This window comes from Dendropsophus ebraccatus, chromosome 5, assembly GCF_027789765.1.
Source record: "Dendropsophus ebraccatus isolate aDenEbr1 chromosome 5, aDenEbr1.pat, whole genome shotgun sequence".
NCBI lineage: Eukaryota > Metazoa > Chordata > Amphibia > Anura > Hylidae > Dendropsophus > Dendropsophus ebraccatus.
In genome coordinates, this window is record NC_091458.1 from 83745036 (window position 1) to 83817124 (window position 72089).

At 41.5% G+C, this 72089-nt stretch overlaps 1 protein-coding gene across 2 annotated transcripts; it reads right to left on the bottom strand.

Annotated features, from left to right (window-relative positions):
* Positions 1-1983: 1983 nt before the first annotated feature.
* Positions 1984-58052, bottom strand: RBM26 (RNA binding motif protein 26). 2 transcript variants are annotated; one of them, XM_069970666.1, is made up of 25 exons: positions 57765-58052; positions 53697-53815; positions 47429-47565; positions 46182-46270; positions 44056-44202; positions 41191-41408; positions 39701-39961; positions 38996-39235; positions 36780-36923; positions 35033-35194; positions 30046-30154; positions 29612-29771; positions 28690-28857; positions 27763-27894; positions 26577-26648; positions 26043-26165; positions 22434-22508; positions 18327-18494; positions 17014-17118; positions 16305-16493; positions 12690-12776; positions 10549-10662; positions 7843-8738; positions 6712-6766; positions 1984-4759 (listed from the first exon to the last, which is right to left on the bottom strand). In XM_069970666.1, the coding sequence occupies exons 1-23, from the start codon at positions 57821-57823 to the stop codon at positions 8649-8651; spliced, it is 3168 nt and encodes a 1055-aa protein (XP_069826767.1). In that variant the 5' UTR covers positions 57824-58052; the 3' UTR covers positions 1984-4759; positions 6712-6766; positions 7843-8648. The 2 variants fall into 2 exon arrangements, with proteins under 2 accessions (XP_069826767.1, XP_069826768.1); XM_069970667.1 differs by lacking the exon at positions 57765-58052 and adding an exon at positions 57612-57634.
* Between the last annotated feature and the right edge of the window lie 14037 nt (positions 58053-72089).

Below are 72089 nucleotides of genomic sequence, written 5' to 3' on the forward strand. Positions count from 1 at the left end.
TTTGCTGATAAATTTCTAAGCCCCATAACACCCTAAAAAAGTAAAATATGTTTCCCAAATTATGCCAGAATAAAGACACATTGGTAATGTGACTTCGTAGCACATAAATTAGTTACTATGTTCTTTTTTTTAGAAGCAGAGAATTTCAAAGTTCATAAAATGCTTTTTTTTTTTAAATTTTTTCATATTTTGATGTTTTTCACAAAAACACACAAAGTAGTGACCAAATTTTGCCACTAACATAAAGTGCCATATGTGACGAAAAAACAATCTCAGAATCGCTAGCATACATTAAAGAATCACTGAGCTATAAGAGCATAAAGTGAGACAGGTCAGATTTTGAAAAATTAGCCTGCTCATTAAGGCCCAAACTAGCTGCAGCACGAAGGGGTTAAGTTCTCACTCCTTGGTTTCCCTGGCTGGGTGTTTGAGGTTATTGTCATGCTGGAAGACCCAGAAACAACCTACCACCAATGCTCTAACTGAAGGAATGTGGTTTGTTGGGCCAAAATCTTGTGATATACACCCCATCCTCCCATCCATATGACTGCACATCCTGTCCTCTGCAGAAAAGCACCCTGTTTTCACCCCCATCTTCACAGTTGGAACTGCATTTTTGAGGTTGTAATCATGCTTCTTCCTCGAAACACTGAGTGGAGTTGATTGCAAAAAGCTCTATTTTGGTCTTATCTGACCACATGACCTTCTCCCATGAACAGGCTTGTAAGAGCCACAATTCTTTTTGGTTGGTAGATGATCAAATCCTTACTTCAAGCAATAAAATGCAAATTAATTATCTAAAACTGATAATTTTCAAGATTGAAAAAAAAAAAATCAATTCTGTCTCTCACAGTTGAAGTGTACCTACGATAAAAATTACCCACCTCTCCATTCTTGGTCTGGCGTGGTCAGACAAAAAGGCTGTAAAGCAAATCTTGTCTGCTGTATTGAACACTGCTCACAGAGGAATAGATTGAGACAGACTTGGAAGTTTTTTTTTATTTTAATATTATTGTTTCAGTTTAAAGAAAAAAAAATCATGGTAGTGTCGTTTTAAAAGTAGTAATCAATTTTGCAATGCCTCCATGTTACCTTATCACTAGTATTGACTGTCTTAAATTTGTGAACAAAAAAAACACACTTATTAGGTAAGGGGAAAAAAAACACTTTATTTGGTTAGAAAAACAAAAAAGCAACAAAAAAAATGGTCAATTCACAACACACATCTGTTTTAATGTTCACCTTTTGTTAGGCACCAAAATTAATCTTTAAGTTGTGCACCCTGATTTCTCATCGTCAACTTTATTGTATTAAAGATGATTATGTGCAAAATTTGGAGGAACATTACATTCCATACAACAATTGCGGCTTGCCACAAAACAGTATATAAAAACAAAGCAATGATGTCAGACATTCTCCATTTCAAAATACCACCAAAATGTTATTGCCTGGTGACAAAGAGGTTGGTCCTGAGCTTTGTTTCATGCAACGTTGTTGCAGTCATGCAATTCTACTATAGAATAGTAGTAGGATTGACTTTCAACCCCAATAAATAAATTTAAAAAATATATATTTTATATACACCTCTCTAAAAAATAGAAACAAACATGTACTTTCAATGGAAATATAATGGATAGATGAGGAAATACAAAGTAAACCCATTCCCTGGTGATTACTTAAGCAGGTCCCACCATTAGGATTAGGATCACAACATTCTTTTGAATTATGTAGCTTCCATACTTCAATAAATAAGTCTAAAGGGGGAGGGGGAGGGACCAATATTGTATACACAATAAGTATAATGTTGTCCAATATGAACAAATATAAACATTTCAAGTTGTCTGATGGCTCTTTAGAACCTTTGACCCCCTACTGACAAAGCTATTTAGGGCCTTAAAGATTTTTGTTCATCTTTGCATTCCAGGAGCTAATCTATTTTAGTTATTTTTCAACATATCCATATGAGGACTCCCCCCCACACACACACACACAGGATACACTGTAATGTGTAAAAGAAACTACATTGTGGAATATAAATGTATTTTATAATTTACTTATGAAGGGGTAAAAAACAAGACAAAAAAAAAGCTTTTGTTCACAGGCTTGTGCGTGTTTCTAGTTAGACTGCAACAAAAGATTAATATTGGACAATGAGAATTTATTAATGTCACTAAATGATGTGTCTCTTATAACTGCTCTGCATTTGCATGTAAACATGCTATTAAAGTGATTGTACCATAGAGGGGGAGGAAACCCCGCCCCTCTATGACACGGCTCAATTAGAATCAATGGAGCCTTATCATAGAGGGGCGGGGGTTTCCTCCAACTGGGGGTGGGTTGGCCCACCTCCAGTGCTTCACCCCCGGCCTGATGGTACATTCCCTTTAAGCATAAGGACTAGGAGAGCTAATGTTGAATGGGATAACTAATAGGAAGGGTTATCTCACTATGATGTAAGGTGTCAGATAATCTAATGTGTATGGGATTGCTCATCTCATAGTCCGTTAGAACCCTTTATGTATACAGATATTGCCATCAGCCTACCCTAGTACTGTACAGGCAGTTTAACTATGGTCTGTGTAATGTGGACACAGGTTCTCTCTGTATTGGATATCCTCTTATGGCCTGGTTTTGAAAGACACAGTTATAGTTATAAATGCAGGTCTGTTTTAACTCAAAGAATTTTTTTTTTTGTTCACTTATTTGAGCCATTTAGTTAAAAGGAAATGTTTTTACAGATAGGTACTGTAATGTTCTTTTCTATTTTTTAATTTTATGTAAATTTTTTTCATTCATTGTGTATTTCATTTGTATATTATGGGGGCAGCCATTTTGCCCTATTAGTTTTTAGTTTTAGTTGTTGGTCTTTGCATATGTCTTTAAGGCAACCTGCTCTATTGATAAGCTAGAAAGGCTGATACTGCAGTAACCCAATGTCCATGAAAAAAATTAATTTACCCAGAAGCAGTCTAGTTTGCACTGGCAGAGCTAGGTGTGGACATCTGGCACTATCTACATTTGTTTTTCTTATTGCTGCAGCTATTATTTTTTTTATAGTTCAGAAACAAGCTATGCACAGGGAACATGAGGTATAGCATGTGTATGTACCTGTGAGAAGGCTTGGCTATAAACAGATAAACATGGAAACAAAGAAGAGTGTCAGCAGAAAAACATCACCTTGTCCATCCAGTTGGCCCTTTTAGTATTTCCTTTCTTATTATCTTAGGATAGATATATATTTATCCCAGGCAGGTTTACATTTAGTTATTGTAGATTTACCAACCACATCTGCCGGAAGTTTGTTCCAAGCATCTACTACTCTTACAGTAAATTAATATTTAGTCATGTTATCTTACCCCCAACTAACCTCTGACTGTGTCCTTTTGTTTTTGAGTTAAATTTGTTTTTAATGAAAAAAAAAACAACAAAAAAACAAAAACAAAACACTTCTCTCCAGAAGCTTATTTAGTCCTTTAACAAAATCTAGGCTATGTTCACACACTGTCCAAATAACGGCCGTTCCGCAGTGAACATCTGTTGTACAGCGCTAACTAGAGCCGGACTTAATGTTAATAGCCATTAATTCCAGCCATAGGTAGCGTTAAACAACGGAAGTGGTTTGTACAGTGTGTGAAAAAAGTTTCAATTGTGTACTCCTCTTCTTTCCTCCAGACTATACAGATTCAAATCCTGAAGTCTTTCCTGATATCTTTTATACCTAACACCCTGCATCATTCCTGTAACTCCGCTTTAGACCAGTTCTATTTTAGCAGTATATTTTTTTAGGTGAGGTCTCCAGAACTGGACACAGTATTGCAGATGTGGCCTTACCAGAGCTCTATACAGCGGGATCACAATCTCCCTCTTCCTACTGGTTATACCTCTAGCTATACAGCCCAGCATACAATTTGCTTTCCCCACAACCTGGTTGCACTGATGACTAATTTTAAGGCTGTCAGAAATCACTACCCCTAAGTCTTTCTCCTCTGCAGTCTTTGCCAACCCAGTACTGCCGATGTGATACTCGGATAGAGGATTCCTCCTCCCTAAGTGCAATATTTTACATTTGGAAACATTGCTGTAGTTTCGATTGTTTTGACCACTTATCTAGCAAAGCTAAATTATTTTCCATATTACTGACACCTCCTGGAATATCAACCCTATTGCACACTTTTGTGTCATCAGCAAACAAACCTTACCTATCATACCTTCTCCTGTGTCAGGAGAAAGGCAAGGCTTTCTCTGTTTGCTGATGACGGATGTATAGAATCTGTATGTGGGCACCTTCTTAAAATCAGGCTTAGTTACGTAACACACAGGTTTTCTTGAGTTCACTTTAACTTGATAAAATACTAATATGAACACTCGTAGTCCTAAGATCTAACTCTTACTAACCCCAGGAATTATTAACATGGAGTGGTAAAAACCCCATCAAAAATATATCTGTGATAGGAAACCACAGCAAGTGGAAGTAAATATAGGTGAAACATTTATTTTACACATTTCAACTGGATGCAGATTTTACCCAAACCCCCTTATAGGCTACATGGTTGCATACTACGGACCTCAGCTTTGAAAAAGAAGGAATTTAGTTATTTCATATGAAGACTGCAGAACATTAGAGGGGGTGGTAGAAGGGAGAGATATTTCGCTAATGTACAGATATAAAACATTCCCACATTTCAGACAACAGGGAAAGTTGTCAAGTGTATATGCTGCTAGTTCTTTAATGGAATACCACCAAAACAGAAGGAGCAACCTGTAAGAGAGAAATGTGGTGAATTAAACACTGCACTTATTTTCTTGTTACCTTTTAGAGGGTGTTCCCACACAAAGTAAGTGGACTGCAAAACTGCATCTAAAAATCTGTAAGAGGGAACACTCCCTTATGTCACAGGTGGGGAATACCTTGCAAATAGAACTAGATATGAGTGAACCTACAGTAAGCTCTGGTTCGTGCCAACCCAGTTGTTTGGCATTTGAATCCTTCAGTCTGGAGAAGATGGTTGCAACCTTAGGGCTGTATTTATCTTCTCCAGGCTGAGAGATTCAAATGTCAAACAACTGGGTTTGCACAAACCCAAACTTACTGTAGGTTTGCTCATCTCTAATATAAATATACTTTTTAGTTATTCTACTTTAGCACCTACCGGATCTGCAGCGGATTTTCATGCTGCGAGTTTGCAGTGAAATCAGCTGCGGATCCTGTACTGTGAAGCTCAATGGGTCCCATACACGCAGAGGAGGAGCCGGGAACATCACACAGCCATGGCCCGAGCAGGTGATGCATGCTCGGGATTCGGGGCTGCGATCGGGCGTGCGGGGTATTAAAGGGGGTTGGGGCTGTAAGCTGCAGGCGGCGCAGGGGTTAAAGGGGCCGGGTCCCATGCAGGCAGCGGATCCACTGCGTGTATGGGACCCATTGAGCTTCACAGTACAGGATCCGCAGCTGATTTTGCTGCAAGCTTGCAGCATGAAAATCCGCTGCGGATCCGGTAGGTGTGAACGCACCCTTAAGATTCTGTTTGCTTTAGAAACCCCTAACTATCCAATATTCCTACAATGAACTCTCCAATTGGAAACCTGTCATGCAGAAAGGGGAGTAAATACAACAACAAATTCAACTGTTAAAATCTTTAGGTGCAAACTGCCTACAGCAACCAGTCACAGCTCAGCTTTTAGCTCTGGTAAAACCAAAGCTGATCTGTTATTGGTTGCTGCAGGTATTTTATACCTATCGATAAATCAGAGACTGTCCCGCTGTCCCCCACTGAATGCAGCTCGGCTACTTCAGAGACAAACTTGTCTCGGGAGTGACGGCCCACTCAGCTAATCACTGTCTGAGATGGAACAGCCCCACAGCCAGTGATTGGCTGAGCAGGCTATCACTCCTGAGACGACTCAGCAGGGGACACCAGAGAGGCCGCATCGGGACACCGGAGGAGTGCTGAGAGGTGAGTATAAGATGTTTATTATATTTACTAACAATCCAGCGTTTTTAAAACGCTGGATAATCCCTTCAAAGGGGTATTCTAGGAAACAGTGAAAACCCAGGTGGTGAAGAGGATGGTGGCAACACAATAAAGATGTCCTATTTACCCGTCCCCATGCCCCCATAGTGCAGCATCACTGCTATCAGTGCCCTGCCATACACCTGATCCTGCAATGTCATGACCCTACTCAGTAATGCCCGCTCAGCCAATCAGTGGCGGAGGTGGGACACCTCTGCAGTCACTGACTGGCTGAGCAGATAGTTCCTGTTGGGCCGTGATGAAACAGGAACTCTGGAGATTCAAGAGTCTGGAAACTGACAGACCTGGTGACGCTGTGCTGTGGTACCATGGGGATGGGTAAGTAGGACATCTTTATTATGTTGCCACCACCCCCTCCCCCATGGATTTTTCACTGTTGCCTGGTATATCTCTTTAACTCATCATGGTTTAAGTAAGAAAACTTTTAGGAAGTTCCTCAGATGTATACTGGCAACATAGCCCTTCAATATAATTGGGGTTCATAGGACGTAGTGCTGTGTACAAAATGTAAATTTTGAGAAATTCTAACAGACTAGACAATATGAGGGGGGAAAAACAATGTAGAACGTCCTTGTCTAAAACTAAGTAGAAGGCCCTTAATTATTCCTGGTAAATTGTGATAATCACAAAACCACCCTTTACCAAAAAAAGACCAAAACATCAATGATGTATACTCTACCTTTTTTTCAGACCAAAAACTAACAGTGCATCTTCTAAAACTCCATCCATATAGTCTACAAGTAAAAAACAATGTTCAGATGTTAAAAATGATTCTCATTCTGCTCAACGCACATAACACATATAACATCTTAGAGCCTTTGTAGAAACATCTAAATGTAGCAATACAGTCTTATCCAGGGTTCACACAGTATTTTATTAGAATTTGGCCCTCATCTTTGTCAGTAATGTTAGCCACAAGCAAAAGTAGGTCTGAGACACAAGCTGGAACAAATCTTTCCATAATCAGTTGGCTCCACCCTGGTTTTAACTAAAATACTGACCAAAATAAGTTCCAAAAACTAGACCAAACACTGGTTGAAATATTACATGTGAAACCAGTCTTTAGATAGTACTGCTATGGTATGCTGTCCTATCTTAGGACACCACTCAGTAGTAGAGCAGGTTTGACAGTGTGATTGTCCCCTAATCCTGTATGTATGACCATAAAGAGAAGCCAAATTTTATAAGAAACTTGTAATGCTCCTTCTAACGGACTTCTCAGCAGTTCCTTGGCTAGCACATAGCACTTTTAGATGGGATGGCATTATTATCTTTTGAATGAAACTATGATGGGTAACTGTCCCATAACTTACCCCATTGTTTTTACAAAAAAAAGCAACAGGGGTATTATATGAGATTAATGTATGATTTTTTTTTTTTTTAATGTGGTGCACAAATGTGCTTCTGTAATAGTACTAAGTGGTCAAGCCAACATTCATAAGGTTCACAGATTATTTGACTACAATTTCACGATGATTCCACACAGTTTTATTTTCAATTTAAAAAAATAAAAATAAAGCACCCAGCCCTAGAGAAAAATAAAGGGTCTGGGAGCCCATAGGAAACATTAGGTAATGTTTCCTTTATTCCGCATGCTACTTTTTTTCTATGCTCAGACACTTCGGGCTAGGGAGAGCTTATATAATAACTACTGATGTATCTCCTATATTTGCAGTGTCTAGAGACATTTACACTTAATGTATGACTAATATTGGCAGCTGTTTTGTCATAGGGGACTGGAATTGTGAAAGTTTTCATGAAATACTGTTTTCAGGTACTGTACATGCATCAGAGAAGTTACCGTACTCACCGTGACTGTTTTCGTCTGCTCCCATGGAAGGGCACTGACATCCTACACACTTCTGCCTCTGCGAGCAGGCACCAGATCCCGATGTGAAGACAGTGTACTTTCCAGATCAGAAAATGTTGCACATAAAACTTAAGCAGTTTAATTTATCATATAAAAAAATCTTTACAGTTAACCACTGGAATGGTTTGTATTTTTTTTTTTTTTTTGTATTTTTTTTCAGTCTTTTTTTTTCCATATTAGATTCTCAACAGATGTAGATTTTCATTGCAGTTTTTGTCGTCTTTCTTAGACCATTCCACTTTATTTTTTAACATATTGAAGTCACACGGACTTAATTGCAAAGCATTTGTACAATGTTATTAAAACCCAATACGTAAATTACGTACACAAAATAAGCTGAACAAAAAGGCTACTACATAGTAAAGCCTACACTATGCATTACAGACTTTTTTTTAGCATTCATCTACTCAGGTCTGAAAACATTTATAGATTTTAAAGCAAACTCTTTTGGATGAAAAATTTTTTTTACTTAACTTGCATTCCACAAGTTTCTTAAATAAAATAAAAACAAAACAAACAAAAAAAAAGTCGGTACACTCAGCAAAGTGTATGGAATAAAACCATTGCATATGTGTCTATGATGATGCATTGTGCAATCATTTACTGAAATGTGAAAACTACAGAAGGCTTCCCAAATGTCCAGCATATCTTTTCACACAGAAATGTAGAGATACATTCCATGGAAAAGTGCTTTAATTCAACTAAGAGTCCAGATATCGAGCTCAGGAAGAGAGGGAAAAAAAAAATCATCTCCTCCACGACCGAGACTCATTATCTTCTTCCTCCTCCTCATCATCCTGCAGCAAAGAGTCATCCACCGCAGTCTCTTCTGGAAACTGAAGTAAAAGAACAAAAATGTAAGTGAAAGAACAATACAATTTGGTTAAAGCTGTTGAGCTTCAGTCAAGTTCCAGATCCATCGTCCCACACTGCACAAACTGTACACGCACAGAAGCACCATCTCCCTCAGGAGCTCGGCCACACTCCAATAATCAGACATTTGAAGAACTCTGGGATGGCACATATATCTTATCAAGAAAGAGAAAATAACTCATGGGCCACAAAGTGATGTATAATAGTTCTTCAGGATTTTTTTCTGCTGTTTATTTCTTTACATTTTATGGTATTCCACAACAGAGATCAGTAATAAAGCCAGATCTTACTCGGCATAGCCTGTTTGGCAGCACGTAAAAAAGGTACATTCACATGTCTTTGGTGTGGTATTTGCAGTGGCATCATTAAAAGGGATGACATCAATCACCCTCCGAAGGGGTATAGAATTCCATGTAGGGCTTTTCAAATGTGCGAAACAAAAGGGGTATTACACTGAAGTCAAATATTTAATTTAGGCCTAGCGGCATTAGTATCAGCCATAGATGGGATGTGCAGCCGTTCCTTTCTCTCCATGTCGTGCAAATATTTAATATATTGTTGCCTTGGCGCAGAACATAGCAAACAAGACTTAACATAAGAATAGGCTGTTTGGCATGTTCTACACTTATGTTACCACACTCCCCCAGCGTCTTGTGTCATTTTCAGGTCCCAGCTGAGCGATTTCACCTCCAGTTACAAGAAGGTCCCTTCTAGGCAGTGACAGCCCGCTCAGCCAATCACTGACTGTGACGCTATCCCATTGGGATCGTTCAGCAAGGACCTGAAGAAGATGCAGGGGGACAACGGGGGAGCATGGAAAGGTAATAGGCTGTTTGTTATGTTCAACACCAGGGAAGCAACATATTTAAAGTTTAATTTGAGCAGAATACCCCTTTAAATACGTGTGAAGCAAAGCAGATATAGGCCAGTTTTTTAGAGCAATTAAATCCGGTTTACAGCGCACAAATTATTAAGAAGAAAATATTTTCTAAAGTCTGTGGCGGTTTGGGATGTGTCCGATTCCAGGTTTGGTGGCATGTCATTCTAAAAAACTACTATAAAAACTACTATAACAGGTCTGAAGTGGCAAGATGTGGAAGAGGTTCCAGTTGGTGTGAATGAGGCTGTAAATATTTAGTGCCTTTTGCAGATGGAATTACTTATTTCTGGATTACTTAATTGGAAACATTTGTGCCAAAAGGTCTAAATGAAATTTGCAACATTTATCCAAAACATTGCTAAAATATGGTATGTTGCACAGCAGTGTGTGTGTGTGTGTGTATTTAAGGTCTCGCTTAATTACTATGTGTATAAAGGGAGTTCTCAAAGGTGGCAAATGCTATTCCCTGTAGTATTTAAATGGATTCTTTGGAAATATATTACTGAATGTGGGGTTTTCCTGCCCTGGTTTAAGATAATGTTTTTCATCACACAAGACCTTGCCTGCTTGGTTTCCACCACTCATACACTCCTCGCTGCTGTCATGTACATAAGATTGAAATAGAATTTCTTACAGCATATGCAAGAGCTTTAAAATGTCAGCATGTGCAGGGAAAAAATATACTGCATGTAGACATTACTACAATATGTGATGGAAGAGATTCTGAGTGGTCAGAACAGATATTTTAGCACTAATCATAATTTATAATCATAATCTTTATTAAAAAGCATCTCATGTATGGGAAGCCTTAGTGGATTCTAAAGAATTCTCAAAAGTTACATCCAACAATAGACTGAATATGGATAATATAGCTATTATTAGCAAATACTTACTTCTTCCTCTTCTGGTTCCACATCTTCCACTTCTGTGCTACCTTGATTTGCTACTGGCTTACTCCAAGCTAATTTTAGGTCCAGTCCTTTGAAATGAGCTCCGTGAATGGCAGCCTAAATTAGTGTATATAAATGAATGAGCAAAATACCAGTCACTAGGAGTAAAGATTTTGTGAGACACAGATGCACACACACAGGTTCCTAATGCTCATGATTCTGTCACATTGGATACGAATGTGAGCACAGCAGCACCTGGACATATTAATACAGCACTTATTTGTAATAAAGACGTACTTGTGCTACCTATTGTGAAATGCATCACTGTGACCTGCACTAGCTAGAAAGACAAATAACCTTTGACAAACAGCCTGGGTAATTGAAAACTGAAAGCAGCTAGTATTAAAATACTGAAATCTTGCTTGGTGCCAGCTGCACAAAGTGGCTGCTTTGGAAATTGTATGCTCAAATTAAAGTAACATGAAGCAACATAAATCAGTGTTGGCAACGTACCCAAATAACTGGGACAGTCACACAAGATTTATAGCGCGATCCTAAAGTACAGCATAATGTGAAATGTAGAAACAATTACATGTTCAACAGCAGCTGACCATGAATTGTGTGATACTGAAGTCCTCCGGTATAAATTTTAAATCTGTACATATAAATTTATTATATATTTAAAGGCCTTTTTACCATGCAGCTCACAAGTCTCCTGTTCATGGTCTAAGCAAAAGATCACACAAGGCAGACTCTGAGCACAGCATTTTAACTTATTTGTGTCCATAAGATAAATTAAACCCAATAAATAAATAAATATAAATAAAAAAATTATATATATATATATATATATATATATATATATATATATATATATATATAAAGAAACATAATAAAAATAGTCTGAAGTTCAGACTATTTTCAGCCGTTTTGTGGACTTTCTTGAGCAGTAAAATATGGTCTTTTTGGAATCCATTTTAAGATTTATTTTTTGATCTAGCAAAAGCTGTAAGTCACAAAAATGGCTTTTTATTAATAAACCGTTATTTTTTCCTTTCAATCTGTTTTTTGAACCAATAGGGGGAGATTTATCAAAGGGTGTAAAATTTAGACTGGTGCAAACTCCCCACAGCAACCAATCACAGCTCAGCTTTCAGCTCTGGTAAAATGGAAGAGGAGCTGTGATTAGTTTCTGGGGCCAATTTGCACCAGTCTAAATTTTACACCCTTTGATAAATCTCCCCCATAGTGTAAAAACATAGCATAAGGGTTCATACCTTTTATTAGAAATGAGCAAACCGGGTTTGAGTCCATCTGAACCTGAACTTTCTGCATTTGATTAGCTGGGGCTGCTGAACTTGGATAAAGCTCTAAGGTTGTCTGGAAAACATGGATACAGCCAATGACTATATCCATGTTTTCCACATAGCCTTAGGGCTTTATCCAACTTCAGCAGCCACCGCTAATCAAATGCCGAAAGTTCGGGTTCAGATGGACTCGAGCATGCTCGAGGTTCGCTCATTGCTACCTTTTATGCCAGACACTCGCTTTGCTCAATGTTAAAAACAACTAACAAAAACAGACCAAGAACAACCAAGATCATACAAAAAACCACCCCTTATATATGATAATGCTGGGGTAATAGACATAATGGAATGAGATGTAAACTGATTCAACACTTGAAATAAGTCCACAATTGTTTAGCGTACAGTGCTGCAATGTGTGGACAAAGGTAAAATGAATTCGCCATTTTAGGTGGTCAGTAAAAGTTAAAAGGTAGCCAAACCTGCTGGATAGAGTAGTCATAGAAAACATATACAGAAGGGGGTACTTTGCAACGTAATGCACATCCCTGGCTGGCTAAAAGGTCAAAATTATTTTCAGGTCCTGTTACATCTGTAGGAACTTATAAGCGCAAACTTCCATGTCACACCATGTTCCCAAATACCCTAGTGGCAAGGTGTAATTGTGGCTACAAGGAACCAGCAGCAACAATGGGACTATTTACAACAAACTATTTACTATGATATGATACCACTTCAAATGAAAAAAGCCTTTCCAGCATGCTCCATAAATAAGTAGTAGGTATATTCACATTTATCAGATGGACTAAGAGGGGTTATGGGTGGAATATGTAAACTTACAGCCTCAGCTTCTGCTCTTGTCTTGAAGGAGATTGTTGCACGGAGAGAGGTGTCATCTATCTGGCAGTCTTCAATCTCACCAAATTGCTTAAATAAAAAACACAAACAAATGTTGCTAAAAAATCTCTGTAATTCTCCAATACAGTACAGTAATTTCTACTATTTGTGTGTTTTTGGTACTTTAAAGAGACTCTTTCAGCAGGTTTAGGCTGCCCTATCTCAGGGCAGCATAAACTAGTAATCGAGAAGCAGAACAGAAAAAATGATGACTGGGCCTCACCAGACTGACCATGAGGCCCTCACCATCTATGAAAGAAGTCTACCCTCCATTTGTCTCCTAATTTCTGGTTTAACATAAAATAGGTACAGAGTCAATAATGTTACAGTGTTGTATTGTTCTATTTTATAATGTTACTTATCTCTTCTTAGGCCTTATGCACACGTTCCGAAATTTACGGATCCGCGTTAGTGCACATTGATGTCTATTGGGCTATTTACACTATCATTAGCAAAAATGGATGAAAATCAATCCTGAAAAAAAAAAAAAAAAAAAGGACATGTCCTAGTACGAACCCAGTGCGGACCCTGATTTTTTTTTTACGGATCCTCTTATTGAAATCAATTGTTTACAGATTGTAACATGTTTGCATCCGTATTTCCGTAAAAAAATACGTATGAAGTGCATTGAAAAGCATTGGAGTGGTAAAAATGGATTTACGGAAATACGGACGCAATACGGATGTCCAATCCGTAAATTTTAGCGGGTTGTTTCAGGACCAGAAAAAATTACTGAACGTGTGCATAAGGCCTTATATATGGCATACTATCTATACAATTTTTGCCATATTCTGCAGTGTTTTAGATTTACAGAGGATTGGTCCTAAATTGGTCATCCAGTGTGGACTTTTTGTATTGGACTCAGTTTATGGCCAATCTTATTTACTTAACACATACTGTATTGCCACCAATTCTTTTATGATAAGTAGTCAGGGACAGGACTGTGCAGCTTATATAGTCACTTTTGTGAGAACTGCCTCCCCAGCAACTAGGGGGCACCTCACAGTTTAAGAAGCACTGACTTAGATTGCTCTATACAGCTGATTCAGAGATATCCTTCTGAATAACATTTACAATCAGTAGTCCTCTCCATTATGTGCATGAGCCCAGTAGTACTCAATATTCAAATAAAGCTGAAAACTCCGCCCACCAGCTGCTGATTGACAGTTGTTTGCCTATACACAGATAACTGCCAATCAGCAGCTGAAGAGCAGGGGGAGGGGTGCGGCAAGAATCCTATTCTCCTACATATTAGGAGAACGGCTGAACTGAATGATGTAAGTAATACACCAATCTGTTCAGCATTTCTAGTTTATGCTGCCCTCATTTGAAAAGCAGAATAAACCTAGTGACAGATTCCCTTTAAAATTTTCAAGGTATGGAATATTGAATATAGACTACATTGTGCAGGATAAAAGGGTAGGAGTTAATAGAGTCATGGTGCAATATCACGGCACTGTCAGGGAATATACTGGTTTATTCTCAATCCAAAGAAATAAGTCTTTTAGAACTAGAGCAGGTTAGCATTCTTTATTCTGTTTAGTGCACATTTTGGCTTTGTCTTCTTACCAGCCTTTTCTATCTTTGAACTATAACTATTTGACACAGATCATATCAACAACAATTCTACCTAAGGAAAATGTGTGATAAATAAAATATTTCCTTGCCTTTGTTAGTTTGTAGTTGGTTTACCTGAGCAGACATTTTTACATTCCGACTTGATTTTAAGTTTTTAACTAGTTAAATGAAAACACTGACAATCAATCTTTGGTTTCGTCTGCCAAAGTGCCACTCTACTAACAGCTTTACAGCAGCCATATGGACCACAGGGGTCAATAATCTGGAGACCCCCACTGTCTGTAGCCACCGTTACTTCCAAGACGAGCTCATCTCGAGATTGACAACCCGCTCAGCCAATTAATGGCCACAGACTACCCCCTTCTCAGTCAGGGATTGGCTGAGTAGGCTGTTACTTCTGAGCCAAGCTCATTTCTGAAGTAACGGCAGTGACAGGCAGCAGGGGGACACCAGCGACTGCATCGGAACATCGGGGGATCACACAGAGGTAAGCAACATGTTGCTAGCTAGAGCAAGGTGCTAGCGCAGAATAACCCCTTTAACTTCTATAGGAGAATTCCCTAGGCCTGCTCTGTGACCTGTGCACGGAGGCAGGCAGCAGAAGATGGTAAACTGTGACCATGATTTATTGCTTGTAGTAGGACACGGTTATCTGTCTCCAGCTTTATAATACAAATGTTATTGCAGACTGTATGTACTGAAAAGAAAGGAGGAGATAACTGATGAGAAGTGATCTCAACAGAAGAGGAAGTGTCTTTGTGGACAGATTGAAGCTGCAAGATTTCAGAATTGTGTCATATAGATGTTAACAAAATTGAAAAATTGGGAAAATTTGAAAATTAAACCATAACAAAAGAAAAAACATTAAAACCTAAAACCTTGATTTTAATAGGTTATTTCCTCCCATACATTTCCTTTAAGACTATGGTTAACATAGTCAATGGCTATTATATTTTATACTGTTTACAGAAACAAAAGTCCTCTACCTTTCATAAAAGTAATGGGGAATATTATCTAATGTATTTTGTAATGTACTATAAGAATGTGCAGTCCAGAACTACTGTTATACCCCATGCTGGAAATGCATCTGTCACATGAACACATATAAGGCTGCATGTTGTAGACTATACACTACTGTATACATGGCTCAAAGACTATTCTGCAAAATGCCTACTGAGCTGCTGCCCCCACTGCTTACTCACACTGTATATGTATTACTGCTCCCATATTGCTACAAATGGCGCTACTGCTGCTCTAATGACATAACTTACACTCCAAAGTCACTTCGCTATCTCTACTATTACTGATAATACTCTCAGATTAATACTGCTATAATGTAACATATATGTTAAACTTATGTTACTACTACTTCCAAAACTATTACTGTTACTACAGACTCAACATAGACCAATCAATCTATCACAATGTATACACACCCTTTACAGGCAAGATTACTTTTTATAAGTAGTAGGTTGTGCAGGATTTGGAGTCATATCAAACAAACATGTCCAAAGTAGCTTAAAATGCCCCAATCTGAGCTGGCAACACTGACCCAGCTGCCTACTGGACTACATCCATATACACATTTCATCCAAATTTTTAGTCTGGCTGCAGCAAACTGTGCATGTGTTTTATCAGCCTAGAGCGCGGCCTGCTGGTCAAGATGAAAACTGCAATATTTCATTATGCATTTAAAAAAGGTTTATATGTTTATATTTGAAGACAAAAAGGAAAGTCATACAAAAGCTAAAAAAGTAAAAAGTAAACAATGCATTAAGAAAATATGAATAGTCTGATGGTAGTGTACAATGAGCCCTATAACCAACCATTCAGGCAACCTTATGACAACCATATAATCAATTGTAATTAACAGCTGACCCATAGTTTGTGAGAAGCAGCATCATAAAAAGTATACTATTAATATGTTGCAAAAGTACAGAGCATACTAAGCACAAAACTCTACAGCTCTAATTTACTTACAGCAAAGTGAGGAAGAAGATCTTCCCTATCACCTTCACTAAACCCAAAGATCTCTAGAGCTTTTGGACGATGGTCTACCACAGCATGAACTGGGACACCGTGACCTCTGCCTCTTCCACGAGACATTCCTCTTCCCCTCATGTGTGTCCCTCTTCCACGGCCAGAGGAAAGAATACCACGCTTTGCAGCCTGCAAGGATAGCAAATATATCTATTATAGAGGAGCCTGCACACAGCAGCCAGTGCATTCCAATTCTGTATTGGGAGGAAAAAAAAATCTCAAGAACCTTTCGAAGGACTAAACTAACTAAATAAATGTAATGCTTTTATAGCAATGTGCAGTAAAAAGAGAATAGGAACCAAAGGAGCATCTGATTAGCTGTACAACATACACCAACAGCGCTCAACAGACCCCAATGACTTATAATAGGGTCTGTTGTGTAACATTGTGATGTCAGTTGCAAATAAGGGGGGGGGGGGGGGACGGGACATACTTCTGTGCATGAAAGATGACAGAATTGGCAATGAAGCCACTTGACATCTGCATTGTAGCAACCACTGTAAACACATAGGGGGAGTTCATAAGTCCGTGCAGCGCAGGCTGGCAAAATTGTTTGCACAAGCCGTGTGTTTAGGCAAAAAAAATCTGATTTGTATTTTCATACAGAATTGTGAATAAGGCCCTAAGAAAAGGCTTCAAATAAATGCACCTCAAGTTGTAGTTCTGTATATTTTCGCCTCAATTCTGCCACGTCTTCTCCTGCTTGAAGTTTCTTGTGCAAGTCAAGCTCTGTGTCAAGTAGTTCCTTCTGCATCTTTAAAAATCGAAAGAAAAAGAAATAAGTTTAGTCAAGTGTAATAAAAATAAACGTTGATGCATACACCTATTTGTAGGGAAGAGACTTTTTAAAATCTCATTTTGCCCCAGTGAAGTGCTGCAGAGTTCCCTCCATGATAAAAAGGTGAGAATGGGCACATTATGTCCAGCCTCTCCTTAGGCTCTGCGCTTGAATTATACAGATCACTGCCAGCTCATTGCCCAATCATTAAAGTGGTCATCTAGGCTTAGAAACACATGCACACAGCCTTCCAGAAGCAGAACCACTCCTGTCATTAGTTTGGGTGCAGTATCCCAGCTCAGTTTCATTAAAGTGAATGGCTCTGAACTGCAATACTACACACAACCTGAGGACAGATGGGGTGCTGCTTTAACAAATACCGTAGCTGCATTTTTCTAGTCCTGGATAAGCCATTTAAGGGAGCCATCTGGGCCGAGCCTGGTGCTGTCTGACCCGACTGAAGACTATAGGATGCAGGAACTAAGATTTTTTAATAGTTTATAAGGCAGAAAAGAAAACTGGTTTTTAAGGGCCTATGCCCAAAAGAAAGGAGATTCAAGCACTGTAAATATGGTTGCACTGCGTGTCCCAGGAGATCCCTTATTTCCTCTCCCCAGGAGCCTGTGTTTGTCTGTGAGACAACAATCTGCAGAACAAGAGTTACTCCACTGCTCAAATGGATATTTTAGTTTAAAAAAAAAAACAAAAAAACCCTGCAAAGTCCATCCACAACAGCACTTTCTATTTCAGAGAATCTTCCAAGTCGAGAAGCCTTAAGAATGTGCATAAAATTGTTTGGTAAAGTTGTAGAAGACAACACTCTGTTGGGATGATGGTGCTCGTGGTAGGACTCGTCCCGAAAACAGTAGAAGAATTAATCCCGGCACACATCAGATAGATTTCTGCTTAATTTATTGGCATAAGAGGTGCAGTATATACAGTATTGACAATTTTGTTTTCTACAAATACAATATCTGTTTCTGCCCTCTTTAGCTGTCGTTACTTCTGAGACAAGCTCATCTCTAGAGACAGCAGGGGGACACCAGAAACATGCAGTGCAATCATATTTACAGTACTTGAATTAGAGGATCTGTGCACAATTTTTCTTTTTGCAAACTGTGTAAACTCACTTGCTATTATAAGATAACCTCTTTCCGCACTTGGGGAATAAAGCAGAACAGTACCTGAGCTTTACTTTTATTAGTCTTTAAAGTGTTTCCAGCAGAAGACACTGCTTTCAGCTCATCCCTTAGTTTAGTAATACTGATGGCCAGGGTTTCCACAGTTTTCAGGATTTCCGCTTTGTCCTCTGCTTTCATGCTTTTATTTTTCTCCAACCTTGTTATAAGCATCTGCAACATAAAAATGTGTTATAGTCAAGAGACACACAAGTGACAAAAGTGAATGCAAACAAATATTACATATTAGTTAGGAGCCTTTTCTAGTATTAGAATTAGCAGCTCCTTATGAAACTCTCCACCTACAAGTGCAATAATGCTCCTTATATTATTATGCACTGCATAAAACTTGGAGCTGTATATTTCTCATATATTCTCTGTGGAATTTATTGCATGATACATTATGTCCACTCAATTTAGACGCTAGGTCCTACCATGTTAGAAATCCCACCCTATCCTCAGGTTACCCTATATCTATTGATCAAGCAAATTTTCTTTTCCCTGTAACGTGCCTTATTTCTCCCAAATAATAGAGTTTCTACGGTTACACAATTTCACTGTGCCCCTTGCACGAGAATCTTCTTGACAGATGTACCTAGATCTGTCAATTTTGTACCTAGATCTGTTATTCTTACACGCAAGCTTAGAAATATTACACATTAGGTCTAGACAATAATAAAGCTGGGGTTACGTATAACCTTTTAATGTGTCTTTAACCCTAGAATGCATACCTGGGGCCTTGCAGGCCCGCTCTGTTAATTGTTTTCTATTTACTGCAAGATTATTTTAGTTAGAATTCCTCAGGTATATAGGTGTTAGTCATTTCCAGTTGTTCATATATTTTTATGTTACAGGCATTTCGGTATAACAACTCTTTTTTGTAAATACCCCATATTCACATACCTGGGGCCTTTTAGGCCCGTACTAGGTTTACATGTGATCCTACGTCTTTTTGTCTTTACTGTTGCCCCCATTAGCTACATCTGGAACCTTTTTATCAAGAACTGTACTAAGCATTACCATTCTAGTGAAAATGTGACAGTGGATGAGCAACTTCTTGCATTTAGGGGAAGTTGCAAATTCATTCAGTATATGCCCATCAAATCTGCTAAATATGGTATTAAAATTTTCTGGATGTGTGATGCTGCAAGCTATTATGGAATGAATGGTCTGATTTACTGTGGCAAAGATGTTGACGCTCCAGTCCAGAAGAACCTATGTTCTGACGAAGTAAAAACACTTGCTAAACCAATTTTCCATTCTGGAAATAATATAACAATGGCCAACTACTTCAGCCATCTAGAACTGGCCAATTTTTTGCCTCAGAAACAAATTACACTTGTTGGTAAAATGAAGAAAGACCGCTGAGAAATTCCTCCAATCATGAAGCACAATCAACATCGACAACTTTATGATCGTGTATTTGGCTTCTGCAATCAAGCGACAATGGTGTCTTATAAAGCTAAGAAAGAAAAATCTGTGATATTACTGAGTACAATGCACCATGATGCAAGTATAGACACCAATAACCGGAAACTGAAACCCGAAATAATCTTGCATTATAATAAAACCAAAGGAGTTGACAAGATGGACGAAATGATTGGCGAGTATGCGTGCAAGAAGCAGACAAAACGTTGGCCTGTAGTTCTTTTTTATAATATGCTAGGTGTCAGCCCTCAATACCTATATTGTTTATAGTGAGACTCATCCAGAATTCCATGCCAACAGAAAGGACAAGAGACGTCTATACTCGACGGAACTTTGCTATGAACCTTACATGATGGAGAGAAGCAGCACAAAATGCTTGCCAAGGCAAACAGAAGCTATGATCAGATGTGGTATATGTTTTCAGGAACATCCAGAGCCAAGAGATAAAAAAAGAAAGCGATGTTACATTTGTCCAGCAAAGAAGGACTGGAAATCAGAGCGTGTCTGTACTACTTGTGGACAAAATCCATGCAAGGATCATTCTTTCGAACAGATAACGTGTGAACGATGTTGTGGTCATTAGTAAATTCAAAAAGGAAACTTTGAAAAGAGATATTCCTGCAGCATGTTTACTGCAACTTTTATATAAAAAAAACTTTTAGACAAAAAAACGTTATAAAAAGTTATATTGAATGTGTATATTGGGCGTTTTAAGCCCGTTCAGTTACTTTTTTGTTGTTTTTTTTGCACGTAATAATGTTTCATTCACATCTTAGGATGCATTGCCACTAGCATTGGTGTCTGCCAGGAGGTGATCCGTAATGGATCTGATCTCTTGGTAACTCCAGTTAAGGCTACCGGAATGCTCGGATTCTACCAGCCTTAGCTGGGGTCACCAGGTCGTCAGATCCATTACAGATCCCTTCCTGGCAGACAGCAGCACTACTGGGAATGCATCTTTACTTTGCAATTTTCAAATAAACTTTGAAAAGTATTTTTATTTAAGTTATTCCATACTATTTGCACACGGGCCTAAAAGGCCCCAGGTATGTGAAAGTGTAGATTTTTATGGTCATGCATTCTAGGGTTAATTTCCCCAGTAAGGTATGTATCAAAGTTATAAAGCATACAGAAGTATGTTGTCACACAAATTGTCAGACTCAACACTTTGCTACTTTGGCTTCCATAAGCGGAGTATTGGTAAACTTTATCGACATCTTGCCAAGTTCCGGGGACAAATTGATTCTAATCAACGGCAAGCTAACACAATGAGCAACATTTATCAAGTTGCCCAATACACTGGGAGTCTTATATCTCAACAAGCACTAGTAAAATAACACCTGGGCTGTGGGAAAAACCAGACAGTGGGAGCTTCCGGCCAATGTATCTCTAGCTTTATTTCTGGTACAAAGTTAAACAGCTGAAGCCCTAGGAAAACAATTCAACCCTTTCAAATAAAAAGGGTTTGTCACACAGATCAGATGATATAATACTCGTTGGAGGAAGCTAAGGATCCCTTACACAAGCAAATCCATACATATTTATATCCTCGGATGCAGCGTGCGTGCGTGCGTGGGTATTCCCCCCCCCCCCCCCATACATACGCCAGGCATTTAAGCACTTAGACATGTAGCAGGCAGGCATTGGTTGGTGACTGGTTTACCCACCTTTACCTGCACTGGCTTATTTATAATGATGGCCGGACCATAAGAACAATGATGCACTTTGCCCCTCTGCCATTCTGTCTCGCACCCCCTCCTGATAGTGTGTAAGCTCATGCATGTGAGCAGGGCCCTCACGCCTCATGTATGGATAACTATATGTATATCGCTGTAATGTCTAATTTGTCCAATCTAAGATATGGGGGAGCTCACCATAATACTACATAACAAGGGGTGCAGCTAAGTGTCCAAAAGAAACAACCTTCTGAAAAATAAGAAAAAGAAAGCTGGACACTATAGTACAGCGCACACCACTAAATCCCAAAAATTCAAAGTTTATTAGGACAAACAAGAAAACACCACAAAAACAGCAATAAAATCAATTAAAAAACCACAAAGGTATATAAGAAACTAGGCAGGAGGACAATATACTCTCCTACTTTACCAGGGAATCAAACATATTAGTAATGCTCCACATGATCAGACATAAAGCTCATCAAGTGCATAAGCGTAAAATGGCCGGCAAAGTGAAAAAAGGAAAACTATAAATACAATGCAATATACCATATAAAGAGTCCAAAGTGCTATAGTGCAAATGTGCAAATAAATCATATAATCACTGTAAACACCAATATGAACCTCTAACATGACAAAAAATGCCCAACCATATATGCCACATGAAGTAAGTTACATGGGAGCAGATGCCGTGGTACAGACCCAACGCGTGTCGTCACACACAGTGACTTCGTCAGGGGGCTGTTTTTGTGGTGTTTTCTTGTTTGTCCTAATAAACTTTGAATTTTTTGGATTTAGTGGTGTGCGCTGTACTATAGTGTCCAGCTTTCTTTTTCTTATTTTTCATAAGGTAATGTCTGATTTGTGTCTATGCATGTACCCCCAGAATTGTAACGTGCTGCGGAATCTGTTGGCGCTATAAAAATAAAAATTATTATTACACTGTTCCCCACTCATATTCAAAACCCTAAAAAAAAAATACATAAAAAGTGTAACTAGATTTTTTTACCTTCTGTGTTTCAATGTGTTTTTCCAGAATTTCTTGCTTTTTCTTCCTAACATCTTGTTGAAGTTTTAGTGCTTCCTTTTGAAAGAGAAAAGGAGCCTTTAAATACACACATAAAACACAACATAAGAAACAAAAATCTAGGTTTTAATCTTAAAAAAGTTCCTGAGCTTAATAAAATCTGGTAGTGGTCTGATCTTAAAGGGGTCACCCAAGCCTTTAAAACATGGCCACTTTCTTCCAAAAACAGCATGCTTTTGTATTAAAGTAATTTTTCTGGCACAAGGCTTTTGTGCAAGTTGTTGGCGGAGCTGCAGAGTCATCTAAAGCCAACAATGTGTACAGGAGGGACATAACCTGTGTTGAAGTGTCAACACATTTTTTGTTTAGCGGCATCTCCTAATGGCAGCAGCCTATGCCTTATATCTTCTGTGTCCTCTAATGACAAGAGCAAGAGACTACATATCCATGCACTTTCTTCCACATGGTCTCCACAATCTCAAGTTGCAAATGCCTAGAAAAGGAGTAGAATCTATTATTCATCTACACAAGTGCAAAAGGGTTCTGGGAATGCCCAGTATAAAGACTGGCTAATATCTACATGTGTGTACAGCCCCCGGACAACCATATGATTAGTAATGTACTGCTTGGGGAAGAATTACCTGCTTAACCCAGGTCACTTATTCTCAGAGTAGATGGCAACACCCCTTCCTCTTATAGTTTCATGATGGACTAATAAATGATCATATCGGCCACTTTAGGGGCCCAATCACACAAAAGATTTGCTGCAGTGTTCCATCATGTAGTTTTTTCAAATTATCAAGATTTTAATGATTTTTTTCTACTTTATATTCGTGTTATACTAAAAAGAAACGGCTATTAAAAGAGGTACACTAGAGAATAAAAAGATGATGTAAATCAACTAGTTCTACAGATCTATAAATTACTTCTATTTAAAGGGAACCAATCAGCACGATTGTGCTAACATGGTTCTCTCAAGCACTGTATAGAGCTACTGTACAGCTTGAGGCACGTACAGGCCGTGGCTGCAGGAGTAGCTTTAGTAGGCAGAAAAGTTTTAGGTCTGTCTACCAAAGCTACTGCAGCAGCGGCTGGTAAGTGCCACAAGCTGTACAGTAGCTCTATACAGTGCTTGAAGGAACAATATCGGCACAATTGTGCTGACTGGTTCCCTTTATAAAAAAAAAAAAAAAAAAGAATTATGTCTTCCAATACCTATCAGCTGCTGTATGTCCTACAGGAAGTGGTGTATTCTTTCCAGTCACATTTTAGTAATTAAAAAGTAAATTAAAGTCCGGGCAAAGCTATTTTTAAAAAAAATGACGGCGTCGATAAAAGAAATAACGTTTGTATAGTGTACAAGAGCCATGCTCTGTATAGGGAGCACTATGTCAAGACTGCAAATAATTACATGACTTCTCCAGGGTATAAAGCAATAAAACAGCTAACTACAGGAAGAACTAATCTGTATATGTATCTGGTGTGTGGGTCACCTCCTGTCAGGTGAAAAAAGGTTTTATTTATGGATCAGCATCAACTGCACAGTATGGGGATGACTTAGGGTCTATTTACACAGAAAGATTATCTGCCAAAGATTTGAAGCCAAAACCAGAAACAGACTATAAACAGAGATCAGGTCATACATGAAAGCCTGAGGATTTTTCCTCTTTTCAAATCCAGTCCTGGCTTTGGCTTCAAATCTTTGGCAGACAATCTGTCAGATAATCTTAGGGTGGTATTACACGAAGCGATTATCGTTCGAATAATCGTTCAATCGGTCGTATTTGAACGATTATCTTTAAGTGTAATAGTAGACAACGATTAAACGACGAACGATTGGTCGTTGGTCGTTTAATAGGTTTTGGATCTATTTTTATCGTTTGTCTTTTACACATCGTTCGCACATCGTTCGTTTGAATAAGATGTCGTTAGCCGTTCCCTGTTCATTCGCAAATTGAAAGGGGAGTGTTCTTGAATTTTGTTGCTCCAATATAACCGATAATCTTTCCGTGTAGTAAAACGAACGATTATTAGGCAACCGCTATTGCGATCGTTGGAGATCGTTTATCGTTAATCGTTAATTGAAAAAAATCGCTTCGTGTAATACCACCCTTACTGTGTAAAAGGGCCCTAAGGGTCCATTTACACACACAGATTATCTGACATATTTTACAGATTTTTGCAACCAAAGCCAGGAATGGACTATAAACAGGGAACAGGTAATAAAAGGAAAGACTGAGATTTCTCTTTTTTCAAATCCATTTCTGGTTTTGGCTGCAAAAATCTGTCAGATAATCTGTGTGTGTAAACGGACCCTTATGGTGCATTTACACAGGCAGATTTATCTGACAGATTTTGGAAGCCAAAGCCAGGAATGGATTTGAAAAGAGGAGAAATCTCAGTCTTTCCTTTATGACCGTTCCGTGTTTCTGGTCTGTTCCTGGCTTTGGCTTCAAAAATCTGTCAGATAAATCTGCCGGTGTAAACGCACTATTAGGGTCTATTTACACAGAAAGATTATCTGACAGATTATCTGCCAAAGATTTAAAGCCAAAGCCAGGAACGGACTATAAACAAAGATCAGGTCATAAAGGAAAAAGCCTGAGATTTCTTCTCTTTTCAAATCCATTCCTGGCTTTGGCTTCAAATCTGTGGCAGATGTGTAAATGGACCTTAACAGGCAGAGAGACCAGTTAGAGGCCAGTCTGCCTGTCAATCATACTCGCACTGCACGCTGGGAGGCAGAGAGACGTCCAGATGACTAGTTGACTAGACCTATAGATCTATACTGACTAGACCAGCAGATCTATACTGTGCTGCTTGGAGCCATATTAGCACAATTGTGCTAATTGGTTCCCCTTAAAGGGATTGTACCGCTTACATTTCCTTTTACTGATTAGAGCAGACGCTAAGGGTACAAACCCACACACCGTATACGCAGCAGATACGCAACAAATACGCAACAAATACGCAGCAGATTTGATGGTGCAGATTTGATGCTGTGTTCAGTTATTTAGATCTAAATCTGCTGCGATTTGCTGCGTATCGCAGCAGTAAATACGCTGCATATACGGTGTGTGGGTTTATACCCTAAAATGTTTTTTTTTCTAATGTTTACTTTCTCACTGTAATGGTTTTGATTTCATTTTTTGTACATTGTTATGGGGCTGCCATCTTGCATGAGCAGTTTTAACAACATTTAGTGACATGCTTTATGGCAAGACTCATAGATATATAGGACAACAGACAGGCTTTGTCCCCTTGAGATGAATGTGAAACATTACTGGGCAAACTCTGACTTTTAAAGAAGTCATTCTGAAGGGTGCTGCTATCGTCTCCTCTATCGAGTTGTGTCACCTGACACTGCAATGCTGCACAGAACACTTTACAGCAGTCTCCTCTAATCACCACACACAGGAAATCTCAGCTTAATTTTTAACCAAGTAGAGAGAATCAAGATTTTAGGATTTTATAATATAGATAGAAAAATGGAAAACTAGAAAAAGTCACCAAAAATTCTTGAAAAATGTTTAACATAAAAAATGTAAACAATAAGTTGTCTTCAGATGACACATTCCCTTTAAAGTTTACCTGTTTCTTTTTCAGTGCATCAGTGTTGTCCACCTGGGCAGCGTAAGTTACAGATTTTTGGATGGCTTTTAAAGCTTCTGGGTTGTAAACAGTTTTTGTAAGTCCTGTAGAGGTGGACAACACCTACAGACAAGAAGTAAACATAAAATACTCCAAACTAATATACAATAATGTAATAGTCATTGACCAGATTCATGCATATAATGGATATGCTCGATTTCTCAAACTCTCCATCCAACTATTATACACTTTATTTTAGAATATAAATGTTCCATGCAAGTTAAAATGACCTATTTACTAGAAGGTAGGATTTACACACTCTCTTCATGGCTAACAGTCTTGAACTGGAGGTTTTGGTGGTCCCAAACTAAAGCAGGCGATCAGACAGCAAACACTCAATGAGCAAACTCAATGAGTCATCCCTTGCTGGATGTCCACCAATATATAATACGTTCACATTTCTGCTAGCAAAACGCAGCCACCCCATACATAAAATGCATTGCTCACAACTTAACACAGTAAAAAGTTACTCACCTTTTCAGTGGTGGTAGGAATGTGTTTGGCTATGAATCCCAGCCTCTCCTTTATTGGTACCTTTGTCACAGTCTGGAAAGTAAATGTAAATAAAGTAAATGAAAGTTCTTCACGGCATCTGAATGATCTCTTTTGTAGAAGTGTGGAACATGATTTTCATATTGATTACAAGCATTGAAAAAAAATGGTTACATTTGAATTTACCAACTGTATTTCTTCTCGTCTTTAGATATTGGCTACAGGTGACAGAGCTGCATACCTCACCTCCAAGTTTAATAGGCAAGTCATCCATTTCAGTCAGGTACACTAGCATTCTCATCTAGCAGAAGTTGCAGACCACTGTGCAACCCAGAAGACCTGGCTACAGGTTACAGCAGGTTCCCTCAATCTGAGGACAATTTCCCCAGATGTATGGGGGCAGTCCACAGTACACATGTACGCAGTTCTCCATAATTCTATAATTATAAGAAGCATTACTGTTGCCCTAATGCTAGTGCCCGACATACATTGAAATGTACTGCCATTAATGTTAGTCCTTAGCCACAAGACCACATCTACATTACATTTATCCAGTTCCCTTTGTGGTCGCATCCAATAAGACTCTTCCTCTGATGCACCATACCCAGGAAAACCAGTGAATGCCAGGAGTTTCACTGGTTCTGAAAAAGGCATTCAGAACCCAAACTACACCTAGATGGGGTAGACTAACTCAAGTTCTAAAGTGAACTAAAATAAGCCAAGTACCCAGTAAGATCTGATGTGTGATATTAGAACTGGACCAAGGAGCAATGGAAAAAGTTGTCCAAATATATTAGTTTAGGAGGGAAATGGAGCCATATCTGTGGCCTTGACCTTCTGAATGAGGCTAACGTTATCAGTCACAACTAAGTGGTTTAGACAGGAACACTTGATACAAAGTGCTCTGGGCACTTTCCAAATAGATCCTGCCTCCTGGGCATTTGCAGCAGCATTTGTCAGTTTAAAAAAACATATACACAGGTATGGCTCACCTCCCTACCTCCGTATAGGGCTGTCAGCTCCAAACTGCTGACATGTTCACCATAATGCCATTGATAAACATATATTTATACAATATTTAAATAATAGAAACCGCTTTAAGCGGGAAGTGCTCTACAAACAGATCCATGCTTTATTACCAAGTTACATACATATATGTCATAACTACCTGTAATGTTTCTGTATTTGCACTTTGTGCCTCAGCTGGCTCCACATTACTGGAAGGAACTGGACCCAGGCGTTCTTTCACAGACTGTTTGATAACTGGCAAGTTTGAAGGCTGAACATTAAGCTGACCAATCTGAAGAGTAGAAAAGCAGAGATATTACTTTTCATCAATGTGTATTGGATATCAAAACAATCAACAGGCAAAGACATATAATGGCAAAATGGTAAGAAGAAATGTCAAACACTGTGCATTTCTGTTGTTTACTTAATACAGATCTCTTACATCTCCATTCCAAAGTAAATATATATCTTTGTACACACTAGGGAACTTTCATGAGCAGTTATTACATAGCTAAAACTGATCCATGCAACAACCTGAATAACACTGCATCGATCTGTAAGATCGTTGCTCTACTAGCAGAGCCAAAGTCTATTAGCAGGGTCACTTTGGCAGCTACGGTGGGTATAGGACTCTGGCTGCAGAAGTGACCATCTGCATCATATTGTGGGGGTGCTGATTATACAATAAATAGATGTGGCACATGTCATTTGGACATGCCACAATGGCTATTGGTTGTGGCATTTAAATGGTGAAATGATCAACACCAGCAGGATGGATGATCTCAGTCATTAGCAGCAGGTGTCTGCAGCAAACACAAGGTATGGATGGAGCGGGCTTCAGTACAGCACATTTCACAGAGTGCTTCTTTACAGGTTAGTGCCTGAACAGCACCTACCACCTTGTTTAGCAAGACCATGGTGCCCTTCTCTTCTCTATCTACTGGCTTTTACACACAGCATTCTGAATCAGTCAACAGGAGCTTTTCACTCCCATATATGTTGTCTACATGAATTGTATAACTGTGTTCCTTGACAGCACAACACAGTACAATCATTACCCAGAAACTGAATAATTCAGATGTTTTACCTTTGGAGTATTTGGAGCTTGTGTTTGTTGAGCATGGCCTTCTCTGTGCCAATACATCTTAATAAACCGATTATTCAGAACGGCTTCTGTGCTTGATATGGCTTTCTTTGCCTCAGCATGTGTTGCAAATTGAATTAAAGCACCCTCAGGATCTCCTTCATAAGCAACCTGCAAAAAGGAGGCAAAGTAATACTGATCAGACTCCCAGACCCCTCCACATAACAAGAATCATTTACTACAATAACTATTGTATAAGTAATGCAGATGAAGCTGTTACTTGCCTCAAACACCAAATATCTATCAGGAACTACAATTGGTGAAGATGTGGATATCTTCTGCTTAAAGGGGTACAACGGAGGCTGTTTACTATGGAGGGGGGGAGGAGCAAGGAGGTGTTACAGCTTGCTGCACCCCAGGAGTTCAGAAAAGCCACTGACTCTTCTTAAGTATATAATAAAAGCATTTTTCTGTGTTTTGGAATTACAGACTGATATATGAAAGGTACCATGTGTCTCCTTTTCCCAACAGCTATCTAACAGCTTCAGTGGCTTATAATGTGAATTGCAGCTGACAGATTTATTTTAAATATTATCATTACACTTTTTGAAGAAGCCTATTAGTATCAGGAGTAGACAATCACAAAAAGAAAATAAAAACAATTAGCCAATTTCAGACAAGCATAATAGAGATGCATTTTGGTTTACAGCTCAGGAAAAGGCAAAATACAGACCCTACAGCTGTTGCAAAACTACAACTACCATCATGACTGGACGACCAAAGCTTTACAACTACTGAGACTGTATTCAATCTGCATTTACATCTCCAAAAGGCAAAAATACACTGTAATATAAATATTCACTAACACAGTTAGAGAAACAGGAGGCCTCAGTGACACTAAAGCCCATGAAACGCAAACAAATACCTGCAGATTCACCAGTGTCCCAAATTTGCTGAAATGCTCATTCAGTTTACTTATGTTATTTAGCTCCGGAGGAATTCTTCTTAGTTCAAGTTTAGTATTCTCATTCCCAAACACAACTTTTTTCTGAAAACCAGGTGCATTTATTCTGTTGAAATTTGGCCTGTGAAAGCATAAAAGACTGTTAAATTGTTTGCTACAACAATGGGAAAAACATAGTACTGTAAGACCGGGTTGGAAATTACATTTTCATCTCATACATATGATTTTATATTTCCATCAGTGTGCCTGACATTTCCTTGACTTCTGCAGCAAAAAAAAGTTTATAAGATGTTTTTCTACCACATTATTAATGATAGCCATTTTGGACCTGTCTTAGATGACAAGTGCCCTCCCCCTCACCCAATGCATTTACAAATGCTCTTTCAAACACTTACTTGTCAAACCAGGGTTTTTTGGGGGGTAATCCAGTGTCTGCAGGTGTAAGATTTCTTTTCCGAGAGTCTGAATCCACAACAATTCTCATATTATTGTTAACTGATTTTTCTAAACAAAAAAAAAAAAGAAATAATTTATTAAAGAAATGTGTTTGGGAGAAAATGGGGAAAAAGGTCTTTATTTAATGTGTGTAGTAGTAATGCGCAATTCACTGAAAATTCAATTCCAATATCGATTCTCAGTGCAAAATATTGATGCTGTGCCTCACATGGAGCAAATACAGCAGAAAACATGGAATGCTGCTAGCTAAGCGCCTGCCCCAGTCACCTTTTCAGCCCGCCCACACCCGACTCACATAAGCGCCAACTTCAAATAACCTGCACTGAGTGATTGCTTGTGCCAGCTATTTAACTGTGTAGATGCCTGTCAAAACTGACAGCGGCATTTAACCCCTCCCGAGTCGCTTCATATGCAGCGGGATCGGCTGCATTAAATGTGTATTCGACCCCTGCTGCCAGTGTCTCTCTGATAATAGGGTCTGGCTCAGCCAGACTCTTATCAGAGAAATGATGTATGCAATGCCATAGCACTGCATAGATTAGAAGAGCCAGAGGTGCACAGACGTATCGGCGGCTGGAGAGAGAAGGAGGACAGTGGGGCAGTTCAGGAGAGGAGATCAGAGGAGAAGGCTGGGTGTGCAAAAAGACTAGGATGAAGATGCAACCATTACACATGTGAGGATCCAGCACGGTTGTAAGGTGGGGGAGGCAGGCCAGGGCTGTCAGGAGCTAACATCAGTGATGTGGGGGTAACTGGGGAATGGCCTTGGGTTGTAAGGTGGGGGAGGCAGGCCAGGGCTGTCAGGAGCTACCATCAGTGATGTGGGGGTGACTGGGGAATGGCCTTGCTCTGGCTATAGTGTGTCTGGAATCCTGTGTAAATGTAGCGTTGTCCTCTTCTCTTAAATACCACATGTTTTTCTCTTAGGCTTCTGACCTCACCACAGTCCCCTCCTGCCACAAGAACACAGGTTATCAGTGCAGAACAACCTCTGACCTCTGCTCTCAGGCTGCTAAGAGGAACCCAAAGAGAAAGTAATGAGCTGCAGCATGAGTCAGTAGCATGACTGTGTTAGTGAGCACTGTAACTAATGCAGCTGAATGGTGTTCGTTATCTTGGAAACTGGTGTTAACAGTAGCTGTTGTAGCAGAGCTGTGCGGCTGGTCAAGGTGTCTGGTGCAGCAGGGCTGTCTAAGTGATCACTTTAATTAGTATGTGAGGAAGAGACTACCGTTCATGTCTTTCATTTGCTTGTTTTTTTTTCAATATCTGTTTTTCTGTGGTTGTCTTGTGTTCCATGTTCTATGCCCTTATTGTATAAACAATATAGGGTTAATGTTTATCACTGATGGCATTTGGTCTACATAACCCATTTGTCTGAATTTACAATAATTAACACCTTTCTGCTAGAGAAGGGTCTGTGGGGCAGAACTGCGTTAGCATTGTTGAGCTAACAGGTAACAACATTGGCCTCTTGCTGCTACAGGCTAAGGCTACATTCACACATCCGTAGTGCAGCCCGTGACCGTGGACCCGCACTGCGAATGTGCATCTGTAGTGCTCCGAGCTTTACAGAGCAGTACATTGCAGCTTTATTAATGTAGCGATCCATGCCGCAAAATGTGGTCCGCATTACATGTCTTCTTTTTGCCACACGGATCGCTGCCCCGTACACACGTAGGGACGTGTGAACGGGGCAATGGAATACCATAGGTTCTATGTTCTGTCCGCAATTGCAGACAGAACAGACGTGTGAATGTAGCCTAACAAAGTTGGCTGTAGCACCATTAGAGTGGCCCCCTGCTGACACAGGTAATGTAGTTCAGGTGAGAAGTACCAGAGATGAGGGAAATATATCATAATTGATAACTTATCTCCTGTGCCACACACCTACTACTAGCCGCGGTCCCAGGGGGGCTTCTAGTATAAAAAAAAAAAATTTGCATCACCCCCCTTTTCCCATGTTATAAATAAAAACAAATAAACGTTTGTTATCGCCGCGTGCTTAATTGCCCAAAATATTAATCACATTCCTGATCTCGCATGGTAAATGGCGTAAACGAAAAAAAAATACAAGTGCAAAATTGTGCATTTTTGGTTGCATCAAATCCAGAAAAATTGTAATAGAAAGCGATCAAAACGTCGCACATGCGCAATCAAGGTACCGATAGAAAGAACACATTATGGCGCAAAAAATGACACCTGACACAGCCCCATAGACCAAAGGATGAAAGAGTTATAAGCCTGGGAATGGAGCGATTTTAAAGGAACATATATTTGTTAACAATGGTTTGAATTTTTTAAAAGCCATCAGATAAAATAAAAGTTATACATGTTATATATCATTGTAATCGTAATGACTTGAGGAACATATAAGGCAGTTTTACCCCAGGGCGAACGGTATAAAAACAAAAAGCCTTCAAATAAAAAAATGTGTTTTTTTTTTCAATTTCACCACACATTGATTTTTTTTCTTCTTTTGCAGTGTACTTTATTTATACTGGTGTTCTTTTGTAACCATGACTGTAGAGATGTACAGTATTAGGCTATGTTCACACAGCGTATAAGACTAATGTATGTTGCCGATGGCAACAATGGCCGTACTTCTAAGCTGTGTGAACATAGCCTTAGACTGGGTTCACACACGCACAGTATTTTTGCTCAGTATTTTGGTCCTCATTTTGAAACCGAAACCAGGAGTGGATTGAAAATGTTGAAATTTAGTGGATGGCTGTCATTTTATGACAAATAATAACCGTTATTTCATAACAACTATTATTAGCCATTAAATGACGGCCATCCATTAAATTTTAACAGTGTGTAAACATAGCCTGTGTTTTCAGTCCACTCCTGGTTTTGATTGGAATAGGAGGACCAAAATACTGAGAAAAAATACTGTGTGAGAGCATAGCCTTATGATGTATACAAAATTGTCTTACCTATGTTAACTTTATATGTGTTTATTTATATACCCTAGCGTTTTCCCTGGGGCCCTATTTAAGCCTCTGAACACTGCTGTAGCCTGTGGCTAGCAGATGTGCCCCATGTGATTATTTGAGGCATATCTATAGTTTAGGGTCCATCCTGGTGAGGTCAAGTTATCTGGGAACTTAATTTCTTTTTATGGCAGAATTGCAATTCAAAAATATCTATACAATTCATATATGATATAGAAAGGAGATAGTGAGATGATAAAGTTGAGATATGAGATAGGTAAATAGACCCAGTATTAAATAGTTATCTTAAAGCTTATCACGTACAATCCCAACATGTGAACACGACCGGTTGCTACCTTTTAAGATTAAAAGCTTATTACTAATACAGCTTTTATATGTAGGCAGAGATAGTAAGGTTATAGGGGTTCTCCAGGATTTAAAATACATAAATAAATACTGTTTCTTCCGCAAACAGCTCCATGGCTGTCATTAGGTCGAGTGTTGTATTACAATTTAGTCTTGTTCACGTCAATGGAACTGAGCTGCAAAACCATACACAAAATAAGGAGAAGAGTGGCACAGTTTCTGGGAGGGGGGGGGGGGGGGGGGGGAATCCTGCATAAGCCCTTTAAAGGGGGCGGGGGTCTGGCAGCTACATAGCAGCAGATCCCACCAGATAGGTGTCAGGAAGATACAATAATCCACTCCACTGCAATCCAAAAACAAACGAGGAGACAGCACGTCCATCACACCAGTACGCAACATTTCAGCATATGTCAGCAGGTTTCACTGATTGATAAAGGTGTACATATGCCAAAATGCTACGCACTGGTGTGATATTAAACTACTGTACCTAGTTCTTTTGGATGAGCTGTCTCGTTTGTTTTTGGTTTATGGAGATACAAGTCACAGGAACTTTAGTCGTCATTTGTAAACTTTTAAAAGTGTCCTTTTCATAACCAGCTGAGGTGTCACAGCGACAGCAGTGGCAGCACCACCCTATGTGTCACTCAGAGCATGAAAAAACAGGGACAGAAGATGCTGCTGTTGCTTGGTTCGGCCACTATGACACTTCAGCTGGTTACAAATTATATTAATCCTCAACAGTTGGTGATCAACACAACTAAATGGCCAGTCACTTCTATCGACCCTGCACCTGTTTGCTGGGATCTGCTGCTCTGTACCTCACAGATTCTCTTTAAGGGTGCGTTCTCACGTACAGGATCTGCAGCAGATTTGAAGCTGCAGATTCAAATCTATTCTGGGCCATCAAATCTGCTGCAGATCCGGTACGTTTGAATGCACCGTAAAGAGGTTATCCAGGCTTATAAAAACATGGTTTTCTTCTAGAAACAGGGCTACTCCTGTCTTAGTTTGGGTTTTGCAGCTCAGTTCCATTGACGTGAATAAAAACTAATTGTGATACCACACACAACCTGAAGACATAGGTGGCCCTGTTTTTGCAAGTTAGTAGCTGTGCTATTTTGTTATCTTGGATAACCCCTTTAAGAGTCCATACATAGCTTTGGCTGTCCATGCATGATGACTTTTTCCTTGTTTGCCACCTGCATAAGCCTTCTCCAGTTCTCCCCCCTACTGTGGTGTCTGTTCTGGCCAATTCCTCCTGCAAACACCATGTGCCTGCACTATAAAGAATGGGATTTCAGGGGTCCTGTGAGTACCGTGCTGTAGTGACTAAATTGTACATTTTTCAATACAACACGTAGAGCAGTTCGCTATTGGAGAATGCTGGAACCAATGAAACACATTTACGTTATTAAACCACACCGCTGCTACTAAAAACGTGTATTTTCTGCATGAGAACTCTGTGTAGTAAATCCCATTGAATCTGCCACATGTGACTGCATCCCTAAGATAAGGTTTATGTCATGATATCTGCACTTACCACAGAAAGCTATGTGGGTAGTTAATAAGGAGTTCATCTCAACAAAAAAAAAAAAAACACAATTGAAAATAATGCTCCCAGTACCTCTTGGTGGTAAATCCATATCTCCAGAAGTCAGGCCTATTAAATTTGGCCTTTGAGCATGCACACGGTGTCTGTACATAGGTCTCGAAGTACTGGTCAAGCTTGGTGCTTCAGGATTGTATCCATCAGAATCATATGTTTCTGGAAATAAAGGGATAGGCCCTGCATGATCGGGACAAAAAGGAAATAAGGTAAATTATATTAACCTGCATAAACCAGTCTATTAGGGCATCACTTAGATCAGTGCTTCTCAAACTATTAGGCAGGCCTCACCAGTGAAGCGCCCCATAGTTTTTAGTGAGGCCCAGCTGAGGAGTCAGTATTCACAAAAGTAACTATAAGCTACACAGTTCTTTCCCTAAATGCAACAATCTCTGGTTAAGGAGCATTATTAACTCATGTTGTGCTTATTTAATGTTATACAGAGGTTAGGAGACAAATGAAGGGTAGACTGAGCAATAGTTTTATCTTTGCATGGACTTTCATCACAGATGGTGAGGCCCAGTATCTTCTTGGTTAGTCTGGTGAGGCCAAGGCATCATTTAGTCTATTAGGTGAGGCTCCAATAGAAAAAGTTTGAGAAGCACTGACTTAGATGGTGATATGCCAGGAATCAACAGGAAACTAGGTTCTGGGTTTGTCAAAAATGCTATAACAATCCGCACCTCATCAAACCAGAACACACACAAACTCAGAAGTCAGAATTGAAGACTTGTAAGGTATGATTCACCACAGATATTTTTTTTACTGAAAGTGCAGCTACGTTTTTTTTTTTTAGACTGTCGGGAAAATTGAAACCAAACATAAGAAACAAAAAACAACAACTAAAATCAAAGGAGTCCATAAGCAGCTTACTTATAACAGAGTTCATCACAGTTTGAAGAATGATAAAGCGTACCAACAAAAACCCCACAAACATCTTACATGGCACTGCAACACTTCATTAGTTCTGTTGGGTGGTGGTCAGAGTGATTAGAACCCCCCTCCCCAGCTTAGATGAACCTTCTGAGCACTGTGCCCTTATGTTTCTACTTGTCTCTGCTGTGAGAGTGGTGCAAGAAGTCTATGGAGATTTAGAGAAAGTCAATAGAGTTTCTATTGACAATCTGAATGTCCATACACTGCTTACACCCCTGTCAGAGCAAAGCTAAATAGAAGTGAACAGGCACAGCATTCAGCAGCATTGTGTCTGTTGTCCACCTCACAGCTTCCATATATACAATTAAAGGGGTGGGTGGTGCCACGAAGCAAAGAAGGTAAAATCAGGTGTGTAATATATAAACACATACATACAGAAACAGTAACTTACATCACTGTACAATGTTTCTTCCCTATATATCTTATTTCTTCCTGGTTTGCTCTCTGAAGAGTGGCCCTGTGGTTGCCATGCAACAGTGCAGACACTTTCCCACAATCCCCCCTGCTGCATGTGAAGTGAAACCCAACTGCCAGTACTGATCAGACAGATCATGTGACTGGGATTGAACTGAGCAGGAGCCTTCAAAGTGAATGCCTGGCGGGCCGTTACCAAGGGCAACAGATTATAACACTAAGCAGCACATGGGGGATTAGAGAGTCTATGACTCTCAGATTTGCTTGTAAATTTGGAATGTGTTTCATTTAACATAATGCATTACTATAGGCCTAATTTTCTGCATGACACCAATCCTTTCAGGTAAGAAAAGATGAAGATCACTGAAGTAACAGCCAAAGCAGCAGAAATGTAACTGTACATAATTTCATATACCTGCGGAGAAAAGGGGCGGTGGGGCACCAGGGGGAGGTGGGTGATGAATGCCAGTAGTCACTACTGTAGGGACAGAGCTTGTGGCAGAATTTGGAGGAGCATCCATTCCAGCGGGCTGTAAAGGGGGTAAGGGTGGAGGTGGACCTGCCAAACAAAGCACATCTCTCAGAATGAACATTAAAAATTACACCTTTTAAATTGCAACACCGGCTGTAGGAGAAGTAAAAACCACAGGAAAGATACGGTCAGAGTGCTTCTTCCAGTTTTAAAAACCCCTCTAAAAATATCATCTGCTACCATGCACAAGGTCCTAATCAATTCCCCCTCTTCAGGTATTTATTCACCTAGTGTGCACAAGAACTGCAACGTTTGAACATGAGGAGGAGATGAAACGTAGCTGCTTTCCTGCACACTGGGCCAATAATCACACCAGACTCCCGTTTCTGGAGGGCTGCTTCTTCCACTGGACTCATTCCTGTTCAACTTTTAAACAATTTTATCTACTTTTAGCTATGCCAGTAACATAAGGTACATTAAACATGTAATATCAAGTACTTAAAGTGTCACTGTCGTGAAATTTTTTTTTGCAGAAATCAATAGTCCAGGCGATTTTAAGAAACTTTGTAATTGGGTTTATTATCCGAAAAATGCATTTTTATCATGAAAAAGCAGTTTGAAGCTCTCCCCCCTGTCTTCATTGTTCTCCTATGGAGAGAGCTAAAGAAAAGACCAAAACAGGACAACAAAGAGTTAATCTACAAATCCCTCACCCGTTATCTGTTCTGACCATCACCAGTGACCTGTCTGAGCTCGGATTACAGCTGTCACCCAGCTCCGTGCCTGTAATCCTCTGTTATCTGCTTTCTGCTGCCGGCTAACTCCCTCCTTCCTCCTCCCCCCTCCCCTCTCCCTAGAACAGACAGGGTACGTCTCCTGCAACAAGTCACAATTTTCAGATTTTTCAGAGTGGATGAAAAAGAGGAAGGAGGGGGGGACCTGGGAAAAGGCTTTTTACATGCAGATAATGGCAGATTTGGCTAATAAACCCAATTACAAAGTTTCTTCAAATCGCCTGGACTATTGATTTCTGCAAAAAAAAAAAATACGACAGTGACTCTTTAAACACATTTATTTTCCTTTTTCTTTTTTTAAGCTGATGTAGAATGCACTGGGTTGTTGGTCATCCTAATTTCTGTTTCAACTTTGATGTGGCACTGCTACTGAAGCCCACGCTGCCCATTATGCCTCTGGCTTTGCAGAGAGAGAGAAGGGGTGGGATTTTATCACAGTCCTATCTAAGTGCAGCAAGTGGTATATCAGTGGCACAGCCATTCTGTGTACTAACTAGTTTTATGGAGTACCCTATGAGAGCAGCTTCAGCCTCTTTAATAAATACACATTTAAAAAATTTCTATATAATTTTTCCCATATAACAAAGTAACAATAATGTACAGATTGATGAAACATGGGATACATAAATGAAAATGCAAGCACAGATGCGCTGTATCTAAGAACAGGAACAGTTCACTAGCCCTTAGCCGCAAGACCGCTTAATACCATACTGCAAAACAGTAAATGTATACTATAACAAAAACATCCACCCCCGTTTTCACACCTAGAACAGGCGGAATTCTGTGACAGAGCTCCCACTGCAGAAACCCACCTGCCTTAGTGTGTCAAAGGGATGCCTGGGATTTTTGACACTGTCAGTTTGAATAGGTTTACATACACCCAGTGGAATTTTCATACCATTGCGAGTATGTAAAGGCCATCGCCCTTAACCAGCCGCAGTCCAGTAAATACTTTACCGGTCCACGCTTGAGCATGCTTCAGTGAATTCCGGCATCCTGCTCAGCCAATCAGTGCATTGTCCCACCACAGCCTGATTAGCTGAGCAGGTCGTCAGGGAGCCACAGAAGCAAGATGGAGCTCAGTCCAGTATGCACTGTGCTGTGGCGGGTTAAGGGGGTGGCTCTTACATACTTGTAGCGGGATGAAAATTCTGCTACGAGTATGTAAAATTATTCAGATTGACAGTGTCGGGAATCGCAGCGGGGACTAAACGGTTAGCATGATTTCAACATTTTTGCATATGTAGAATCGAAAACACAGCAGTTTTTTTTTTGTGAATCAGCCAGTGCTCGGAAATGTCGTTTGGAAATGTCTAAATGCCTCACAGAGAATGATGCATTGTATGTACAGATTTACAACAGTACCTGTAACAGGAGGAAGGCTGGGTGGAAGAGAACCTGGTGGAGGAACTGGTGGTCGTAAATTTACAGGGGGAGGTGTTAAAAGTGATGGAGGTGGGGGAAGTCCTGGAGGGGGTGGTCCGTCTACAACAGGCGGCTGTGCTGGGAATGGAAGTATTCCAGGTAGGTTTACATCTTCAACAACTACAGGATCGCTGCCATGATCAAATGGACACAGATCACCTCGCATACAAAACCCTTTCTCTGGGGAACCAGAAAAAAAAATTGTTAATGTCCATAAGAAAGCTTTATGTTTATCCATGTTTCAACATAACAGCAATGAATACCTATATACAAAAATTATACATTAAGGTTATTTTTCCATGTAAGGCTGGACTGCCAGCTTTCAAAGTCTATTGTCTGCTTTCTTATTCTAATATGCGCCATAATCTTCCAATTGGTGTCCCATTCGTATGAGAATATTTGCATGCACTGCATTAAAATCAGCTTTTGTGGTGGGACTAGAAAGCGAAACCTGTGTACCAACGTATGTGCCAAATGTGCTAGTGCTTAGCATTGCAATCAGTAAAAACCCTCCTCCAACGTGTGAAGTGTAAGAGTATATACACACTACTGCTGAACCAAATAACATCAACAACGTGTATACCTTAAGAAACTGTACAATTCATCACACCAATTTATTAATAAAAAAAAATCACAACTCCCTACCGTCATAGTCTCTGCAGCGTTTCTTAGGCATAGGGGGTCTTCCATAATTGCTGTGGTCCACTTGGTCTTCATGGAATTCTGGCCAATTCTCAGAGGAATTATTGCCATGATGTGAAGGGGTGATGACTGTGATGGTGCTGCTTAAAGTTGGTACAGGGTAATGTGCTGACCCAATGTGAGGCACTGAGGAAGTGGTCTGGTAACTATCATCAGATGGCTCTGTTCGCTCCAGATTGTATTTAGGTTTTCCAGAATCCTTGTCTAACAAAAAAAAAAAAAATTATATATTTTTATATATACATATACATATACACACACACACACACACACACACACTATATTATAAGTAGAACCTAGCCCAGCTAAATACCTGACCGTAGTGATCAGAAATCCCCTTAAGGGTCAGTTCACACATACAGATTTGCAGCGTAAATCTCGCTGTGACTCTGTCAGGACCTGGCAGTTCACTGTCACTAAATACTTGCAGCTGTCTGAACTACCTCTGCGTGTATGTAATTCTGCCGGCCCCTTAACCCCTTCTGCTGCCGCCCGGCTCCCGCGCCGCATACATTATCTCTCCTCGCTGCACGGGGTCCCAGCGTACTGCTCTCCCGCCCGGCCAATCAGTGGCTGCGGCTGGGCAACACACTGATTGGCCGGGCGGGAGAGCAGTACGCCAGGACCCCGTGCAGCGAGAAGAGAGGCTTTATTTAGTTAAGTCCATAAAAAATATATTACAGGAAACAGCATCTTCCCCAAATGAGAGTATGCTATACATGTTTGGGTCTGTGTTAAGCCTTGTTCATATTTTTATGGACTTAAATAAAGACATTGGATTTTATCGGACACTGCTGGAAATCTCTGTTTGCATTTACCTAATGCCCGTAGGTCTATGGGTGTGGATCCTTTGCATTTTGAATACTGGCTTATGGGTACAAGGAGCAAGTGAGTTTTTGAACATACAAAGTTGTAGTGGTATAGCTACACTTTTATATGTTGCCACATATGAATGGTTGAAATCCACAGCGGATTTGGTACATGTGAACTTACCCTTGAAGTAGGCAGTGTTTCTGTGACAAATTTTCCAGAACTGTGGTACAGGAACCATATAGACAGATACAGATTACTTACAGTATCTAAAGGAAATCTGTGAGATCCTCCCCCCAACTCAGCTTCCAGGTGTCAATCAAGCAAGGAGGGGGAAGAGAGGAGACATGCCAGCTTGCAGCTATTAAGGAGCTAGGAGCTCTTTGACTCTTTGTACCAGAGAATAAAATTTCTATGCCCTGGAGGCACACACAAATAATTGAAGGGTATCATGTGTCTCCTTGACATAACAGCTATCTAACAGTGTAAGTAGTTTGGAACGTAAGCTACAGCTGAGTATCCCTTTAAGCACACTATGAAATCTTCGCCTCCTGCAAATACTTCTTCTGGCGATATTTCATATTTAACAAAATTTGCACATTTCGTTCGTACACTTCACGCACCTCTGCTCCTAGTTCTACTTCTCGTTCGGCTCCGACTTCTATCCCTGTCTCGGTCACGTTGCCTTTCTTTACTCCAACTGCGACTACGGCTTCTTGTGTAACTGCGACTTCTTCCTCTTCGTCTGTTGTATCTATCTCTGTAGGAGTCTCGTCGAGGCAGATTCCGTTCATGTTCCCTTTTACGGGAACGGTCATCTTTCTTCCGGTCTTCTCTACTCCTTGTGTAATAATTATTTAAACATATAACAATTAAATGTATATAGGGACAAGTTCCTTCCATCTTGTGAATGTATTACCTAAAGATTTTTTTTAATGCTATTAATACTAATCCTGCTTTTTTTTATTATTATTATTTCTGACTGTATATTTTTTTCATTGTGCTTTCGGTTCCTAATTATTGGGGCACCCATCCTACCAACGCTGCTGTTAATGGCCTTGAGACATAGGCTTTACAGCAGCCACAGGGACCTGTAGTCTGATGGTGACTTGCTGACTTTAGAGTTTTTAGGCAAGTTCTGTGACCTGTGCGAGAAGGGGGAGAAGTGAAGTGGTCACCATCATCATCTATTGTGAACCATGGGGATCCAGCATTACCTATTTATGTGGGTGACACGTTTCATTGTAATCCTGCATAAGATAATAAATCAGACTACGAAGAAGATTGTAAAACAAATCTGTATCCCCCTACGTGTTTACCAAGCTGATGGTACTGCTGGATAGATATCAATTAAAGTACCTTTGTTGTCTGTGTTATTTTCATTAAAAAAAAAAAACACCTTTAACTGGGCTGTGGTGTCAAAAGGCAAAGTCTATTATTCCCTGGTCCCTAGTACCACTATGGCTTACCATGCTGTATGCAGAGTGTCCGTGGCAGTTTATGAAAGGGGCAGGCATACAGCACGGTGCGGCATGGCAGTGCTAGGCCCCAGAATAATGGGCTCGACCTTTTTGACACCATCTACAGGCCAATTTTTTTTTTTTTTTTTTAATGAAAATAAAAACACAGACTCAGTAAAAAAGGTATGTTCTGAATGCTTTCATATCTTTTAACTTTTATATCTATCCAGGGGTGCCTTCAGTGGGTTACAGATTCACTTTAAGGATTTGATTTTTTTAATCTAGATTGTGCCATTAAAAAAAAACAAAAAACTGTTTAACCCCTTTAGGACCGGGCTACAGGTGTTTACACCATTCATTTACACCATTCATTGTATAGTAAAACTGACATGTTATATATGTTCCTCAAGTCAGTACAATTACAACGACATGTAATTTATATAACTTATTTTATCTGACTGCTTTTAAAAAATTAATAGCGTTTAAAAAAAACAATGTGTTTAACATTGCTCTATTCCCATCCTTATAACGCTTTATCCTTTGGTCTATGGGGCTGTTTGAGGCATTATTTTTTTTGCGCCATGATCTGTTCTTTCCATCAGTACCCTGCTTGCATATATGCAACTTTTTGATCAATTTTTATAGATTTGATGTGACAAAAAATCCGCAATTTTGCACTCACCACCTGTGATATCAGGAATGCGATAATTTAATAGTTCTAGTGATTACGCACGCGGCAATACCAAATATGTTTGTTTATTTATAATATGGGAAGCAGGGGGTGATTAAATCTTTTATTAGTGGAGAGGATTTTTTTAGACTTTTTTTTTTTTTTTTACTGTATACTTTAACTTTTAGTTAAAGTATACGTTTAGGGGACTTTTATTATTACTGCAGTGATCTTCCATAGAGATCACTGCAGTATACTTCATACAGCAATGATCGACTAGATCATTGCTGCATTATACTGGTCTGCAGCAGACCAGATACATCTAGACACCCTGCTAATAGCCATGGTCCTGGGCTGCAGATAGCAGCAGGGATTGAGGCAGTTCAGAGCAGGGTCGCTGGGCGAACCCTCTCATAACCCCCCCACCACCACCTGCATCCGGACGTACAGTTACGTTCTGATGTGGGAAGGGGTTAAAGTGTCACTTCACAAAACGATTGACACGTCATAAAGATATAAAGGGGGAATCCAACAGCATCCAATCTTCTAGTGGGTCTTCAAAACTTTATTGTGCTCACAAGCAATACAAGCAAATGTAATGCTTGTGAGCACAATAAAGTTTTGAAGACCCACTAGAAGATTGGATGCTGTTAGATTCTCACTTTTTGTCTATGCATTTACCCACTTACTGAGATAGTGGGCCCCAGCTTGCATCCCCACATTGTGCTACTAAAGGCCCTATTCCACCAACAGATCTGACGACAGATTATCTGCCAAAGATTTGAAGCCAAACCCAGGAGTGGATTTGAAAAGAGGAGAAATCCAGTCTTTCCTTTATGACCTGTTCTCTGATTATAGTCTGTTCCTGGGTTTGGCTTCAAATCTTTGGCAGATAATCTGTCGTCAGATCTGTTGGTCGAATAGGGCCTTTACAAGGACTGTCTAGTGCTGCTGGACCCCACAGTTTACTAAATGTCATAAAGATATGTCAAAAGTTTTGATTGATTCGGGTCTGAGTGCTCAAGACGGGACAAGACACACGGCATCACAGTCCTCTAACCCCTTGTTCTCTCAATTGGTACTGGTCTGAACACTCAGACCCAGACCGATCAAAACTTTTGACATGTCTTTATGACATATCAAAAGTTTTGTGAAGTGACAGTGACACTAACTTTCTTTAAATAACAGGTCAATTCTGGCGATACATGGTTTTTACCTTATAAAATCACTACATAACATAGAAGTGGAACGCAATGAGGATGAAGTGAGAAAAGACAAGCAAATAATCCTTTGGTAGAGTACTAGAAACACTTATAGGCCCTGAATCAGTAGTGTACACAAGCAGAAAATCATTTTACCTTGTATTCTTTGAACTCTGAACTTTGCTTCCACTCAGACGACCTGATGTAGTATCAACATCTTGCTTCTGTTCTTGGCCCCCTGTTCTAAAAGATGTAACAGACGTGCTCTCCCTGTCAGAGTTACTCCGCTTTCTGTTATTTTCCCTGTGACATTATAGAGGCAATGTTTAAAATCATGTAAAGAAAAACATACAAGAAACAAAACATTGAGCAGTGCTGGAGGCCTACCGAAGAGTACAATGCTTCATTACTAGAATACTTATATTTTTTACTTTTTCTAAAAGCCATAACACTTATTGCTCCATAAACAAGTTTTCATACGGCTGTTCTTTTGCAGTACCAGTTGTATTTTGCATTGACATCTTCACTTTACCATACAAGTACTGGTATTTGGTAATTTTTTTCAACACATGCGTGTCACTGTGCGGGATCAACAACATATATGAAAATAGTTTTATATTTCCGCATGCAGTGATACCCAATACTTTTCAGAATTTAGACTAACTGCCAAATTGGAAAAGGGGTGATCTAAAATTTGTTAATTGAGTTTAATTCTTTTTTTCTTTAGTCATTTGATTTTTATACAGCTATGTTATTACACAGCACTGATCTGCAGAATCAGCACTCTACTGACGCAGACTACGAGGCTACCATCACACACACTGCTGTATGTGACTGCAGCCTTAGGCCTCAATAGATTTTGTGGACCTACGGACGGTGAATGCCTGTCCTGGATTGTTTTCCGCCAAGCATGATGTATCAAGATCATGCCAGCAGCGGTAAAACTGTATTAGTCTCAGTGGCACTGTAATGACACAGCCGTGCGGCTTTGTCTCTACAGTGCTACAGAGATTCAAACATTTTCCCTCTGCCGGCATTATGTTGATACATCATCATGTTGATACATCATCATGCCGGGTGGGGAAACAATCCAGGACAGGCATTCACAATCTGTAGGTCTGCAAAAATCTACGTACATGTGAATGCAGGGGGAGGGGCAGGAGGCAATCAGAGGGTGGACACCTGTGATACAAACACCAAAATGCTGTGATTACTGTTGCCACGACTGTGGCATTTAGGGAGTGAATTTACTGGCTTGAATGGGATCACTGATGTCAGGCATTAGCAGCAGATGCAAGACCCACTTGCTGGGTATAACGCTCTCCAAAGCAATTAGCCGATTCAGACAGCACTTGCTGTGTGGAAAAAGTTACTTTCTTAAGCTGCGTTTACACAAACCGATAATTCGGTCAATCGATCGTTTAACGATTTTGAAGAAACGATTTGTTTTTTACAGCGATCAGCGTTTAGACGAATAAATAGTTAGAAAAATTATAAGAAAAATTGTTATTGCGATAGTTTTTAAGATTGCTCAAAGTGACTGTACCACCAGGCCCAGGCAAAAGCACTGGAGGCGGGCCGACCCACCCTTAGTGGGAAGAAACTCCAGCCCCTCCATGACAAGACTCCATTAGAATCAATAGAACCCTATCATAGAGGGGCTGGGGTTTCCTCCCACTAAGGGTGGGTTGGCCCGCCTCCAGTGCTTCTGCCTGGGCCTGGTGGTACAGTCACTTTAAGCCCATCTTTCACATAGGGTGAATCTTTGAAAGACTGTTTACACGAAGCGATCTGTGAATTCTCAACGAACGACAATTTGAGAACATGTTAAAGATTTCTCGCTCATCGCTTGATCATTTGCTGTGTTTACACAAAACGATTATCGCTCAAATGTGATCGTTATTGCGAAATTCAGCGATAAATCGTTTTGTGTAAATGCAGCAGTATGTAACTCACATTGGGCAACTCAGTTACGCAGAGAAACTAACTTCCTGTCCACAACACAACCACTGAGTGAATTCGCTAGTTACTTTGGAGAGTAGAAATGGTGTTGTTTCGGGGAAACTAGTCTGCCAGGTAAGAGGGGACACCCAGCTGATGTTTACCTTCACTATGCTAACAAGGTAGGTTAAAGTGGTTCTTCACATAAATGCTTAACGTTAACTTTGCTTTATAACAGACATATTTTATCACACAGATTCATTTATTCTGCTTATAGAGAGAAGTTCACCTAGAGCCACCACTTCTCTTTTACTACTAGAGGTGGAAAAAAATGCAATTACTTATTTTCCCTGTGTCGTGTACTTGATGGCTGTGGACTATGAGTCACTCTTCTTAGAGGTTTTTTTTCTTTTTCATCATCTTTGGGTACCTGAAGTAAAAGGTGAATGAGAAAACTAAGCAGACACATACAAGCAAGCAATAAATAAATATTAGCAGAATAAGAGGTCTGTGGCACATGTTTACTAATGTGTCTGCTGGCACTGTCAGACAGTGTAGAGACACACCTTCCATTGGTAACACCCAGCTGGTTATAAAGTCATGTCTTTTTTTTTAGAAAAACAGAGAAAAAGCACATGAGAAAGCTAAAATAATAGGTCAGCTACAAATGTTATTTCGTGGACTGTCCAGGAGTGGGGCTTCCTTAAAGCGGCGCTATCAGCAGGTTCAGGCCAGTGAATCCTCTGTACATCAGGATTCTGGGGCTGTACATCTTATTGCTGTGGGTTCCAGTAAACTGGCGATTTCATATAATTCCCGATATGCTAATGAGCTGGTTCAGAGCATTTGGGGCGTTCCCCATGCTCCCGGAGCACTCGCTTGGCCGCCCTAGCCTGCCCCCTCCTGGCCCGCCCACTATGCATATTCATATATGCCCTGCGCCGTAAAAAACGGCCTAGCTATGCATAAATGAATATGCATAGTGGACGGGCCGGGAGGGGGCAGGATAGGGTTGCCAAACGAGTGCCCCGGGAGCATGGGGAACGCCCCAAATGCTCTGAACCAGCTTATTAGCATATCGGGAATTATATGAAAACGCCAGTTTACCGACCCCACAGCAATAAGATGTACAGCCCCAGAATCCTGAGGTAAAGAGCGGCTGGCTTATATCAGCAGGTCACTGGCCCAAACCTGCTGATAGTGCCGCTTTAAGTTCCCCATTGACATAACTTAGAGGCTGCTGTCACTATTGTTCACGTCACCTGAGTTAAACAAGCGAAGTCTGAGTTTCCCCTGATCAAAAGGTTGCTGCACAAGTTATCCTCCTGTAGGCGATGGTGCGAGAGCACAGCTTTGGTGCCTGCACCATCACTTTATCAAACACGGACAGTGCTGGTCACAATTTGTCTTGGCGGTTTCACAATGTGAAAGACCACCCTTCAAGTACTGACTTATAATTGTGAAGTCAATGCTTGCTACTTTTTCCCACCGATGTTACCAAGCAGTAAAGCTGTGATATGTAAAACTGCTCTTTCTGCATATATTATTCAGTATTTAAAGCAACTTGTAACATTAGTTTTATGCATACCTCTTCTTTCTTTACTTCTTTTTCTTGGTTTTCTAATGGGTCCTCTTTTACAATTACTGTTGACGTAGGTTCAGGGGGTGGAAGATAGCTCTTTGTGTTCACAGCTTCAAATAATTTGTCGACAAAGCCTTGGGTTTCTGAAAGAGATTGTTACAAGTAAAAACCCTTATTTATACTCTAGCTGCAGAATAAAGAATACACGTCCAAGTGCTGCACTTAGCTATGTCCAGCAAGTCCATGGTCAAAGCAGGGTGTGGTGGCGAGCATGCACGACTTGCCGCTCTGTTCAAAGCACACGCCTGGGTCCCTGTGTCTATCTTGTACATATAGGACAATTGTTTTAAGGGACAACTGCGGCTATGATGATTAAAAAAATAGTATTAGTCTTACCGGTAAGACGTTTTCTCCGAAACCTTCACGACGGCACCACAGGAGTTAACTCATGCCCTAGGGACAGGAAAAGCACAAACACGAGATGTTAAAAGCCCCTCCCCTTCCTGCTAGCACCAGTGCATTATAACAATTTCTGAGCACCACGTGAGTATTATATTCAACAATACAATATAGGGAGGGATGTTGGTGCCGTCGTGAAGGTTTCGGAGAAAACGTCTTACCGGTAAGACTAATACTATTTTCTCTCCTCACCTTCACGGCGGCACCACAGGAGAAATACCAACAATTTCCCCTAGGGCGGGGCCACAGCCTGGAGACCTTTCTTACCAAACCAGGTCTTCACTGAGCTGAAACTGCCAACCACAATGCATGGCAATAGTAGTAGACCAGGTGATAGCTCTGCAATCTGATCTAAAGATGTGTAAGCCTTCTCCGCCCAAGAAGTGAACGCAGCCCTGAATGAAAGGGCCTTGATCAATAAAGGTAAAGGTAAGTCCTATACCTACGCTTCCATACAGCATTCCGGATTCCACCAGCTAGAAACTGCTGGAAATCTCTTCAGTATATTCTTCCTCTGGAATTGAATGAAGATCAATCCAGGTGTTACAGGATTCCAGGAACTATATTACAGTTTCCCTACAGTCCAGGAATAAAACTTCCATCCTTAATCATCTGTGGAGTTGATACAGAATGATCATAAAACCAAGAAAGATGACACCACCACGGAAACAAATCGGGATCGGTGTGACACTATTTTGTCCGTCTGGAAAAGACAGTAAGAGTCACGGATAATCGGTGTGCGGGTCTCCTATTCGTCTTATCTAAGATTATGGTCACAGGATGACTGTCTTGTACAACAGGAACTTGAGACTGTACTCCAAATAGGTTTTGAAGGAAGACTATTAAGGTCTTCAAGTCCAATGTTAAAATCGCAAGGGAAATGTCGATTAAAGTTAGGATTCCTGTTTAAAAGCGTTCCTCATAAGTTCTAAACACATCTATGATTCATGATAAATATAATGATAAATAGCAGATATATGGATACAATGATTAATTGCAAATGATATATGATAAATAGCAGATGTATCATATAATGATTAATAGCAGATATATGATATAATGACAAAACAGATGATATATCATATAACTATAAATAGCGGATAAGGTTGCAACATGCACCTTAAGAGTGGCAGACTTGAGACCTTCTGATATATCCTAGAAGAGAACGGCTTCATTTTCCTAGACTGTAGGAATCACAGCCTCAGAGAGGCCTCTGCTCCTAAACATAGACTTAGGATTCAGGTCGACATCTTGAGTCTTGACAGATCCGGACGGAACTGGTCCCTGAAGTAGAAGGCGAAGGCTCAAATCCAAAAGTTGAAGAGCCCAGAGGCTCCAGGACCCGCCTCCGTACAAGGCCTGACTACACCTTCTGGCCGAAATGGTACCGGATAATGACAGTCATTTCGGATTTCCTGTAGTGTCCCAGGAAAGAGCCAAAAGATAAAGGAATGTATACAAGACTGAAAATCATGGCTGTTCAAGTACATCCACCGCCACTGGAACATCGATTGGAAAGAACTTCTATACCTCCTTGTTCTGATAAATCTGTGAACAAATCAGAGGCAGACCCAATTGAGGGATAAAATCTGGACCTTCCTCCTTAAGACACCCTTCACTCATGAAAATGGATTGACTGCTAAGATAAACCATGTGAATCGTAAGATATGTGGCTGTTGGGGATAAATATCTTGCTCCCCTAGGTGAAGATCCAATCTGAATGGATTGAAGTGGATTCTGTTCTGCACTATCCTGGTGTCTCAGATGTGCCACAGCGGTACTGTTGTCCAATAAAATGTGACTTGTTAGATTCCAAATATTATTCGCCTGCTGTAAGGCACCCGACTGCCTGCAGCTCTTTAAGGCCTGAAGACCTTGCTGCTGTCCTTGGAGATAGCAGCAACGTCTGTGACTAATCTTATCTTAGGAAGAGGGATAAAAGATAACCCCTTCTTCAAGTAAGCCATGTAGGCCAGCATATAGAGACCACCAGACCTGTGGAAAAAAGGATACCTGTGCCTGATTCAGAATGACAAGTCTATTGATTTATTACAGTAAGAATCTAGAATGAGTCTGATTCTAAGGTGTTACTGGAGAATAAGTAGTCATGGATTCCAAATGGATATGGTCCTCAAGTGTAACCAGGCCTCCTACTTTGGGAAGAGTCTGGTCTTCTCCACCAGAGATACCCAATCTGAGGGGAGAGAGGACATTATTACCTAGGAATCCGGAGGATCCCCAAATATATTTTGGGTGTCTGGGTTGAGATCCGATTACTGATTGTTTATCGGACACCCCCAGGAATAAAGATCATCACTGGCTGTCGTTATTTTCTGAACAGCTTCTATGTGGAATCTGTCAAAGAAAGAAAACTCAAACAGACAGGCGGAAATATTTATCCCAAACTGATGAAGGTAGGGAATCAACTTCCCCATAAACTACAGAAGATGCAAAAGGGCTGATGAATCCCGAAGGAGAGAGCACTGCATTGATAATGCTGGACACACCTGCCCATGCAAACTACTACTAAAGACAAGAGTTGAAACATAGTAGAAGCATCTCTTAAGTCGATTAACGCCCTCATAGCATCCTATAGATTAAGTTGAGTAGTAGACTACATGGATTCCATCTTGAATCCTCTGTATCAGATAAATTTTGATGAGTTCCAGGTTTATACTAAGCCTGTATGTTCCGTTCAGTTACTAAATAAGGAATAGCTGAAAAGTGCCCCTTCTCTAACTCTGGCACTGGGACAGAGGTCACAACACAGGGCTTTATCAGCTTCTAGACACTGTAGAAGAGTCCTGATTAAAAGAGCTGAGAAGGTAGGTGGATTAGGAAACATTTGGGGGGAGAAGATGACTATTGAAGTCCTGGAGAATAACGTCCAGGATCCAGCTGACTTGGGTGACACAAATCCAAGCCTCCTGAACTCCAGAAACTCCCCCCACCTCCAGGATAGTGACCTGGTGTAGTCCTGGGAGGCCTTGGGAGAGGTCCATAGACCTCCCTCCTATGATGTTCCTGAATTCTATGGTGCTACATTGAACCCATACTTCTTAACTACTGAAGGTCTATTAGAACAGAAGAATTTCCCAGATACTATCAAGGGCAAACTGAAGACCTTGCATAGAATGGGATTTCAGATATATATATATTTTTTTTTTGTGTGTGTGACTAATGGCAGAAAAGGTAGAACCCAATTCCTGGCAACCATATGGACCATCACTGCTGAGGAATCAGCCAAGAAGGCTAAGGAATCGCCACAAAAGAAAAGACACATCAATAATGTGCTCCCGAGGGAACACACATATATATATATATATATATATATATATATATATATATATATATATATATATACATCCATCCATCTTGATGGTCGTCTCTGATTGATTCCCATATGTACTGCACAAGAACACATGTAGCAGCAACATCTCTCACAAGAGAAAAGTAACAGTCTATAAGACTTGTACAAATCCTCCTGGCCTCAGTTGAAGAGCCTACAAATGGCAAGGTGATTGCTAGTAACTAACCACCTGGGTGTCCAAATCCCATTCTTCCCAGGTTTTGTTAATCATCAGTGATGAGGCCTGAAAGGTCTGCTGAATAGGAACTAGCTTAGGCTAGGTTCACACTGCGTTTTCAGCATCCGTTTAACGGATCCGTTTTTTTTAACGTCCAGAAAAATAGGGTCAGCAACGTTTTTTTGTCCGTTTTGGTCCGTCAAAAAAAACGGATCTGTTTTTTTTATAATGGAAGTCAATGGAAAAACGGATGCACACAAATGAATCCGTTTTTTGCAATCCGTTTTTCATGCGTTTTTTGCAAAAAACGGATGCGTTAAACGGATGCTGAAAACGCAGTGTGAACCTAGCCTTACACATGCTAACCCCAGCAAACAACTCACCTCCAATAGATCACCCCTCTTGTGTATCCTCCATCCCAGTGGAAGTCTGACAGAAAGAAGGTAAGATCAAATGGCAAAATATATTCCCCCAGACTCTGTGTATCAATCTGATAGAGCAGAGAAGCCTAGAGATAAATTACTGGATTCAAATAATTGAATCAGATAATGTACAAGACTCAAACCTAGAAGCAAAAGGACAGGCCCTGTGACTCCTAGATTTTAACAGGTACCTCTGGTACGCTGAAAGCTGCTAAAGCCATAAGAAGGTATAGCAATAGGTGTAGCAGCTGCCATATCATCCTTCATTATATGACCGAACAGATAGGAAGAAAGATGAGGAGAGAAAAACAGCGCAGAAGATGACAGTTACATTAAGTTATGCAAGTGTTTAATAGGTGAAATGCAACATCTGATTGGCCAGATCTTCCATCCATTTAAACATCCTCTATAATGATGACATTAAAAACCGGATGTTTTATGTTCTTTTTAATAAAGGAGAGAGGCCTGCATAGTAACAGGTAAATCTCCTAAGAGGAGTAGCTCCTTCTCGCAAAATAAAGCTAGGAGCAAAACCTTATCCATACATACATATATAAGTATATATATCACAGTCCTAAGCACCAAGGTGAATACAGCACACTGGTGCCCACACAGAGTAATTATATATCACCCTGAAAGGTATAGGGAAGAAGAGAGGGAGATAGAAAACTGGGACAGTTAGAACTATACAAGCTGACCCCTAGCACTCTCCCCCAAGTGTAGCAGACTTTAGTTGGCACACTTACCACCGGCAGAGGAGGCTTGTCTGCAGCAGGATTCCTCATAGGTGATGCAATGGATCAGACCTCAGAAGACTGATGACGCACAACTCTGCAGATTTTCCAAACTTGCCGCCCGGCGTCCTCGGAAGACCAGGAGTTCTGTTTCTTCCGGCACATGGCGTCAGCGTGCTCCCCCCACTGAAGGCACTGCTGAAAAACTAGGCCTTAGGCCTGACCTCCACCGAACGCCCGTACATTGCGGCCGGAAGTAGGCCGCAAACGCCGACCACTAGGCCACAGCGCCTGCCACAGCACGACCAGCCCCGGGACGCGCGTATACAAAGGAGAGGTCCGGAGGTTGCAGCAAAGGAAACTCTTTCCCCCCCCCCTGCCACGTCAGGGATGGCGCGAGGAGAACCAGCGGGCCATCCCTTACCCCAGATCCGAAGATCAGCCAGCCACCTCCATGGGAAGGAAGGAGGTTAAACCACGATCGATCCCTGCTGGTAAGGGGAAATAAATCTTCAAACAGGGGGATCTTCTCATCTTCACCATGGATCCCCACCTCTCGTGCCTGCCCTCCAGGGACAGGAAAAGCACTGGTGCTAGCAGGAAGGGGAGGGGCTTTTAACCTCTCGTGTTTGTGCTTTTCTTGTCCCTAGGGCATGAGTTAACTCCTGTGGTGCAGTCGTGAAGGTGAGGAGAGAAAAAAATAATAATAATGAACTGAAGGTCTAGTTGGTGGCTTCACTTTTTCTTTACTTTTTGGTTTGGGCTTTCCCATGATGCACTTTGTCTCCTGTGATGTCTAACTGTCTCTGTAGAACTGTTAGATGGCTTACAGCTTGCTCAGCCAATCAGAGCTGAGCAACCTGTGTCATCTGACATAGAGAGGCTGGCCTAACAGGGCTTAGACCAGTTTCCCTCTTGATGATGTCAGTGTGACAAAATGGCTTACTTCACTTCCTGGTGGGGGAAAAGATAGAGAAGGGGGGCAGATAGATGATTCAAGCATATTACAAAGTTATAAAACTTTGTAACGTGTTTCAATTACTGAGAAAAAGTTTTCCACCGAAGTTGCCCTTTAAAATGGAATAACACCTTTAAATTAATCATGTAAAATCTGCAAACCGTGTGGACTTACCCCTCTGAAGAAAAACATCCAGCTGATCTATGCACAGTGCTTTCAATTCTCTGTCATTTTTATCCTTCTTCACTAACGCAAGAACGTATTTTGCCAAGGCTGATGGATCAGCATCACAGCTGTATTAAAAGTCAAGCAATAAGGTTTTCAGAAGTGTAGGCATAAATCCAGCAAAAATACATATGTATACATTTTATATTATTATTATTTTAACAGGAGTTTGCACCTGATGTTCCCAGGGCACAAAGCACAAAAACTATTGTAAATTTTCACTGGAGAAAAATACAGAGTTACATTACAATTTACTCACCTAGTTGTAATCTATGCAGCTATTTCATGTGACACATGATTAAACAAGATTTCTACTGAAGAAATAAAAGTCACAAAAAATAAAACTATGGGATAGATTTATCAAACATGGTGTCAAGTGACACAGGGCTGCAAGTTTAAAAGTTGTTTTTTAAGACAATAACTGCATTACCTGCCAAACGGACCCCAGGACAGATCTTGGATTAAAAGCAGCTATCCGAAGGTACAAGTGGTTTGGGGGGGGGGGGGGGGGGGGGGGGGTCAGATTGTGGGTACAGAGTCACTTTAAGGCAAGGGCTGCATGGACATTGCTAATGATTATCGAGCTGTGTAATATGCTCAGTAAGCGAGCACTCATGTAGCAGATGGGCGCTCGCTTACACTGCTTATCGGGCCATGTAATACAGCCTCTACCCTTCTCTTCGAGAAATAGCAAGATGTAAAGTTGGAGATTTGCAGCCTCTCCAACCCTCAAGAAAACTGACTCATTCACCACAACAGTAAAATTCTTAGTAGCTCCACCCATAGCAATAATAGAGGACCAGCGTGTATTAGACCTAAAGGCCGTATTACCAAGTACATCCACCAGGGTAAACGCTTAAATGATGTCATCACGCGCGGCCCGCAGGAGACTGGAGCCAAAACAGACAGCATCCTCCTGTATCCAGCAGCTGTCACAGACACCGGAGGATGCTGTGTATGCCGGCTCCTTCCTCCTCCAGAGCAGCGCGCATCACAGGGGAGCTGCGAGCTGCAGGGGAGCTGTGGTTTTAAAGGGGTACTCCAGGCAAATGTAAAAAATCATGGAAGGCAAGGAGCGGTAGGTACATAACAATCAAGAGCTACTTATTTGTCCCTACAACCACAGTGCCACCAGTCATGGCCCCCTGCATCTCCTGGTCCTGTGATGTCACGGCTCAGCTCAGAAATGCCCACTAAACCAGTAAGTGACTAAGGCGGGATACCTATGCAGTCACTGACTGGCTCAGAGAGTAGTTCTTGTGGGGTTGCGACAACACCAGAAGCCAGGGGAAACAAGAGATCAGAGACTGACAGGAAGCTTGGGGGGAGGGGGGGGCACAGGGTCAAAAAGTATCCCTTAAATTGTTATTCTCCCACCACCCCCTGAACTCAGTGATTTTTGTACATTTGCCAGGAGTAGCCCATTAATGTTATGGATTATCAGTGTGCGCCACACCTGCTTCACAACATCCATCTGTCTCACAACAATGTCTGGTAAATTTGTTTCCTTACATAGAAAAAAAGGGTTGGGGCTCCTATTTGGAGTCTGATACATTAAACACGTAAAATAACAGGTGATACATGATTACACACAGATGTCAGGTAAGGGGACTAGATGTTAGAGGGCAACACAGATGTCTGGATATGCTGGGATTTGTAGTCCATGCAGATAAGTAATCCCCATCCACAGTACACTCATATCCATTGGTGGTCGGTCCGGCCTGGTTGTGGTCCCCATATCCTTCCCAGCAGCCATGATCTCTCCTCTCTCTCCAGGTGACAAGGCCATGGAGGTGAAGAATATATTATGCACAGTGTCACAACGCGAAGTCCAGGCCCCTCCGACCTGTATGATCTCCCCAAATAGCAGGATATACAGCAGCGGTCGCAGAGGTAGAATCTCTCATAGTGCAGGCTCCAAACCCAGTGATGTGTGGAAGAGGCCCGCGGTGGGATATTCAAATGTAGTGACTCTCACGCACTGAGGCGTAAAGCCGATGCCATTGGACTTGGACCCAGTGATGCGCGGAAAAGGCTGGTGGCGGGATGCAGACAACAGGGTATCCAAGTCTAACAACAAAGTCACTAAATGAGAATATCCAGCCACCAGCCTTTTCTGTGTATCACTGGGTCCGGTGTCTGAACTATAAGAGATTCCACCGCTTTGGCTGCTGTATATCCTGCATAACCCATCCTACACCTCCATGGCCTTGTCACCTGGTGTACGGATGGTACAGTACTTTGCAGTAACACCCCTGCAAGCGTTTTACATCAGTTATAGTATGCCCACTAACAGTCTTTGTGATGTCAGTGATATATTTCAAGCCTAATCCGAAATCCCAGAAATATGAGGTAGGGCTTATTTTGAGGGATTATCTTATATTAAGAGAAACGTGGTATACAGCAGACATGAAAAAGAAAACATAACAGCACTGTGCTGGCAGAGTTCTCCGAAACCAATATAGTGTTACATGGTGACACAGTGCATGCCTACAACACAGTATAGACCAAAACCACAACTGTGCAAAAGGCATATGTCACGTCTCAGAGTGCTTCACCACCTCTGTGCCTGCTTGGAAGCTCACATTAAAAACAATGGAAGGCTTTAGAGATGAGTTAACCGGGATAGGGTTTGAGTTGATCCGAACCCGAATGTTCAGTATTTGATTAGCGGGGGCTGCTGAACTTAGATAAAGCTCTAAGGTTGTCTGAAAAACATGGATACAGCCAATGACTATATCCATGATTTCCACATAGCCTTAGGGCTTTATCCAAGTTCAGCAGCCACCGCTAATCAAATGCCGAAAGTTCGGGTTCGGATGGACTCGCGCATGCTCTAGGTTCGCTCATCTCTAGAAGGCTCATTTTTTAAAAAAATTATCAGTACCAAAAACTGCACAGCACTTATGTTCTCGCCTGTGTAAACATATTCTGAGGCCTTATACACACATTCCATGTTTCCTGGGTGTGCCCTCAGTGAAAGGCCTGTAGTGGAAACCCCTTGCCCTGCACAGCATCATCTACAATATATTGCTGAGAGCAGGGAAGTCTCTCTTTTTTTTTTTTTTTTTTTGGGGGGGGGGGGGAGGGGTGTCTCCAGGGAGGAGGGCAAACCCATAAAACACAGAACATGTGTACAAGGCCTTAGGGTTCACACACACAATAGTTTTTCAGCAACAGCTTAGCTGCAGTAACCCGACACGGCCACTACACAATGTATGGAGCTGTGTGACTCTGTTGTGGATATGGAGGCAGATGCATGCAGCCATGTAATACTACATTTATGTGTGACTGCTGGGGTCCATGACGGCACATTTACAGTAGAGATGAGCGAACCTGCCAAGGTTCGGGTTCGTATGAACCTGAACTCTCGGCTTCTGATTCCCGCTCCGTGGAGAGGGTGGATACAGCTGGAGGACTGCCTGGAAAACTGGGATACAGCCATAGCCATAGGCTGTATCCCAGACAGCGGCAGTCAGAAGCCGAGAGTTCAGGTTCGCTCATCTCTAATTTACAGACAGCAGCATATCTTCAGGCGGCTCCAGGAAAGAGGTGTGCAGTGCATCATGGAAGATAGGGTGGTGATCGGGCTGCATGACCTTCCCGGACTTGTCAATAGGCCCACAGACCATATGAGGCAGCTGCTACCTGGGAGCAGCAGGTGACACAGAGCTCTATGGTGTGCGGAGACTATGGCGCTACTAAGCAGACAGCGTGCCGACTCCTGGTAACTTGCACAGAGCCTGTGTACTCCACCTACTGCACAGCTACAACTCCCATCATGTCCTCACAGCCAAGGGATGATGGATGCTGTAGCTTGTAGCAGGTAGAGAGACTCAGATTGGGAATGAGCAGTGGTTTTACCTCAGCATAATGGGAGTTGCTGTTTTGCAGCAGCTGTGGTTCCCCAGTGATGGGAGTTTTGCAGCAGCTGTAAAGCACTGCCGTCACCTGCGGCCACCTCCAGCCTGTTCACAGACCACAGCCCTGCACACACCCCACACAAGCAGCACTCACATAGGCTCCAAGGTCTTAGACAGCCAGTGCTTCAGCGCATCGAAGTCCTCTATGATCATGTTGGAGCGTATCTCCTGGGGCCGGAGAGCAGCTGGAGCGGTCACACGGGGGCAGGCCTGCAGATGTGCGGCCCGGGCTCACAGAACCGCTTCGTACTGCCGTAAACACCGATAACCTCCGCCGTAGGCTCAGCAGCCGAGAAGCCTCCCACCTCGGTAACGTTACCACTCTACGTACAGACTGTAATACACCGCACAAGCCTGTACAGTGTAAGATGGCTGCCACCAGAGATCGCGACACTAGAATATTACGTCATCACGTTCGAGGCACGCACTAAACCGTGCGCATGCGCAGTATTACTGGCGGGTGGCTCGTCTCTGTTACGTCAGTCCGGGGAGGTGATGCTCTCCTGTTGGAGAACGTCATCCCCGTAGGGTATTGGGTCAGTATCGTTATTATTCCTGGAGAGAACTGCTAAGTACATGTCAGGTTACAATGGGCACACAGCTGGACAACCATGCTGCCATCCAGTCGTACTTCAGGCTGACGCAGTCATTAAGATTACACATAAATGTCTGTATACAAGCACATTAACCAAGATTAGGGAAATATAGCTGCTTTCTTCTAAAAACAGCACCACCCCTGTCACCAGGTTGTGTGTGGTATTACACCTCAGCGCCATTGTAATAGAACTGAGCTGGGATACCACACAATGACTGAGGACAGGCGTAGTGCTGATTCTGGAAGACAACAGCTATGGGTTTTTGTTTTGTAATTTTGGATTACCCTTATATAAATAAACTAAGGGGACGATTTATCAAACTGGTGTAGAGGTTTCTTAGTTGTCCCCAGCAACCAATCACATTCCACTTTTCATTCCTTACAGATTCTATGAAAAATGAAAAGTAGAATCTGGTTGCTAGGGGCAACTAAAACAATGCTACTTTACCCCAGTTTGATAAATCTCCCCCTAAGTGTAAGATTCTAAGGGTCCATTGGATTTGAAAAGAGGAGAAAGCTCAGGCTTTCCGTTATGACCTGATCTCTGTTTATAGTCTGTTTCTGGCTTTGGCTTCAAATCTGTCAGATAATCTTTCTGTGTAAATCGACCCTAAGGGTGCCTTTACACAGAGAGATTTATTTGGCAGATTTTTTAAACCAAAGCACGTAATGGATGTGAAAAGAGGAGAAATCGCACGCTTTTCTTTATGACCTGTTCCCTGTATATAGTCTGTTTCTGGCTTTGGCTTAAAAATCTGTCAGATAAATCTCTCTGTGTAAAGGCACCCTTAGGGTCTTTTACTTTTACTTGAACAAGCACCATGACGTATGATATAAAATAAGGTATGAAAACTGCTAAATTTACCCTTTACACCTGTGTAGAGAAGTCAGGATGCAAAAAGGGGCTTACTGTCACTTTAAGGACCAAGCCAATTTTCATTTTAGCGCATTGTGAATAAAGGGCCATAGTGCTTGCATCTTTTCACCTACTGACCCACATGAGCCCTGACTTTTTGCACTATTGGGCTATGTTCACATTACGTGAACAACCGGCCGTTCCGTGACCCAGACCGGGTCACGGAACGGCCGGTCTTAGCCCGGATCATCCCGGCCGGTACTTAAGTAGCGGCCGGATGATCTTTCTAGCCGTAAAGCTCTGATGCGGGCGCATCAGCGTGCGCCCGCATCAGAGCTTCCCATAACCCACAGTGAAGCAAGCGGCCGGACCTGAAGAATTCCGGCCGAAGAAAACTGACAAGTCAGTTTTTTCCGGCACCGCATGAGATCCCCGCCGGAGCGCATACGATGTGTGTATGCTCCGGCCGGGATCCCATTGAAAATAAGGCTATGTTACACACCGCAAAACTACGGCCGTAGTTCTGCGGCGAGAACTACGGCCGTAGTTTTACATAGTGTAAACATAGCCTTAATTGTAATTTGCAATGGCAGACTGAATTTTCTTATTTTATTTCACAGCTTTTGAAAAATTAACCCTTTGAAGACAGAGCCCAAAATGATCCAGTGGACTGCGCCAATTTTTATTTTTGCGTTTTCATTTTTTTCTCCTCCCATTCTAAGAGCTTTAGCACTTTCATATTTTTAGCTACAGAGCCATGTAATGGCTTGTTTTTTTCAGGAATAGTTGTACTTTGTAATGGCGTCTTTCATTCTACCATAACATGTATGATGGAACCCCAAAGTTATTATTTATGAAAATATAAATTGGGAAATTGGAAAAAAAGAATGGAATATGGTAACTTTTAGGGGGTTTCTTTGTCTACGTAATGATATGACAAGATACCATTATTCTATGGGTCAGCCAGAACACAACCATATGCAGGTTTACACAGATTTTCTGATGATTTATTTATTTTTTATTGAAATCCTTTTTTGTTTGCAATTAATTATTAATAAAATTGCCCTATTGTGACTCCTGTAACGGTTTTAGTTTTTCACCTACAGGGCTGTATTGCGCCTTTTTATAAATACCCTATTTGTGAAGATCGGAAGTTTTGTTCAGTTTTATTAATTTGTTTTATATATCACAAGAAAATGTACCCGGCGCTGCCCGGGTATTAAGTGTCAGTGTGTTAATTAGATTTGTTCTAAGGTGCCCAGGTGGCCAAGCTAAAGGTATTGTTTCATCGGAGTTAATCAGTGGAATTAGTGTATACCTGTAGTGCATAGTTGGAGGGGTTCTGTATACCCACAGTGTATAGTTTTTAGGGGTCTAGTGCATAGTTGGGGGGGCTGTATACCTATAGTGTATAGTTGGGGGGGTCCTGTATACCTGTAGTGTGTAGTTGGGGGGGGGCTGTATACCTGTAGTGTATAGTTAAGGGGGGTCCTGTATACCTGCAGTGTACAGTTGGTGAAGGTCCTGTATACCTGTACTGTATAGTTTGGGGGTCCTGTATACCTGTAGTATATAGTTGGTGCTTTATACCTGTAATGTATAGTTGGTGGAGGTCTTGTATACCTGTAGTTTATAGTTTGAGGGTCCTGGATACCTGTAGTGTATAATTGGTGGAGGTCTTGTATACCTGTAGTATATGGTTCGGGGGTCCTGTATACCTGTAGTGCATAGTTTGAGGGTCCTGTATAACTGTAGTATAGAGTTGGTGGAGGTCCTGTATACCTGTAGTGTATAGTTTTGGGGTCCTGTATACCTGTAGTGTATAGTTTGGGGTCCTATATAACTGTAGTATATAGTTGTGGGAGTTCCTGTATACCTGTAGTGTATAGCTTTGGGGTCCTGTATACCTATAGTATAGAGTTGGTGGGGGTGCTGTATACCTGTATTATATAGTTGGTGGAGGTCCTGTATACCTGTAGTGTATAGTTTTGGGTTCCTGTAAACCTGTAGTGTATAGTTTGGGGTCCTGTATACCTGTAGTATATAGTTGGTGGAGGTCCTGTATACCTGTAGTGTAAAGTTTGGGGGTCCTGTATACCTGTAGTATAGAGTTGGTGAAGGTGCTGTATACCTGTAGTATAGAGTTGGTGGAGGTCCTGTATACCTGTAGTGTATAGTTTGGGGTCCTGTATACCTGTAGTATATAGTTGGTGGAGGTCCTGTATACCTGAAGTATATAGTTGGTGGAGGTCCTGTATACCTGTAGTGTATAGTTTTGGGGTCCTGTACACCTGCAGGGTCGTATTTACCATTAGGCACCCATGGTTGGTCTGGTGCGTAGGGTAGCACCTTCCAGAGGGGCAGTACCCTCCCGTTCAGACTTGCCAGAAAATCTAGTGTCTTTTCGAGGGGGGTATGGCGGTATTGGTCAGGTCTGGTATAGCGGTGTTATCCAGTCACAGTATGGCGGTATTGAACAGGTCTGGTATGGCAGTGTTATCCAGTCACAGTATGGCGGTATTGGTCAGGTCTGGTATGGCAGTGTTATCCAGTCACAGTATGGTGTTATTGAACAGGTATGGTATGGCAGTGTTATCCAGTCACAGTATGGCGGTATTGGTCAGGTCTGGTATGACAGTGTTATCCAGTCACAGTTTGGCGGTATTGGTCAGGTCTGGTATGACAGTGTTATCCAGTCACAGTATGGCGGTATTGGTCAGGTCTGGTATAGTGCTGTTATCCAGTCACAGTGTGGCGGTATTGGTCAGGTCTGGTATGACAGTGTTATCCAGTCACAGTATGGCGGTATTAGTCAGGTCTGGTATAGTGGTGTTATCCAGTCACAGTTTGGCGGTATTGGTCAGGTCTGGTATGACAGTGTTATCTACCAGTTGTTACTGTGGATGTTGTGAGGCAGCTTCCCTAGCAACCATTCAGATTCCAGCTCCCTGTGAAAATGAAAGCAGTAATCCTATTGGTTGCTAAGGCTCCCAACTGCCGTTTACTGCTGGAGACATGCAGCTAATTATATCACCTGTGTTTGCAGTGAGGAGATTTTCCCATTCATCTCTATGGAGCACTCTTTCCCCTCCCCCTCCCCTCCTGTACATCTGGCGGGGACGGGACATTCGCAATAACCTTTCCGGGCACCCAATGTATCTATGTGCCAAATTTTGGGTCAAACTGTTCAGGCGTTTGGAAGTCTATACGGGACAGACGGACAGACAGACAGACTTTCATTTTTATGATATAGATGTAACAAAAAATTTGTAATCCTGGCACTTTTTTTCCCTCTTTTCGTACAGAATGACAATTGTTATATTTTAATAGATCAGACAATTACGCATGCTACGGTATATAATATGTTTATTTTTATATGTTTTATTTATATAATGGGAAAGGGGGGTGATTTTTACTTTTATTGGGGGAGGGGCTTTGGGGTATTGTAGGCATAGCATTGATGAGTGTAATAGGTGTTCTGCTGTGGCAGACTCAATCAGCAGGGCGCCAATCGGACCACATGGAGGGAGGTAAGAGACCTCCGTCAGTCCATGAAAGCGATCTGGACCCTCACAGTCACACTACGGGGGTCCCGATAGGTAAATAACAGGAGCTGCTTCTGTCACTCACACTTAAACGCCGCGATCACGGTGTTTAAGGGGTTAATGACAGGCTGCAGTGCGATCCCTGCTGTCTGTCATTAACGGTGAGGGCCCCACCTGCTATGAAGTGTGTTCCGCTCTGGAGAGTGCTTTATAGCTCCCTGGAGACCCATGACGTAAATGTACGTCCAGGGTCGTTCAGGGGTTAAAGCCTTATAAAAAAAACTAAGGGGGAGATTTATCATAGGGTGTAAAATTTGGACTGGTGCAAACTGGCCACAGCAACCAATCACAGCTCCTCTTTCCTTTCACCAGAGCTGGAAGCTGAGCTGTGATTGTTTGCTGTGGGCAACCAGTCTAAATGTTACACCCTTTGATAAATCTCCCCCTAAATATTTATTAAAATTGCTCTATTGCCATTCTTATAATGCTGTTATTTTTGTGGTCTATGGTCTGTGTGAGGTGTCATTTTTTGCTTTTACTTTTTTTTTAGCATTTACTTTCTATTGGTACCTTGATTGCATATTGACTTTTTGATCACTTTATTATTTATTACAGTTTTTTTTTTTGCATTAATGTGATGAAAAATCAGCAATTTTGCACTTTTTTTTGTGGTTACGCCGCTTACTGTGCATGATTATGAATGTGATAATTTAATAGTTTGGACGATTATGCACGTGGTGATACCAAACGTTTATTTTTTATTTATTTATTTTTAATTATAAAATGGGAAAAGGGGGGTGATTCAAACTTTTAATATGGCAAGGGGTTTTATATTTTTTTATTTAACTACAGTAACTTATAGCCCCACTAGGGGGCAACATTTTATAGTTTACTGATCTTCCATAGTATTCAATGTAGTATATTTATACTACATAGAAACTATTATTTTGCAGATCGATTCTAAGGGCTGCTGGAGCCCAAAGCAGTCAATCTGCAAGCCGGGATCAGCGTCATTGATGTCATTGTTGTGGGAATTAACTATCTGTGAGGAACTATTGAGGAAATGAACTGCTTCATGGGGCACTATTATGGGATTACCTACTGGGGGAAATAATGGGTAACCACTGTGTCGCGGTACCTACAGAGGTTCCTAAACCTACAATGGCCTCAGGATACAATATGTTCAATATACAATGTTCCTTTTAAGACCATTGTAACGTGAGACCAAAGTCAACATACAATGCTACTGACAGGATCTGCAGGACATGTGAATAATTACAGGACTGATCAATAAAAGTGGCCATTTTACTGGTAACACCCCAGTATTGATGAAGTGCATGCAGTAATTGGCTGTCCAGTATCTCCTCCCTATAGTATAGTGTGATGCTACATGTCCTGTACTGCTCTTTACCTGCGCCAGGATGAGTTTCTCCTTTAGCCACCAATTGAAGGTGACTTTATTTTATTTTTCTGGGACCCTGACGGAACAGTACAGGACCCTGAAAACAGTCCAGTCTTCTACATAGGAAGTAATATACAGCTTACAGTAGTTTTTTTCTGACTGTTGTATGTAAGGACTTGCTTTATCTATTGCGGTGATATTTTGCAGCTTCAGAACCAAATACCAGTTTTCAGAGTTATGGACTCAACATACAATGGTTTCTCTCTTTAAGGACAGAGCCCAAAATGGCCTTAAAGGACAACTCCCATGAAAAACTTTTTCCCAGTAATTGAAGCACATTACAAAGTTATATAACTGTGTAATGTGCTTCAATCACCTATCTGCCTCCCTTCCCTGTCTTTTCCCCCCTCCATTCCCCACCAGGAAGTGCACTAAACTCACACATACCTAATTACTGTTGTCACCAGTTTCTTCTCTAAGCTTCTTCTTGTGACAATGAGTCATCAGCAGGAGGGCTGCTCTAGCTCCTGTTACACCAGCCATCCCCTCCCCTGCCTTGTCAGGTGACTCAGCTCCCATTGGCTGAGCAACTGCAAGCCATCTGAGTCCATGTCACTTGCTTATCTTTCCTCCTGACAGACTCCCGGTACATAGGCAGCTCCCCCCTCCCATACTCTCTCCTGCTGCGGACTCAGTGAGTGAAGTAGCCATGTCACTAGGGAAGATAAGCATTGAAGTGATTGAAGTACATTACACAGTTATATAACTTTGTAATGTGCTTCAATTACTGGGAAAAAGTTTTTCATGGGAGTTGTCCTTTAAGGACCGGGACAATTTTCAATTTAGCGATTTCTTTTTAGCGTGCAAGGGCTTGCAGGTGTACTTTGTAAAGGCGCCTTTAGATCTACCATACCATGTATCATGGAACCCCCCAAAATATAATTTATGGGGTGAAATTGGGAAAAAAATACAATTCTGCAAATTGTGGGAGGTTGCCTGTTTACGTAATGTTACAGTAACACTCACATTTTATCTTTACTCTATAGGTCAGTCTGAATACAGCGATATGCGTTTTATATAGCTTTTCTAATGTTTTTCCTATTTTTATTACTGGAAAACTTTTTTTGCAAATAGGTGTGATTACAATGGCCCTTTTTTGACTCTTATAGCGTTTCTATGTAAGGGGGTGTATGGGGTGTCATGTTTTGCGCCATGATCTCTAGTTTTATTAATACCATATTTGTGTAGATGAGACATAATTGATCAATTTTTATTCATTTTATTTAAAATATAATAAAATAATCAATCGTGGCGTTTTTGTACTGTTTTTTGTTTACGCCGTTCACTGTGCGGGAACAATATTGATTTATTACATTACATACACTGATCATTGCTATGCCATACCATGTGCCTGTGCATCGATCACCGATCTGACTGCCGGGAGGAAGGTAAGAGACCTCTGCAGTCAGATAGAACAATGGGAACCCCCGCAGCCACACTGAGGGGGGTCCGATCAGTCAGTGACAGGAGCACAGATGATGTTAGTGTTGCGATCACCGCACTGCGGCGGCCCGTCACTAGCAGTGAGAGCCTGGCTGCATATAGCAGCCAGTCCCCACATGCTTTGAAGTGTGCTCAGCTCCTGAGTAACAGCAGTAGTTAGGCGGCTCAAAATACTCAGGGGGACTTGGTGAGTAAGAACAGCTAGGTTTAGGAGCATTTCATTTTTTTCACCTCTTCTGTGGATAACCCCTTGAATTCTCTTTATCTCTCAACGCTCCCCGGTGTCCTCCTGCCTTTCCCCTGCTCACCGCAGCTGCCACTAAAGTTTCTGAAACCATCTGTGAAGTGACAGGCTGAGGTAAACATTGGCCATAGCACTGTACCTTTAAAGGTGTTGAAAATATTAAACATCCTATGCTTACTTGTCCGCGCTCCCCCACTGTCCTGCTGGGGGGTTCTCCAGTGTCACCTGCTGACCGCAAACCCTTCATTTCTGAGACTCACTTCGGGAGTGGCAGTCCGCTCAGCCAGTCACTTACTAGGACGGGACAGCACAGCAGCCTGTGATTGGCTCAGCAGGCTGTCATTCCTGAGAGGATTCCATCTTGGAAGTGAAGAGCCTGCTGTCAGCAGGGTCCAATAATAAAAGAGCAGACACCACTGCAAACCCTGTCCATGTGAACAATACACTAAACCAGACCACAAGAAAGGAACATGCATATAACCCAGTTGCACATCAGAAAACTATCTTTATTCCACAACAATCCTTATGTGTAATCTGATTTTATTGACAACCACACAGCATACAGTAAATACAAAACCAGCAAACATTGGTATAGGGCGACCTGCAAGTCGCATGGTGTCATTCATTTTACATATATATAAAAGAGTAAGAGAAAGATCAACCAAATGTTAACATTTCTAAACATAAGCACCACCAACGCGGTAGCGCCGCTGCAACCAAATAATACTTTCAATAAAAGTGATGCAAAATTTAGGAAGAAAAAAGAGGAGGCAGAAAAAGAGAGAGAAAGAAAAGATCAGGAAAGAGGCGAGGGGACAGACGGAGGACAGCCGCCAGAACCCTGCGTAACCACCAGTAGAGAACTATTATAGCCGGAGATTCCCACCATCAACGCACAAGAGCAGGGAAGGCCTCAGAGTCCATGAACAAACGCCATGGAAACCACACCTTGTCAAATTTCACAACAATCCTTATTACAAACAATACAGTGGAAGACATGAAAACAAGTTGAACAATTATATGCCTACACACAAAATGACCAGGTCATACCACATTTAGCAAGGCATGTATGGGGATAGAGCACCCCACGCTTTCCGCTGGTAGTCTGGCTTCTTTAAGAGTGTTATTGTAATTTAATATAATTTAATGCTAAAAATTAACATACTATATTTTTTGCTTTATAAGATGCCCTTTTAGCAAGAAAATATCTTGCTAAAAATGCCTATTTATTTTAATTTTTATTTTATTTAAAAACATTTTTTTATGTTTTCAGATATCTAAACCAGGGGTGTGTCTTATAGTCAGGTGCGTCTTATAGAGTAAAAAATAGTGTAAGTTATAGAAATTTATGACGGCTCATATCTAGCAAAGCTTTCAGAGTGAAGCGTGCAGACAGTCAATGATCCACCAAGTTTAAAGCCAGCATCTCTTTTTAACCAGGGGTTATCCAGGCAGGTTTAGAAAAAAAAAAACATGGCTACATCACAGTCCCTTTATAATATTAGGCTCCCCCTCTGCAGCCCTCATATGGTATCTTCCAGCATAGTGTCTTCTTCCCTGCTCTCTGCTCAGATTCACAGTCACATCAGTCAGAGACTGCTGAAGTCCCCTCTTAAGAGCAGAAGACGGGACACAGTTACCGGAGCAGCGGAATGCAGCTAGTATCAAAGGAGTCGAGGAGGTCCCTTCAAGGGTCATGCCTGCAGCTCCCCTTTAAAGGGGTTAGTGCAGCACCCCTGTCACACACACTCCTACAGCCGACCCTGACCACACCCTAGCTGAGAACAAGAGTGGTGCTGTTTTTGGAAGAAAGTAGTGCTGGTGTTATAACATTTCTTCTTTTTCCTTGCTTCTATATTGGGCATATCTAAAGCCCACAATGAATCATTACCTCTAATCAATATTTCATAGCCATCGCTTTACATTGGACACTGGTACTCCAGCCACTGTAACTGCAATACAAAACCACCAGGGGGCGTGTTTTGTCCTCCCTATGTGTGAAGAAGGGCCATAAATTGACAGGCAGCTAAACCCTTCCAGCAATTCATTCACGTGATGACCAAATTCAACTTTTTTTTTGCAAGGATAGGGTGAAACTGAAATACAGAAAAATAATGCACTTCCTAAGATGTAAAGACGTGGCAGTACATTATTATATATTACTGTGCAAGCAGTACAGATACAGACAGGGCCGGACTGGGACTTAAAATCAGCCCTGGCAGTCAAACCCCAGCAGCCCACATACCATATCATGGATAGCGTAATTCCCTGTAGCAAATTCTGCTTCATTTAGCCGTGTCCCCACTACTCCCTTAAACATGTGAACCCCACCATCAGCACACAAAAATAATGCTATAACATAATCTGCTGTGGATTTGATGCGGCATATTTATGCATTTATTTCAACTGATTAAATCAGAAGCATCAAATCCACATTGGATTAGGTATGAACGTGCCCTAAAGGAAACCTGTGGGGTCTATACCAGGTAACACAGCTGTAGATCCCAGCGTACAGGTCAGGGACCGGACCTTTAGTCCAGTGTAAACCTCTATAATCATTCTTTCCATTACCAGCTGAAGTGTCACAGAGGTGGAGCCACAGCAGCAACTTCTGCACCGCCCCTTCCTGCTCTGACTGATGGACGTATAGGGTGCTGCTGCTGCTGCCGTTGTGAAACTTTAGTTGGTAATGAAAAGGACAATTATATAAGTTTACACTGGACTAAAGGTCCTGTCAATGATATCTCCCTCACACCTGTCTGCTGAGATCTACAGCCCTAGACCCAGGGGCGGGCTGGGCCGGGGGGCAGGGTGGCATATGCCCCCCGGGCCGGTCCCCCCAATACACTTAAGGGCCGCGGCGGCCGGATGTTGCTGAGGCCGCTCTGCCACTTTAATGCTTTCAGTCAGCACAGTAGCGGCCGCTGCACTTGCTTTCTAGGAGTCAGTAGCGGTGACAGAACACCGCGCTGACTCTACCTCACACTTTACTTTGCTCATTGGTGAAGCAGGCAGCCTGTTCCATCAGTGAGCAAAGAGCAGTGCACCACACATGGAGGAGAGAGAAGAGGACGCCTGCCGGGAGAGGAGCCGCTCACCACCCTGACTGCTGACTGGGATCTGGGGGAGGAGGGGGGTACTGTATAGTACTGGTCTCTGTAAGACACCAATACAATACAGTAACCTAGGACTGGCTGGAGCAGGGGCCACTCACCTCCCTGTCCGGCCAGCCAGCTTCCCCTCCGTGATTCAGGCAGTGCTAATTGCTCCTCTCAACTCTGGTCAGACCTGACAAGAAGAGGCCAGAGCAGCAGAGCAGCACGGACCTGCTAGTGAGTATGTTGGGGAGGAAGGGGGGGACATTGTGCTTTGTTCTGTAACATGTGACTCTTCAGTTCTTGCATAACTACAACTCCCATTATACCCAGGTGCAGGACATGACAGGAGTTGTAGTTTGGCAACAGCTGAGGAGTCACTGGTTAGGAAGCAATCATTTAGGTAGAGTTTTTTTTGTTGTGTTCTCCAACCTGTGACTGCTGAGTTAGTGAAACACTACAACTCCCAGCATGCCCTTCTGGCTGGAGATAATGGGGATGGTAGCTTAGGAACAGCAGGAGGGTCACATGTTGGAGAAAACCACACAAAATAAACTGTACCCCTTAATCTTTCCTTTTAACAGTGGCTGCTCAGCTGTTACCAAACTACAACTCCTATTATGCCCTGCTGGCAGGATATAATGGGGGTTGTAGTTTAATAACAGCAGGAGGGTCGCATTTTGGAGAAATCACACTAAATAAACTTTACCCATAAATCATTGCTTCCTAACCAGTGGCTGCTCAGCTGTTACCAAACTATAACTCTCGTCATGTCCTGCCAGCAGGGTAAAATGGGAGGTGTAGTTTTGCCATTGGTAGGGAACAATAACTAAGGGGAGGGGGGGGCTGGCATAATGGAGGTTGTAGTTTATAAATAGCTGAGGAGCCTCTAGTTGGCAACCAATGATTTAGGGGGGGGGGGGGGCAGTGGTACATTACATTAGGAGGTCAGTGGTACAGTACATTAGGGGGTCAGTGGTACAGTACATTAGGGGGTCAGTGGTACAGTACATTAGGGGGTCAGTGGTACAGTACATTAGAGGACAGTGGTACAGTACATTAGAGGGCAGTGGTACAGTACATTAGAGAGGACAGTGGTACAGTACATTAGAGAGGACAGTGGTACAGCACATTAGAGAGGACAGTGGTATGGTACATTAGAGAGGACAGTGGTACAGTACATTAGAGGGGACAGTGGTACAGTACATTAGAGGGGACAGTGGTACAGTACATTAGAGGACAGTGGTACAGTACATTAGAGGACAGTGGTACAGTACATTAGAGAGGAGAGTGGTACAGTACATTAGAGAGGACAGTGGTACAGTACATTAGAGGACAGTGGTACAGTACATTAGAGAGGACAGTGGTACAGTACATTAGAGAGGACAGCGGTACAGTACATTAGAGAGGACAGTGGTACAGTACATTAGAGGACAGTGGTACAGTACATTAGAGAGGAGAGTGGTACAGTACATTAGAGAGGACAGCGGTACAGTACATTAGAGGGGACAGTGGTACAGTACATTAGAGGACAGTGGTACAGTACATTAGAGGACAGTGGTACAGTACATTAGAGAGGAGAGTGGTACAGTACATTAGAGAGGACAGTGGTACAGTACATTAGAGGACAGTGGTACAGTACATTAGAGAGGACAGTGGTACAGTACATTAGAGAGGACAGCGGTACAGTACATTAGAGAGGACAGTGGTACAGTACATTAGAGGACAGTGGTGCAGTACATTAGAGGACAGTGGTACAGTACATTAGAGGACAGTGGTACATGATATTAGAGAGGACAGTGGTACAGGATATTAGGGAGGACAGTGGTACAGTACATTAGGGAGGACAGTGGTACGGCACATTAGAGAGGACAGTGGTACAGTACATTAGAGAGGACAGTGGTACAGTACATTAGAGAGGACAGTGGTACAGTACATTAGGGGGTCAGTGGTGCAGTACATTAGAGGACAGTGGTACAGTACATTAGAGGACAGTGGTACAGTACATTAGGGGGTCAGTGGTACAGTACATTAGAGGGGGCAGTGGTACAATACATTAGAGAGGACAGTTGTACAGAACATTAGAGAGGACAGTGGTACGGTACATTAGAGGGCAGTGGTACATTACATTAGGGGGTCAGTGGTACGTTACATTAGGGGGTCAGTGGTACAGTACATTAGGGGGGTCAGTGGTACAGTACATTAGGTGGGTCAGTGGTACAGTACATTGGGGGGACAGTGGTACAGTACATTAGAGGGGACAGTGGTACAGTACATTAGAGGACAGTGGTACAGTACATTAGAGGGGACAGCGGTACAGTACATTAGAGGGGACAGTGGTACAGTACATTAGAGGACAGTGGTACAGTACATTAGAGAGGACAGTGGTACAGTACATTAAAGGAGACAGTGGTACAATACATTAGAGAGGACAGTGGTACAGTACATTAGAGAGGACAGTGGTACGGTACATTAGAGGGCAGTGGTACAGAACATTAGGGGGTCAGTGGTACAGAACATTAGAGAGGACAGTGGTACAGTACATTAGAGAGGACAGTGGTACAGTACATTAGAGAGGACAGTGGTACAGTACATGAGAGGGGACAGTGGTACAGGACATTAGAGAGGACAGTGGTACAGTACATTAGAGAGGACAGCGGTACAGTACATTAGAGGACAGTGGTACAGTACATTAGAGGACAGTGGTACAGTACATTAGGGAGGACAGTGGTACATGATATTAGAGAGGACAGTGGTACAGGATATTAGGGAGGACAGTGGTACAGTACATTAGGGAGGACAGTGGTACAGCACATTAGGGAGGACAGTGGTACAGGATATTAGAGAGGACAGTGGTACAGTACATTAGAGAGGACAGTGGTACAGTACATTAGAGAGGACAGTGGTACAGTACATGAGAGGGGACAGTGGTACAGGACATTAGAGAGGACAGTGGTACAGTACATTAGAGAGGACAGCGGTACAGTACATTAGAGGACAGTGGTACAGTACATTAGAGGACAGTGGTACAGGATATTAGAGAGGACAGTGGTACAGTACATTAGAGAGGACAGTGGTACAGTACATTAGAGAGGACAGTGGTACAGTACATGAGAGGGGACAGTGGTACATGACATTAGAGAGGACAGTGGTACAGTACATTAGAGGACAGTGGTACA

What these genes read in the sequence shown, in the direction of transcription:
- RBM26 (XM_069970666.1), bottom strand. Translation starts at nt 57,823, where the DNA reads ATGATCATAGAGGACTTCGATGCGCTGAAGCACTGGCTGTCTAAGACC. An exon ending in AAGAAGTAAAGAAAGAAGAG is followed by an intron (nt 46,271 to 47,428) that starts GTATGCATAAAA and finishes CTTTTACTTCAG; the next exon opens with GTACCCAAAGATGATGAAAA. An exon ending in AACACATTGAAACACAGAAG is followed by an intron (nt 18,495 to 22,433) that starts GTAAAAAAATCT and finishes TTTATGTTGCAG; the next exon opens with ATGCTTATAACAAGGTTGGA.